Consider the following 72089-nt stretch of genomic DNA (forward strand, 5'->3'; position numbering starts at 1 on the left):
CCCAAATATCTTTAGCTGATTTACAACCTTTAATCCTACTAGATTCATTTACATCTAATGCATTGTGCAATATATACATGGCATTGGCATTCAAAGAAAGGTATCTCTTGTCTTTTTCATTCAATTCTTGTCTAGTTTTTAATCTACTCAAATTAGTGGTAGAGTCAACTATTCTAGCTTCATAAGGACCATCTTCTACCACATACCATAATTCAATATAAACGGATTGTAAGAAAATCATCATTCTTTGTTTCCACATGCTAAAATGAGAACCATTAAACATAGGTGGTCTATCAATAGATTGCCCTTCTAAAAAGGAAACTTTTATGGTTGCCATGATCTTTACTCTAAGCGGTTAAGCTTAATCTCTAGGAGACCAAGCTCTGATACCAATTGTAAGCCCCGATTCAACCAAATACAACCAAAATACTCAACCAGACAAGTAGTCAAGTAAATACAATGACAAAGAATATAAGCAATTTTAAAGCACAAAAATAGAGTATCAATAAAGTAAAAGAAATTCAAACCAATCAAACTCCCAAGCTTCTTCCAAACTTGGAGTTGAATCCACCAAATAGTTTCTTCAATTGATGGTAGTGCTAACCAACTTGTACAAGTGAAGGCTCACTCCTTCCTTACCCCAAACATACTTTGGTTGAGCAAAGGAATTTTACTACTCTCCAAGTAAATCCTCAACTAGCTACAATTGAAAGCTTACCCATTCAATTAAGAACTACTTTATACAAGTGAGGCGACCTTTATCAAGGTTTTACTACTCCAAGTGAGAGGTTCACCTTCACCAAGGTTTTACTCCTCCTAGAGAGTAACCTTCACTTGAGCAACCTCACAACCCAACTTTCCCAACCCCTTATACAACCAACAAAGAATATTTCTACTCAAAGATCTCACTTGTAAGCTTGTATTTAGTGTTGGCCAAAAGTCTGTGTCTTCTTGTGCTTTGGGGTATTTATAGAAGGTGAGAAATGGCTCCAAAAGACTCTCCAACGGTCAAATATTAAATGCTGTCAAAACTAGCCGTTGGCCTGTCGGACGTCCGAACCATTTGCTCTGCGTCCGAACCATGCGTCCGAACCACCTATCGGACGTCCAAACCATTTGTTCTGCGTCCGAACCCTGCGTCCGATAGAAGTCAGAATGTTCAACGTTCATTCTTTTTGTGTCGGACGGCCGAAGCAATGAATGAGCGTCCAATCCAAGCGTCCGAAGAGTATCGTCGTCAGTCAGACGACCGATCCTCTATCGAGCGTCCGATCCTCTACGTCCGAACATTCATATTTCTTAACTTCTCTTTGATTCAAATCTTTTTGATTCTCTTTTGGATCAATGACCTGTTCTAACAAATTTCTCACATAAAAACATTAGTCCAAATTTACATTTTGGTTTGTTAATCATCAAAACCAAGGACTGATCAACCAAGGTCAACAGTACGTTCATCAAAACTCATGACCCGCCCTATTTTGAGAAAATTTTTTGAATAACTGGGTGTTCCTTCGCAGAAATTGTTAATAAATTAGAAAAGTATGATGAGTTTATGAGGGCAGGAAAGATTGTTAACGTGTCAGCTTTAAACTCACAATTGGAAGCTATGCAGAGTCAGAGCGGCAGTAGTAAAAAATCTCAATTCAAGAAGAAAGACGAGGAAGCTTCCTTTGTCTAGAACCAAGGCTCTTTTTCCCGACCTAGATACCAAAAATAGCCCGCCTACTCACGCCATTACCTATACCAACCGCGCCCTCGACCTGTTTACAATTCCACTATTAACCACCCCCGATCTCGACCAAATTATCCAAACACACCCGCAACCCTATTTCACATTTTCCCACCTAATTTTCAGATTAGACCTCGCCCTCCTTATAACCCAAGACCCACTTCACCCGCCAACCAGAACTACAACTATCAACAAACCAATAACACCCGAAACCCAACTCGATGTAGAGCTTTCACCAATCTAGGTCAGCCCCTTGATCAATTATATGAACAGCTCAAAGTCGCAAGGAAAATTGGTACAATACCTCCTAAGATCTATTCTAAGCGTCTTCCCTCTAACTATGACCCTCAAGCCGTCTGCGCTTATCATTCTGGAGCTCCCGGGCATTCCACCAATAATTGTCTGGCATTGAAACATAAAATCCAAGATATGATCGAAGTCGGAGAAATAGTGCTAAGGAAAAAGGGTGAACAAGGACCAAGCATAAGTACAAATCCCTTTCCCAAACACAAGGACGCCTTTGAGGCATCCACCTCCAATGAGGATATTTGAAAATCCCGAACTAGTGAAATCCTTCCCTCTTGAAGGGAATTTCGATAAACTTGGGGAGTTTTCTTTGATTAAATCCATTAAAATCATTCATGCGTGTGTTTTGTTCAACCATGTTTCTTGTAAATAGTTTTCAATCAAGTGACTTTTGAAGACACGTCTTGTCTAACAAGTAACATACTATTAGGTTTGATCTTTATCTTGAAATTCAATAAAATGTACAGTTTTCTATATACTGTGTTACTTACGCATTCTTTTCAAATGACCAAGAATAAAATTCTCTGACCCTTCGGATATCACTGTTCCGAAATTTGATGGCAACAATCTCGGTAACTCACGAATGTGAATTTGAATTTCGAAATGAAAGGAGGAATGAGGGACATCTGAAAATGTTTCGAAGAGACCCGAATAGTATAAAAGGAAACTCAAGCCGAATTGGGATCAAGATTAAGAAAATAAAGCAGAGGTCACTTGATAAGAAGTAGCTAAATGCAGTCCGTCATGGTTTATATCATCAAAGGTCAAATCATGACTATTCAGATGGGGAGAAAAGGCATTAAGATAGCTTTTGCCGATGCAAGATGAGACCGAAAGAAGAGTTTGCCCCAAATTGGCAAGGGTCTTTTATTGTCAAAAGGTATTGGCTGGTGGAGCACTCGTTCTCACAGAAGTGGAATAGACAATTTTTCCTCAACCGATCAATTCGAATATGTGTAAGAAATTCTTTATCTGATAAACGAAAGTTTTCTTTTAGGGTTATTGCGAAGAATGGAATGAAAGTCAGGCCCTCTTCCTTTCCCATTGAGACATTATATCCTTAGTTATCCCATTTGAGCCTTCAGAATAAATTATTTTGTTTGGCAACCCCTGAGGATCGCAAACCCCACACTGGTGCAAATTTAGTTTTGAAAAAAGAGAGAGAAAACCCCACACTGGGGCAAATTCAATTTTTTTAAGGAAAGCTGAAAGAAAAGGAAATGAACAAAACAAAACCTCAGTTAAAAATAAATTGGAGCAAATTGTGAACATTTCAAAAGATGAACAGAATGACAGAAGAAAAAGGAAAAATGAAAAAAAAAAGAATCTCAGTTGAGAATAAATTGGGCCAACTTTTGATTTAACCGTAAAATAGGGTTGGCGCAACAATGCGATCTCAGATCATTTAAACCACTTTTGAAAATTCGCCTTCAAACCTTAACTTTTCTTAGCACCCCACCAGACCCCATTACAAAAGCCAAAAGTTCTGACTTCTGTTCTTTGCAATATCTCTGTCAAGAAATTTTCTAAATCATTTGACAAATGATGTCAATACACTTTAACCAATTTTGCAAGGGAAAGATAGTCGCACTGATGCCATCATTTCTTAAAACACATTTCTGAGTTGATAAAGGCTATCGGTAGGATCAGTTTATTAGTGAAAATCTGAAAGGGTACCTTTGAAAGGAAAAAGAACGAAAAAGCGAAAAAAGAAAAAGAAGAAAGGAAAGAAATGATGAAAATAAAAAGGTGGGGGTAACCCTAGTGAAAACCCGAAAGGGCGCTAAGGTAGGGTTTTATAAGGAAAGGTGAGCTTGGAATGGAATGGCTGAAGATCAGTTTGTTGGAATTTCTCTTTACATTATGGATCGGTCGCTAAGCATTGAACTCTAGAGGAATAATATCCAAAGGGTCAAAAGTGACATTTTGTTCGAGAATCAAAGTGTTTTAGTTCGTCAAACATAAATTTTTTGAGTGTACAGGTTCATTTCTTTAAAATCAATTTTCTCTTAATAAAAGTAAATCGTTGTTTTCATGCTACTTGGATTTTCATCATTTTTGTGTGAATAAAATATTTTTCTTGTGTTTCATGGTCTCATTTATCCCTTTAAGTTTATCAAATGACAATCCCTGTGATTTATTGAAATTACTCGGATACCCAAATATCTTATTAGCATTGGAAGTTAAGAAGATTTAATGTAGTTTGCATAGCAAAGTTGAGTTTTATTACATCGAGAATTTATCAAATGGTGATTCTTGTGATGTATTGAAATGGCCCAGGTACCAAGTGTCTTACTAGCATTGGAAGTCAGCAAAATTTGAGGACGAATCTAACTTGAATTGTCTAGGTTATTCGAGTCCTCTTTTGTAGAGGTATATAAGTTAGAATTCGACCGAAACTTGTACCCTTGGAAAATGAAAGTAACAACTAATAGAAATACATTTAATTGCTTCAAAGTTTAAAAGTTTTAAAAGCGAGCATGAGTTTACAAATATTTTCCAAATGAGTTTCAATTACTTGATTCTCGTTAAACGAAACGTTTAAATTTTGAACCTTAGTCGATTTTCAAAACTCTTAAACGATCTTTTATTGCAGATTTGGATTCCAAACCAGGAGTACTACCTGGACGTGATCTGTAAAAGCACTACATCTTTGGTGAGTGCTTCCAAATACCTAATTGAACTTGACACTTGTATTTAATACTTGACCAATGTGATTACATGTTATATGAGTGGATTGATAGGGCAAGAGTGTACTTTATCGCACTTGCCCTAATGTGATTTATTCCTATTCATTGATTTCAATTGAATTGATATACATGAATATGAGTTGTATCTGGAATTCCAGAAACCCTGTGACTAGTTAATCGAGTCGAGCCGGCAAAGGTCTGGTCGATTAGATAACGAACCCTAGGTAGTTAGTGTTGTCGAGTGGAGTGTTATCTTCTCGACTAATCGGTATACTCGAGTATTACCACCAGTGTTTATCTTGGAGTTCGGGTAAGGGGTTTGGTTGGTGAACGGAGATTGGAGTTAAGTGGTGTACTACTGGACTAGTTACCTTACTTGAAAGTTGACAGAGTGTCAACTACTATACGATCAAGTTACGGTGGAACTGGTTTATAAAAGTAACTGTATCTTTTTACGTGAAATACTGAATATGAAATGTTGGCTATACAAAATGTATTGCTTATTTTCTTGACTTGATATGCTCGTTATTTCACTATTATGTTCCATTCACTGTTAATTAATGATCAATTTGCTATTTGGAACATCACTGAGGTTTAGCTCACTCTGTTAGTTTTGTTTTCCTTACAGGGAGTACGAGCGAGACGTGAGACTTGTAAAGACTAGCGTAGTCCAGTTGTTTTGACTTTTGAAATTATACTCATGCTAGCACCCGACTAGGGTTGATTGTACTTGAATTGTAAATACTTTAAAGCATTTTGGTGTGTAGAAGCCTTGTATCTGAGTTTGAACATCAATGGATACATCAAGTTTGAATTTGTGGTGTTATTTAGTTTCTCTGTATGTAAGTTATATTCTTGAGCTACGAGCGAGTGAGTCCTGGCGAGAGTTGGGCAGGCGACTCGCTAAGCCCTAAGGGAAGATGGGGTCATCACACATATTCCCACTTACAAGATCCACTATTTTGTGCAGACATGCACAGTTACACCTAACATGTTACTTCTGTGAAAGGAAAAATGCAAAAAGAAAGAGGGAAAAAGAAAAACTATTAACACATCCAAGATTAGCTTGAAAGAATAACGATTAGAGACAAACGAGCATCAGTTGTATAGTGTTTTCGGATTGCTACCCAATGAATTAAACTGCAAAATATGAAGCTAATAAGGAACCAAAGAACAGCAATTTCAGTTCCAAGCCCATGAAGACAATAAAAGGGAAAAAAATCATTTAAACTCTAGATGTTCCAAGTTTCCTTTCAAATAGTCGTTGTAGCAGGTAAACCTGAAGAACACTGGTTCCAATAAGTGCAATTGATTCGAGTAATGCTTTATGGACTGCTCTTTTGCTCATGTTCTCATTCACTGTAATTCAAAAATCAACAATGAATCTAATATTAATTATGATTCAATGTAGATTCTCCTCATAGTGAAACTTCAAAAAAAATGCCAAAAAAGTATAATTATTTACATCATCCCTTCATATAGAATCAAGCACCAAAGTCAAAATCAAGTTACAACTACATTTATGCCCTTGTACATGTCTACATCAGCCTCAGTGTATGTGCATAGGTGTCAGAAACAGAGAGAGAGAGAGAATTGAAGATATACTTGGCAAAGGAGCAGGGGCAAAAGCACAAAAGAAAAATAAAAGTTTTTTATTTATTATTTTTTTATATAAGATGGAAAAATACATAGAGAATGACAATCACATACTCCAATAGTGCAAATGATATTTGAACCCAGAGAAAGATCAGATGAATCGATTGATCACAAAAAAGAAATGACTGTAACAAGAGCTATTGCTTAAATTTTTTTCCCTCCTCTTTTGTGGCTTTCAAAACAAAAGAACTATGCCACCACAGCAATTAATAGCATTTCAGTTGATGCTTTCACCCAGATTTATCATTTAAGTATAAACCAGCCTAACGCGGCCTCTCTAGGGACCACATAATCCCACTTTGAACAAGTAGGCTAGCAAGGAGCTACTCCACTCAAGACAGTAGGGTTTGGTGTAGCTTCTTGTTGGCCTGCCCATTCCAAGTGGAGAGTTGGGCCATGTAACTTGGGCAAAGGCCTGGATTATGTGGTCCTTCGAGAGGTGTGCACCGTATCAGGCTGGTTTCTATTCTAAGGGGGTAAATTTCCCGGGATGATTGCAATGGATCCTGGTTAAGTTACTATTTATGCAATTGTCTCTTTATTAACAAAAAAACCAAATGAGATCACAAGTTACAGGTGAGGTCTTTGCAAATCAAGTGAAATGTGGCTCTGTTGTGCTTGTTCACTTATGGTGGGATCAACAAACTGCTGATAGTACTTGAAGTGTAACCAGTAGGACCATTACTATAAAATACATGCCTTTTGGTGATTATAGTGATGACAGGCTTAAAGGAAGGTGAGGGAAGGAGAATTCTAACTGTGTCATATGCTCATTTGGGAGCCCTTTCTTTTAACCTCTTTATATGGTTACTATTATCTAATATCTGAGTTTATTCCTCTTTCTCAAACAACCTTGAGGGAAACAAAGTTTGTGTTTCCATGCTGAACTATGTAACAGCTTGAGGTCCGAATGAAATGGCACTACAATCCAAGAAGAAAGATCATGCAAAATGGTAGGGAAATGATAGGAGGGAACTAAACTGATAGTTGATCACATAATTACCTAGCGCCTGACGATCAGTCTGTGCTTCTAGCCAATGCTGTTCAAATTGGATGTTGTACAGAGCTTCTTCTAACTTTGAGATTTGCTCAAGCAAGGGGTTAAAATGCTCTGGAGAAAAAGCATCCAAGGAATAAATAGGTCATGGCTTACAGATTTAAATATTAAGAATAAAGATAGAGAGAAATTAGAGATCCACGAGTTCATACCATCCTTTGCATGCTGCTCATAATATGGAAAGTGGCCAACATGCACATCAAAATCTACTGTTTCGTGATAAGGTGACCTATTTGTAAAGCAAAACCGGTAAAGGCCCTTTTTTGGAGCCATAAACTCAAATTTCTCACTGATCTTGTCATAGAAATCTTGAATTTGTTCACCAGAAGGGCCCTTTATCTAAAATTAGAAGATGATAGCAAAATCATTGATAAAATCTAAATAAACCAAAAGAAGTAAAAAAGAGAAACAAGAAAAAGACATAGTCAAACTGCCTTCTGACATTGCTTGATCCTTTATAAATACTTTCAACAATCAATTTTAGTGATGTCTTTTTCCTAAAAATAGGAAAAAAAATCTATATCTATACAATATGTAAAGTAAGAGGAGGCTTCTGGTGCATACTATTAGTGTCATACTTTAAATTTTTATTTTTTCCCTCATTAAGTGTTACTTAATACTATCTACCAAACATAAACCATTTATTATAATTTCTAGTAACTTCCACTTTGCGCGTGCATAGGGTGTGCTTGTCCCACAAGTGACCTATGAGGCCTATGACCTGATGTTCTTGTAGAGTCCCTAATTTATATAGTATTATAGTCTACAGACACTTTGGTCATTCACCACATTATTATTTTTCTAAGCAATTCCACGTCATGAACCCACTCTACTTCTTCCTTCAACCCCAATCCCCAAAACCCAATAAAGGAGGAAAAATAAGATGAAAATGAGGCAGTAATTTGAGCTAAATTCACTTAACAAAGATGTAGCTGAACTAAAATTTTAGAACTCCAGTCCCTCATGTTTTTTACTTCATTCTCATCAGCAGCATTAACATTAAAGCACTATTGTAATTAAAAAAAATGACATTTCAGATAATCCCAAGAACAATACTTAGTGGAGATTAAGAACAAAAGGGAAAGAGATGCAAAAGTGTTTATCTTTCATACAATGAACTTCTATTTCTCTTGTTTAATGGTTACAGTACACTTCTTCATTTTTTGACCTGGCACAGTCCTACACAACATCACTCTAATTTGTGCCCTTGCTGAAAAAGGTATCTTAGACCCTATGGGAAAATTTGAAAGACTCAGAAGTAGCATTTATAAACTTTTGAAACGAATCTGCCAATCTATCTAGCTAATTTGAATTTACATACATTTTATTGGCAAACAATACCTTGTTCGTAAATTATGCCTACTATTTAGTAATTCTCCAACAACTCATAATAGGGAATTGTCATTTGCAACAAAATCCATGAAGAGGACCAAACCATAAAAAAACTATATGATCCTCTATTTTGCTTTCCTTTTTTCTTGGTACAATCCTGATCAACTTCAAAGAAAGCATTTTATATTCCTTTTCTGGACACAATGACTTTTTTTTCAACCAAAAAAAAGGTCCAGAGATATAATTCAAGCTAGTTGTTTCCACCTGTGAAGGCAACCAGCTGGAGAACTGAGACTTTTTCTAGCAAGGATAACAAAGTTTTTTGCACCAAGAGTAGAGAATGTTGATCACTGAATAGAACAAGAAGACTAAAGAAATACTCTTCCCTCATCTAATTCATCAAAGCATTATCTTCCATAGTCTTGTCCTTAATATACCGATTATACATATACAAAATGCAGTTATGCAGTATCTGAAATTTTTTCAGGTTAGAGATATTAATGACTGAACCTAAATAAATTTAGTCATAACCACTACAAAAGCACGTATCTTTCTTGGAAAATAAAAAAGGATAATCTAAAAGTGAAGAATCTTCACTATAGAGTTCCATGTGCAAATAGAATGCATGAATCTTACAAGGTAGCATTACATATCAGGGTTAAAAATCAAACCATTCTGATTCAAATATGCTACTAAATTTACAAGATTGAGACCAAGATGGTTGACCACACCAGGGATGAAAGTAGCATAAACCTGTCATTGCTTCCTATTCTTGGTGAATCCAAAACTAGTCCTAGTCTCAAATGAGGATCACAGGCATTTTAAAGTAACTTCTACAAATAACAAATTCAAATCCAATTTTCAATTTAAACCATGTCTGATAATGATTCACTGCCTTATTGCATAAAAAGCTTTACTTCAATGACTTAATTTGACACACAAAAACCACCAGAATAACAGCATGTTCGAGGAACTAAGGTCAAGTGCACATACTATAAATTATTCAACTTTTATGAATTTGACTATTGATCTAGAGAAACTTAATGCCATATTTTTTTCAAGTTATGAGCAGTCCAATTACATCATACTGCAACAAGCATAATCCTACTAATGCTTAACCAAAATAAATAAAGAAAAATTAACATAATCCTATCAATCAAGCACCATGCACCTTTTAGAATAAATGGACCACAAAATCTGAGGGGAGCATTATAAAGGTTAAAGAAAAGTAAAATTTAAAAAAATTCCCACTGAAAATTGTCAGCAAACGAATAAAAATCACAGAAGAAAGAAATAATTCACTTACAACAAGATCAACACCCTCTTCTCCATAATGCCAGGGATCATCTGCTTTGATGACAACAAAAGAAATATGAACGGTATCTCCTTCGTATTCAACATTGTGTGATACACATTCCTCTCTATCTATTACAAATCTGATCCCAAAACCTCCTTTTACTAATGTTGTTAAAACCACCATTGTAGTAATTATTATCGTTTTTGTCAAACTTCTTACTGATCCAATACTACCCATCTGCAAATACAAATAGACAATAACAAGAAAACTTCACTCCATGATACCATGTATTAAGATGAATAATACTCAAAAAAATAACAGCAAAAAAGAAAAAAGAATCAACAAGAGATTTTTTTCGCCATTCGAAATTTTCTAATGAATCCAAAAACTTGTGCAAGAGATGCAAATAATTACATAGGACAAAGAAGAAGAATTAGAAACCTGACAAAGACGTTTTAGCCTTTAATCCGTCTTTAGGGGATTTTTGAATATTGAAACTCTCAACTTCAATTACAAGAACTATGAATTCTTGAAAATCGTGGACGGAGGGGTTGGACGGTCGTCATATTTAACCGGTTTGAAAGGTTAATGGACGAGATCAGAACAACGAGAAAATAATGTTCTGGATCTATTTGACCACGTCAGCTTTGATCTTTAGATACCGAGATTTGTTCTAACGATGCGGAAGGCTGACACTCAATCCCCAGCATTTTGTATAATTACACATACCTCCCTAGTCTTTATAGTAATTCAATGCGAATTGAAAAAAATCCTGCAAGAACATGACATTATTTTCTAGTCCCCACAAGCCTCCTCCTCCTTAGTCCAGCTAGAGAATTTAGTTTAATTGCTTCATTCTAATTTTTTTCCTATAATTCAGATAGAGAATTTAGTTTAATTGCTTGAGTTTATCCGGCTATAGTTGTTGATAAAAGATTTTTAAACTTTATATTGGATATTGCTATTATAGTTGTTCATACATTGGATATTGCTATTATAGTTGTTAATACTTTAAATAACTGATGATTTCATTGATATAAATATTCGTGTAGAAAAAAAAAAAAAGCTCGATCCAATGCAACCTAAACAAGATACATGGTAGTGAGACCATATATTAAAATTTCAAATACATACACAAGAATATTAGTAGAAAAAATGTAACGGGAGATATTTAATTGTACAAATAAAGGATTATGTCTTCAAAAGTATGTAAGCCAAAAAACTAATAAATTGGTTGAAGGACTTAATCACCAAATTCAGTAGTGTAGTAAAATACAATCAAGAATAGAACAATGTTTGGAGGAACTAAAACTTTTATTGTATCAATAGAACTAATATTTTTCTCAAATAAAACTATGGGCTTCAAGTCCTTATGTAGACAAATATAATCATAAAACTTATTTTAATTCTAACACCAACACAAAATCAAAGTCATATGCTAAACCAATTTTGATCCCATTATTAATCTAATAATCAAATAATAAACTTAATAGATACTAAATTTCTAAATGGACTTGGTTTAATAATTCGAACAAAGAGTAACTGTGATCATTTTAGAAATGTATATGCATATTTGTTGTAGTCCTTCTTTTCATAAATTTTGCAAAATTTTGGTTAAAGAGAAAAGTTGAGAAAGATGTGTAAGATACTACTTGGTCTATGCTTGTTAATTGCATATGTTGGAAAATGATACTTGTTCATATGAATTTCTTGTAGTCACTAATTTGCCTAAATATTGATTTTGATTGAAGAGAAAGGCAGATGTGATACTTTATAATACTTATCAACTACACACGTTCAAGAATGATACTATTTTTATATACCAATGATGCAAATATTAGAAATGAAGAAATTGATTATTGATGCTAATGAGATGTACACATTATAGTTCGTATTTACAAACTTAAAGTTGTAGAAACTCTAGTTATGTTAGAAGGAAAAGAAAATGAGCAAAAAAATGGTGAATTGATGCTATTCATATGCTTCCATGCTTTAGTAATACTTTAGTAATGATTATATAGGTTTTGCTCAGAAATAAAGATTATATGTATAGAGAAAAAATATTTGATAAATGATTCCCGTTGGTATACCTCCTATTTGCTAAATCTAGTTGCTCATATTTGACTTCTGACATAAATATAAAAATGAAGGCAAAATCACTATTACCATTCACAAATTTGAGCCACGTGGCAGGTTGTTCAGCTAGGAGCGTCAAAATCTGCAAAACCCCATGTTGCCATTCTTGGTTAGAAAGGGATTGAAAACAGTAAGCAACTATTGAGGGCTGTCCAGATAATTTGGAAAGCAAAGTCATCCACATGCCCTTCGACACAACACTACCATTGTTAATAGTTTAATACCATTTGAGGAGTAAAATGTAAATGGCAACATTAATTAGGATAATTCATCTTTACTTGGCCTTTTGATCGTCATTACTGGTGAAGGGCCTAAAAGTTGGGTAGATAGATTTCACGTTCTTTTTCTGTTGGAAATTGCCAGCACATTTGGTTTCTAATAGTGAAGGAAAAAGGTTAGTAGAATTCACTTTTTTGTTTGTGTCATCTAACAGATTTCACATTAGGGAGTAAGGAATCATAGAAACATCTACAGTGAGAAATTTAATTTTTTATTCCTTTAGTAGATTGTCCTTTTAATTAAATCCATGAGATATATAGTTCAAGAAGATACCGATGAAGATTTGATGCATAGAAAGGCAAACTGATTCATGTAGCCGCACATGTGTCCAATTTCTAACAATGATCCACACAAATCTCCTTAAATTAGAATCTCTTAGGTTGAATTAGCTTTGTTAGATTAGTGGCAACTATTGCCAAAATGTATCAAACAAATTGATTGAGAAAAACCCAAGTTTTTCACTATGAAAAGCCCATCCTAGTGAGAGAAATAAGAGATATAAATTTTTCTTATTTCCTTGAACAAATTTTGGGTATTTTTCTCTCAAGATTTTTCTCAAAAATTCTTACAGTATAATTTGTGTGAGGATTAGTCTTGCTAGCAAAAGTTTAATAAGTTTGCCATATTCTTATAGAAACCTCAAACCAATTTCCAATAGAATTTAGCTTCCTTATACTAATACAACTCTTGTATTTGGAAGACTCAAACTTATTTGCACTACAAATCCCTCAAATTTAATTTATTTCATAAATTAAACGAATAGTTATAAAAAACTTATCTTTCAAGTCCATACTTAAAATTCATTTAATCCAACTAAACAGGTTTTTACATGTATTTTTTTTATTAAATTCTCATATATGTTGGCAATAAGTATAAGTTACAATTCTAAATAAATAAGAACTATGATGAGTTATAAGTTATAAGTGTTATGATGGTGAGGTTCATTTGATTAAATATAAAATTTATTCTTAAATATCTCTCGTTAAAATATTAACAAGATTGGGACATTGTTAATACAGTTAGACTAGTATATACTATACCGCTTTCATTAGAGAAGTAGTGATTGATAGCATGATCAACTTCACTTGATTGATCTGCATAGATATTTTTTTTTGTGCCGAAAGAATTAATATCTCAATGACGTTTATGTAAGTGATCCTTTGACATAAGATTATCATGGTACCTTGAGTATGGATCATTATACTCTATGTTATTTGTTTGCTTTCGTAAAAAGGAATACTCAAAGCGTTAACATATGGGCATATACTTGAAATACAGAAAGGTAGTAAATAACCTTTGAGGATTTACCACCTCTTGTGAAAGAGGAGTTATCCCATTTATGGCCACTTGTAGAAATATAACTCAAGAAATTTTAGTACTAAGTGAATAAGTCTTGAAAAGGTGTTTCTAATTACTTTTTTTTTTTTGGAGTTATATTTCTCGTACAAGAAAAGAGCATTAATCACTTAATGGAATTGGCATGACTTATTTCATGATTAATATGAGATAACTGTAGTAAAAGGATATTAATTACATGATAAACATCCATTGAAAGGTAAAGTCATCCACTTGACTTTCTCATTACTTGGGTGGTCATGATGCATTGCTAGATGTTAATCTTAATCTATAAAAATGAGTCAATGATAAATTAAAAGAGTTTTAATCTATTTAGCTCTTATTAATTAGGAACTATGATTTGTTCTTTTTGCCAATGTGCTTGGAAACCTAACGGATCACACACATTAATAACTTCTTTAGTTGGATTAAATAAATTTCAAGGGGGGACTTGAAAGATAATTTTTATAACTTATAGTTTAATTTATGAGACAAATTAAACTTGAGGAATTTATAGTGCAAATAAGTTTAAATCTTCCAAATAAGTATTGTATTAAAGTAAGGAAGTTGAATCCTACTGAAATCTGGTTTCAGGTTTCTATAAGGATATGGCTAACTTATTGATAGGATGCATAATTGTTATTAAATTTGTGAATATTTTCTCTTGATATTTGCCAAATATTGTATTAATTGATAGATTCTACTTATATTTGGTTAATGGTGTTAATTGTAGAAGGATGGAGTGAAAAAGTAGCTAGAGGGGCATTTTCTAGCATGTTATGAACTAATTTGGTGGTGGCATGATCAGAACCTGCTGTTAAGTCCAGAAGACTGAAGAATTTTCTACGTGCGCTAACGTTTCCTAATTCGAGTCAAACTCTGGATTGTCTTTGGTTGAAATTTTGGAAGTTATCTCTATTAGTTGTAGTATTGAATTAAGAAACATGAAATATTATCTTTGTAGTCTCTTTTTCTAATTAGAAAATATGTTCTGTTATTAGTAGTAGCTAGAAAAGAAGGAAAAAGGGAGGAATTGAGTCAGCCTGCTTTGGCTTGATTAGCACATCTGAAAGAAACAAAAAGGGGGTGTGACTCTTTGCTTAGAAAAGGGGGAGGAAAACGGTAGAATTTTGTTAGTTGTTTTCTCTCTTAACTACATGTCTTTTGCTCTTTTCCACACTTTTGCGTTGGATATCTTCCACGCGATGAACAACTAATTTCTTTTCTAGTCAAAGGATAACCAAGGATTTGGTTCAACCATAACTGTGAGATCCAATTATTTTTATCTATTTCTTTTATTCGTTAATATTTGTATGTTTTCTAATTTAATTTCTTATGATTGTTTTGTTCCATGAAAATCAATGGCCTGATATTTAATTCAATTTAACAAATTAATGCCAATTAAGATAGTTAGATCCGTAATTATTTAATTGTTTTAAATTAGTGGCGACTAGTGTGATTGCTTTTGTAACAGCAGCCCCACCTCCCCCTAAGGCGAACCAAAGGGTTCGGCGGACCGCCTGCCCAACTCTCGCCAGGACTCAGTCAGTCACTATAAGAAAAGGGCAATAAAACCCACCAAGCAATCGAAATAACAATAATTCCAAGCTTAAACGTAAACTTATATACATAACCATCCCAAAAGCAATACTACTTATGTACAAAGGTTCTCTATTCTCCATACTACCAGCCCACCAAACATTGGGGCGAGAACCATAACATAAGAGTCAAAAGTACTAGATCGGCTAGTCTATAAGTAGCTTCCGTCCTTGCACGTCTTCCCCTGCTAAGGAAAACAAAAACTAAAGGAATGAGCTGGAAAGCTCAGTGAGGTTCCGCACACATAGGCAACAAGCAGTTCCATGCATTCGTTACAGATAACCAAGAATTCCAGATACAGGTATAAGTGAAAGCGATAAACACATTCCTTAAAAGGATACGTGCTCACAAGGAGCCACTCGTTCATTCATTCGTTCATTCATTCTCCTTTCGTTCCCTTATACCTTCAATCATTTGAAAATACATTTTGTATAAATAAAACCCCTCGTTCATTCATTCATTCATTCACCCAGTCCCTGGCTTTTGGCCAGGCTCCACCAACCTACAAGGTAATACTCGAGTATACCGAAACGTTCACCCAAGTCCCTAATCGCCCGACCAAGTCCGCTTCTGGCTCGAGACGACCAGTAACAAGGGGCAATGGCCAGTTCAGCCCAAAGGCTTACATTCATGCACAAATAACATTTCAATCGTTCAATCATTGAAACTTTCACAATCATTTAGGCCGAGTGCGATAAAGTACACACTTGCCTCAAAAACTCGTTTTAGCAATCATTGAAAGCATTTAACATTTATCAATCATTCATACAATCCATATAATCATGAAACATAACAAACAAGGAACACTCACCTAATTACGCAAAATAACGTGCAAAATATTCTTCCAGATATTACCCTCGGTCATCGAGAAAACCTAAGAGTTAACGAGAAAGAATATTACAAGTCATATAGCAAAACAAGTAAGTGACATAAAGGAACTCGGCTAATTACGAGTAAAGCGAGTAAAACGGATAAAGGTGACTTTAAAGTGAAAAGAGTCCATTAGGGCCGGTGGACGAAATAACTAGGGTTGATAAATTAAGTACAAAACTAACTTCAAAAAGGTTATTAAGTTTCCGACGGAAAATACCTAACTAGAACAATTGATAATCCAACTTGATAGACTAAGAAATATCGTTTTCGAATGGTAAAATGGTCACATTAGTTGTCTTGCGGAAATATACACATTTAACTAGAACTTAGCCCTCGAATCCTTATTTGAAAGATCCAACAAAATTCTCAAGGAAATACACCCAATTTGATACAAAATACATTTCCAAAACCACTTTAACTCATTCAATTTCCAAGAAAATAAATTGACGGCATAACAACAAACCAGAAAATGTAACTATAGCAAACCAGAAAATCAGGAAATGTAACTATATTAGCCCTAATAACAAAAACAGTTTTGGCCTCCTTATGCGGTAATGGCACAAAATGCGCTACGCTTATCGGATGAGGGTGTAAGACTCACCATCTCGAAGCTAAAAGACAGGGCTACAACAATGTAGAAGACCACTCAGTCCAAATCCTAGCACAACTAGGTCAAAAAGGCAGAATACCAAACCAGAACCGTAATTGCAGGTTTACAAATCACACAATGCTGTAATTCGCCCAACTCAGTCTACACAGGTCCAAATGCATTGATTCCAAAGGAATCTGATAGCTAAGACATCAAGATACATTTCATCAGAAGACACCAACATCCAAATCCAAAGCAATTCCAGTCAAAACAGACGATTACAAGCGCAGTTCGCACATTCTGATCACCCAGAACAGCAACAGTAAAAATGACATAACTCACTCTACACTACTCCAAATGACCTGAAATTTTACAGGCATCTCAAACACATCAATACCTACAATGTTCATGTTTTAATCAAAGGCCAATTCGGCCTCTAACCATATGATCCAAAACCGGACAGAAAAGGGGGTTATGAAACCCTAACTTTTCACATTTCAATCCAAACCCAAAATTGATTGCAATTTCCTATCATATACATCCACTAGAGGCATAACCCCTTATTACCAACCATCATAAACATCCACAAGACCGTGATCACATTAAACCAGAAAATTCCTCAAAAAAAATAAAACTTCACCAATTCATTCCAAACCAAGAAATAAACCACAATTTCCAACACTATAGCCACCATTAGGCATAAATTAAACATCATTAGGTGTAAGAGGAAGTGTAAGCACCACTTACCAAGTAAACAAGAGAGAGGAAGTTGTAGAACACCTTAGCTTCTCCAAAAACTTCACCAAACAACTCACTAGCACCTAATGGAAGGATTTTATGGAGTAGAAACTAGTTCAAGCAAGTGTTTTGGATGATTTGAGCTAGAGAATTGCCAAACTTTGAAGAGGTTTTTCTTCCTTCTTTGCTAGAGAGAGAATCGGCCAAGAGGTTGAAGACAAGAATGAATTTTGTGTGATTTTTGAGATATTTAAGCAATTGGTCAAAAGTCAAGAAAATGAATAGTAAGTCATAAGCTATTTCCAATACAATGGTGACACTTGTCACCTCCATTAAATGCATTTCTATCCTTTTGTTTCCTCTCACATCAATCACATCTCATTCTCTACTTATCTTTTAACACCCGATAAATTTCAACCAGTATCCGAAACTTAACCTAATTGGCCGAATTTTTCCGAACTTTTCGCACTAGTGGGTCCCACGTCCATTATATATCCTTAAGTTTTCAAAAACTACCCAATGCTAGAAAAATCATCTAAAAACTATAATGACCCATAAAATCCACCAAGAAAATTTTTCTAAGCCAGAAAATGCAGAAAACATGCAATTAAGGGGAAAAACCCTAGGAAAAATATTAGGGGATTACGGGTTCTCACAATCTCCCCCCCTTAGGAAATTTCGTCCTCGAAATTTTTCTCACCTTCATTAGCACCCGGCGAGTCCGGCACTGGTCGGTTATCTAACGCATATGCTTTGGCCGGTACACTTGTTCGGTTTCCCCTTTCTTTTCACGGTTTCGATTTAGTTCCATCCAGTGACTGAGTACTATTCTCACGTGGATGTCTTCTCGGACAATTGCTCACTTGATGCTCACTACTTCCACAAATCAAACATTTCCGCCCTTTCCGCCAACAAGCGTCCTCAGTGTGGTTGGCCTTTCCACAATAACCGCAAATCAAATGAGAAGTCATCTTTTGACTATCTTGAGAAATCTCCTTAGGTCCGATTTGACTTCCTTTGGTAGACCTCTCATCTATCGCTCCTATTGTCCATGGCGGATAGGATAACTGGCTCACCTTTTGCACTTTAGAAGGCGTCATCGTTTCACTAAACTCTTCCAATCCACTGCCTGATGCACCCCTTTTTCGAGTTTGGGAGGCTTTTACTTGTGCCTTGGCACTTTCGATTCGTTGAGCCTTCTCAAGGGCCTCCGTAAAAGTATTCACTTGCGCTGCTGCCAACGCCTCTTGAATGTCCAAATTCAGTCCCTGTATGAATCGTCTCACTCTTCGCCGTTCAGTGGCTACCAGTTCAGAAGCAAACTTGGATAACCTAGTAAATTTTGTCTCATATTCGGCCACACTTAATGTTCCCTGGCGTAGCCCAATAAACTCCTCCTCCCTCCTTTCTTGGACTAAAGGTGGAAGGTACTTTTCGTTAAATTCTCTTATAAAGTTTGCCCATGTCCAAATAGTCTGCTCTCTTTCCCATTTTGCTCGAATTACATTCCACCATGCTCGGGCCGGTCCCTCAAATTGAAACACTGTGAAGTTCACTTGCCTTTGTTCGGTGTAGTTTAAGGCTATGAATATATTCACCATGGCCTCTACCCATTGCTCAGCGATATCCGGATCAGGCCCTCCAAGGAATTTCGGAGGGTTAAACTTCTGAAACCTCTCTAGAGCCCGATCTTCTCCTATTTCGGGGTTCTGGGTTTGATTTACAGGCATTTGGCCTTGTTGGTCCACCAACCTTGTCAAAATGGTTGCCATCTGTTGAATTGCCGTCGCCATTTGGTCTCCGGTTGCATCTCTCGGTCCTTGTTCTTGTTCAGCGGACGTTTCCCTTTCTGCTCTAGGTTCTGGGGTCCGTTTAGTTCCACGACCTCGACCACGTCCCTGACTACGTCTCCCGTCCATATTTTTCCTTCCCGCTCTTTTTTTTTTCAAAAGTAGTTTAATGAATACATGCAATAAGGTGACTCAAAAGTAACCAAAATTGAGGCACCAAGTATACAAGTAAACATATATGCACATAGCACTCCATATATCAAGAAAATAGGTGATCAATTACACAAGTACGTATCAAGTCAGGCATAGATTCATATGCTCAAATACACCAATGAACGTCATGTAATAAGAATATATAAGCGAATCAAACGAGGAGATGATGTGTCGTCCCAGTCTTAGCTAAGGAAACCCCATCCGGTCCCTCACGTCACTTACCATTCACACCAGATATCCCTTAACCTCTTGTACTCATTCCAGTCGAACAAAGCCTGTTCATGTTCCCACAATACAAGTCTCAAATACTTAGCACTACCTCAACTCTGGAGTACTCGGGTACGAGAATCCGAAATAAGATAATTCACCTCTCGAGCTGGCCAGTCCCAAGAGTAAACCATCTACAATCGGAATTCCTCCCAGACATACCTATCTATGGTCCTCAGATTCCACAGGAAAATTTAAGGCCTATAACGGTCACAACTCACAGCTTATGCTCGAACGAGCACTTAATCCTTCATACCTATTCACCACTCAGTCCAGGCTCACTCCGCGCAGAGACCACGCGAAGCAGGCTCTGATACCAACTGTAACAGCCCCACCTCCCCCTAAGGCGAACCAAAGGGTTCGGCGGACCGCTTGCCCAACTCTCGCCGGGACTCAGTCAGTCACTATAAGAAAAGGGCAATAAAACCCACCAAGCAATCGAAATAACAATAATTCCAAGCTTAAACGTAAACTTATATACATAACCATCCCAAAAGCAATACTACTTATGTACAAAGGTTCTCTATTCTCCATACTACCAGCCCACCAAACATTGGGGCGAGAACCATAACATAAGAGTCAAAAGTACTAGATCGGCTAGTCTATAAGTAGCTTCCGTCCTTGCACGTCTTCCCCTGCTAAGGAAAACAAAAACTAAAGGAATGAGCTGGAAAACTCAGTGAGGTTCCGCACACATAGGCAACAAGCAGTTCCATGCATTCGTTACAGATAACCAAGAATTCCAGATACAGGTATAAGTGAAAGCGATAAACACATTCATTAAAAGGATACGTGCTCACAAGGAGCCACTCGTTCATTCATTCGTTCATTCATTCTCCTTTCGTTCCCTTATACCTTCAATCATTTGAAAATGCATTTTGTATAAATAAAACCCCTCGTTCATTCATTCATTCATTCATTCACCCCGTCCCTGGCTTTTGGCCAGGCTCCACCAACCTACAAGGTAATACTCGAGTATACCGAAACGTTCACCCAAGTCCCTAATCGCCCGACCAAGTCCGCTTCTGGCTCGAGACGACCGGTAACAAGGGGCAATGGCCAGTTCAGCCCAAAGGCTTACATTCATGCACAAATAACATTTCAATCGTTCAATCATTGAAACTTTCACAATCATTTAGGCCGAGTGCGATAAAGTACACACTTGCCTCAAAAACTCGTTTTAGCAATCATTGAAAGCATTTAACATTTATCAATCATTCATACAAGCCATATAATCATGAAACATAACAAACAAGGAACACTCACCTAATTACGGAAAATAACGTGCAAAATATTCTTCCAGATATTACCCTCGGTCATCGAGAAAACCTAAGAGTTAACGAGAAAGAATATTACAAGTCATATAGCAAAACAAGTAAGTGACATAAAGGAACTCGGCTAATTACGAGTAAAGCGAATAAAACGGATAAAGGTGACTTTAAAGTGAAAAGAGTCCATTAGGGCCGGTGGACGAAATAACTAGGGTTGATAAATTAAGTACAAAACTAACTTCAAAAAGGTTATTAAGTTTCCGACGGAAAATACCTAACTAGAACAATTGATAATCCAACTTGATAGACTAAGAAATATCGTTTTCGAATGGTAAAATGGTCACATTAGTTGTCTTGCGGAAATATACACATTTAACTAGAACTTAGCCCTCGAATCCTTATTTGAAAGATCCAATAAAATTCTCAAGGAAATACACCCAATTTGATACAAAATACATTTCCAAAACCACTTTAACTCATTCAATTTCCAAGAAAATAAATTGACGGCATAACAACAAACGAGAAAATGTAACTATAGCAAACCAGAAAATCAGGAAATGTAACTATATTAGCCCTAATAACAAAAACAGTTTTGGCCTCCTTATGCGGTAATGGCACAAAATGCGCTACGCTTATCAGATGAGGGTGTAAGACCCACCATCTCGAAGCTAAAAGACAGGGCTACAACAATATAGAAGACCACTCAGTCCAAATCCTAGCACAACTAGGTCAAAAAGGCAGAATACCAAACCAGAACCGTAATTGCAGGTTTACAAATCACACAATACTGTAATTCGCCCAACTCAGTCTACACAGGTCCAAATGCATTGATTCCAAAGGAATCTGATAGCTAAGACATCAAGCTACATTTCATCAGAAGACACCAACATCCAAATCCAAAGCAATTCCAGTCAAAATAGACGATTACAAGCGCAGTTCGCACATTCTGATCACCCAGAACAGCAACAATAAAAATGACATAACTCACTCTACACTACTCCAAATGACCTGAAATTTTACAGACATCTCAAACACATCAATACCTACAACGTTCATGTTTTAAGCAAAGGCCAATTCGGCCTCTAACCATATGATCCAAAACCGGACAGAAAAGGGGGTTATGAAACCCTAACTTTTCACATTTCAATCCAAACCCAAAATTGATTGCAATTTCCTATCATATACATCCACTAGAGGCATAACCCCTTATTACCAACCATCATAAACATCCACAAGACCATGATCACATTAAACCAGAAAATTCCTCAAAAAAAATAAAACTTCACCAATTCATTCCAAACCAAGAAATAAACCACAATTTCCAACACTATAGCCACCATTAGGCATAAATTAAACATCATTAGGTGTAAGAGGAAGTGTAAGCACCACTTACCAAGTAAACAAGAGAGAGGAAGTTGTAGAACACCTTAGCTTCTCCAAAAACTTCACCAAACAACTCACTAGCACCTAATGGAAGGATTTTATGGAGTAGAAACTAGTTCAAGCAAGTGTTTTGGATGATTTGAGCTAGAGAATTGCCAAACTTTGAAGAGATTTTTCTTCCTTCTTTGCTAGAGAGAGAATCGGCCAAGAGGTTGAAGACAAGAATGAATTTTGTGTGATTTTTGAGATATTTAAGCAATTGGTCAAAAGTCAAGAAAATGAATAGTAAGTCATAAGCTATTTCCAATACAATGGTGACACTTGTCACCTCCATTAAATGCATTTCTATCCTTTTGTTTCCTCTCACATCAATCACATCTCATTCTCTACTTATCTCTTAACACCCGATAAATTTCAACCAGTATCCGAAACTTAACCTAATTGGCCGAATTTTTCCGAACTTTTCGCACTAGTGGGTCCCACGTCCATTATATATCCTTAAGTTTTCAAAAACTACCCAATGCTAGAAAAATCATCTAAAAACTATAATGACCCATAAAATCCACCAAGAAAATTTTTCTAAGCCAGAAAATGCAGAAAACATGCAATTAAGGGGAAAAACCCTAGGAAAAATATTAGGGGATTACGGGTTCTCACAGCTTTCATGTTAGGGAAGTATATGATCTATTTAAATAAAGCCTGGTAGTATGTTTATTGATTAGAAGATGACTTTTCTAGTTTCTAATACAATCAAAAAATTAAATTTTATGGGTGTGCCTAGGATTGTTTATTGGTTGGAGAAATAGTTAATGAGCATACCTTAACTATCGAGATAGTAAGGAAAAACTGATTGTCATCGCATGTTTAGCAATTAGAACCTATTTATTAATGAATAGATAAAATAATTATTGCATCGATGAACGATTTTATGAACCACTTCCGAGGTTATTTCCTTGGTTAGAGATTGTTTATTCTTGATTTAAATTTAATTTGCCTTAGTTTAATTATTCTTATTCACGTCAATTATTTATTTTAGTTTTAATTTTTGAAAACCCCCATTTAGCTTTTACTTGGAAAAAGACAAATTTTCCCCCCAATTCCTGTGAAAACGATCCTACTTACCATTATATTTGAATAAATATTTTTGTGAGTGGAAATTTATTGTTATACAGACTCGAAACCTGTCAATTTTTTATGCCATTGTCGGGGATTGGCATTAGAATATTTGTTTCTTTCTTAGTTTATTTTATTTTTTTCTAGTATTGTTGCCAGTTTATGCCTCGTTCTTCTCGTATAGGTGATTTGATTTTCAATCCTGAGATTGAGAAGATTGCATATAGGCTAAGAAAAGAAACTAGAATACGAAAGGGAGAACAGTCACCTACTGCTTCTCGAGGGTTTAACTTAGTTGTGGATTTGTTGGATTCTTCTAGTGATTCTGAGTAGGAAGAAGTCCTTATGGCAAATAATAATCGAACCTTAAGGAAGTTGGTTGCTCTTGATTTAAATTAGAGGTGGCAAATCAACCCAATTAACTAAATTTACCCATACCCACCAATGAATAGATGGGTATGAGTATTTTAAATTTTTGTATATAGGTATAAATGGATTATCCAATAATACCCATTTAATAAATGGGTATTATTGGGTAACCCATCAAACCCAATTAACCCATTTAGAATTCTTTTTCCCCCAAGTCTCTTATTTTCCCCCCACCCATTTTTTTTTTTTCAAAATTGTCATTTTGTCATGATGTTAACTACTTTTGTTTCATTATTATTATTATTATTATTTGTTGGTTTTATCTTATTATTTTATTTCCTCTTAGTTTGTTAACTTGCTCATTTTTACCATTACCAATTTATGATAAATTTTAGCCTATTTTCTTATCTTTCTAAAATGAAATTTTAAATTTATATATGAAAAAAATGTTAGGGGTTCAAAATTTTTAGATTAAGTTTTTAGATTAATTTTTATAGTACTTAGTTCAAATTTTTAATTCTTATTATTCAATTATTAAATAATAGGTAATTTTGTGACATCGAGTATAAATGAAAAAAAATTGGTAATTAGGCTTATTAAACATTATAAGTAAATATTTAAAACTAATGATGGGTACAAAGAGCGGTATAAATTGATAACTTAGTTTGCAAAAATGAATTTAAATGAGTTTACAAAAAGTTAAAATGAATGGGTTATAAATGGGTAATTGGGTTACCCAATTCATTTTTTGACTTACCCATTTACACTCATCTAATTAAATAGATATAAATGGGTTGATTCACTTATACCTGTTACCCATTTTACCCAACCCAAACCCGCCCAAGTCACCCATTTTGACCCCTCTAATGTAAATCAACAGCCTTTATGCATTACTTTTCCTGATTTTGCTGAAAATGTAATATTTGAATTAAAATTAGGATTAATTCATCTCTTGCCTTATTTTCATGGTTTGCCAGGTGAACAGCCCCATAAACACCTCCAAGAGTTCACCATTGTCTATTCAAATATGAAATCACCTGATGTTATAGGGGAATAGATAAAGATGCGAGCCTTCCCTTATTTCTTTGAAAGGAGCTACTAAAGATTGGCTATATTACTTGCCTGCATGGAGCATCACAATATGGACGGATATGAAGAAAAAAAATTTTGAAAAAATACTTCCCTACATCCCTTGCTGCCAATTTACGGAAGGAAATCTGTGGTATTAAGCAGAATCCTAAGGAGTCTCTCTACGAGTATTGGGAGAGATTCAAGAAGTTGTATACCAATTGCTCTCAACACCAGATAAGAAAGCAACTCCTTATTCGGTACTTTTATGAGTGTCTACTCTACAGAGACAGAAGTATCATCAACGCTGCAAGTGGAGATACTTTAGTGAAAAAAACCCCTCGAAAAGCATAGGAGTTAATCGAAGGAATGACTGAAAATTTCCAACAATTTGGTACACGAGATGATGTGTCAACTCGTCGAGTGAATGAGGTGTACATTTCATCACTTCAAGAGCAATTGTTTGAGCTAACTTCCATAGTTCAACAAATGGCAATGGGGAACATATAGCAAGTCAAGGCATACAAAATTTACAAGGATGTTAGCCATTCCACTAATGGATGCCCGATGCTACAACATGATAGTACTAAACAAGTGAAAATGACTGAAAATGTGCTCGTGCCCCAAAGGTAGTACAACCCTTACTCCAACACGTACAATCCGGGTTGGAGAGATCACCCTAGTTTCAGTTATGAGGAGAATAAGAAAAATTCCTTCCCCAGCAGACAACAAAGGTTTTAGCCATCTTACCTATCAAGACCTCAACCCTTTTCGTCTAATTTGAAAACATCTCTTGAGAAGATGGTCAAGACATTAGCTTCTAACACCATGCAACGTTAGTAGAATACCTTCCTGTTTCAATAGAACACCTTGCAGTTCCAACATAAGATGGATACGAGCATCTGAAATATAGACAATCAGATGAGTTAGATGGCATTTGTAATAAACTGCTTGGAGTCTCAAGGAAAAGGAAGACTTCATTCTCAGCCTGAGGTGAATCCAAAGAACATTAGCGCCATGACCCTCAAAAGTGGAAAGGAGATTGAAGGGCCAAACCTTACAATTTCGAAAGATAAGAGTGAAGATCAAATTGAGAAGGAGTTGGAAGAAGAAGGGTTAAGCAAGATAGCTCCTGAGGTAGTTTCTAACCTTTTAATTAAAATTAATACAAACTCACCACCTTTCCTTAATAAGTTGGAGAAGCCAAAAAGGCAAGACAAAGAGAAGGAGATCCTAGAGGTGTTTTAGAAGGTGGCAATCAATCTCCCTTTATTGGACGTGATTAAACAAGTGCCAAAATATGCTAAATTTTGGAAGACTTCGTCTGTCAACAAGAAGAAATTGAGAGGGAATGAGAAAATCGTGATAGGTGAAAATGTCTCAGCGATTTTACAAAGAAAACTACCACCTAAATGTAGGGATCCAGGAAGTAACGTCTATGAAGTAGATGATGATTACATGAACTACTGCAGTAGTTATTGTGGTTTGTTGAGATATCATTTTTTGTTAATGCGACTTTAGAACTGTAAAACATGTAGTAATTAATAGTACTGTTGGAATATCTTCTTCAATGGTGGGGCTTTTCATGTGGAAAATTTGGCTTTGAAGCTTTGTTACAAAATACGTGTATTACCGGAGTGTTTTTAATTATAATTTTTCTTAAATTAGTGGGGTGCTGAATGCTGAGTTATTAGATAGTGCTACTTTGGTAAATGAGAAGCCACCAAACACCCTGAAGTTTGAACATGAAAGTGAGCTTCAAATCAACTAATCATCTTCAAATTGGAGGGCTCTAGGTGTGAAACTTCAAGGAAGAAATCAACTAATAATTGCTATTTGAGGCCTAAGAGTGCTGGTGTAAGTGAAACCCTTCATCCCATTCCACCTTATTTTAGCATCCATTTTAACGATTGTCATGATTGTCACTTGAAACTATGGCTAATGGATGTGGCTGTTCCTTGGGAATATGAATCTTTGTTTCAAGAAATTGGAGCAATTATCTTGTAGTAGTGCATTTGCATCTTTTGCTCTTTTATGATAGTGTTAATTTTTACTTTTATTATTTTAAAGCTCTCTTAAACCACTTGCTTCGTCTGATAATGGCTTTCTTTTAAATAAGCTATCTTTCTTTGTAAAAGTTACTTTTTATAGCTACTGCATTTGACGGATCCTTCAGTGTAGTCTATACACAAATTTAAGAAATACTCAAAACTAATACACAATAAGATTGAACCGTGCATGGGCAAGGCCATGCAAAGTGTGGCACTATACACTAGTATATATATATATATATATATATATATATATATAAAGACTAAAAGTTTTAAAGAAATGTATGCTTAACATGTTGAAAAAAAATTTACATTATGAGCACCAAATGGACTTTTTTAATTTTAAAATCTTAAATAACTTGAAGCCAAAACTTGCTTAGTTATTGTCTATCATTATCTGAAAGCAATTTGAAAAAATAATTTAACTTACAATGATTTACATAATAGAGGAATTGTTAATGCATTTAAGGAGAGGGTTTGATTGGGTGGTAAAAGGCTCCAAAAACCTAAGATTAATGGTGCAGATTTGCTGCATTTTCTTGGCAAACTTTGTGCCATTAGACGACTCTTAATTCTGGAACTTTCCTCATGTTTTGGATCAATGCCAAGTGGCCTTGTACTGGAGGGATTGAAGGGAAAAAATGCAAGAAAAATGAAAGGAAAAAATGGATGAAATGGTGCCTGCAAAACCTTGTACTATTGCTCGGAGAAACCCAGCGCGCGCGATGCACGCGGGCGTGGGTTATCCAATTTTTTTTTTTTCAAAACTGACTTTGGTATTCTCTTTTTCTTTTTCTGTCTTTCTTTTCCTTTCTTTTCTTTTTTTGATTTTTCTAAAAATGATTTTCCTCAAGAAATAGAAACAAAACAAAAATAAATTAAAAAACAAACAAAATGATAAAATTTTGGTGTCTATAGTAAGGTGAGAAGAAATTTCTAAAAAAAAAAAACCAATTTACCAAAATCCGACAAAAGATAGTATGTTATACCCATATATCAAAACTTATAATATAAAAAAATAAATTATAACCAATTTATTTTCTTCGATTTTTAGAAAAAAATTCTTTCCCCTACATACAATATTATTTCGATTTGAAATATAAGCTCGTGCGTAGCACCAGTTAAAATGCTAGATTAGTATCTTGTGCCCCTAAAATTGTTGACTGCATCTAAATTAGTATTTTTCATAGACTTTAATGTAGATTTAAAAAAAAATCTCTGTAATATGTGTTTTTAGAGTTCTCAAAATTATTAAAAACCACCACCCTTTCCCTCATCTCTTAAACGGTAATGTTACTTTTTAAAATTTTTTATAGAATTGGTGTTGTTGTTATCATTATCTTTTTTTTTTTTTTTATCAAAAATGAATATTTCAACTAAAAATTTCCACATTAAAAGGCCAGTAGTACTTTGTTTTTTATTTAGAGATTTCATAAATGATATCATTCTTGATTTTTTAAATCCACAACCAATGAATATTATTTTCTTTTTATTTTCTATATAATTTGGCCTTTTTAGTTAGAATTACTAAGTTAAAAGATAAAATATTGTCATTTACTTTTTTACTTTTAGGAAGTTTGGCAATGTTTCCTCTTTACTTACTCAAATTAAAAAGGCATGAAAGCCACTTCTTTACTTATTTAAATTCAAAAGGTATGACAACCACTTCTTACTTAGGAAAATTTTATTTGCACTCCATTTTTTATTACTTGCACTCCCACCATTTGTATTATCATATAGTCTAATTAATGAAAACTATATGATTAAATGATCATGAAAGTGTGAATAACAAAAAAAGGGACTATAAATATTTTCCCTTACTTATTTAAATTAAAAAGACACGAAAGGATGTTATATTTATTATCTTTTATTATGGTCTTATAGAAGTCTTAAATGGAGTAGAATCGCAAATAACACATGCAATTGGGAAATGTGATGAGTTGAAATACGAAAATGTGGCAATAAGTATAAAAAATAAGAGTAGAGCATGCATACTAATTAGATTAAATGGTGCAGAACACGCATACTAATGAGTTAAAATCGCATTTCAACTGTAAAGGATAACATGCACATGCACATTAACTAACAATTTGAAATGAAATGATTTTAAAAAGTAAACAACAATTTCAAATGTGAGGCGTAGATATGGAGGTTGAAAGGAATATATTTTATAAATTAAATTAAATGTGAAATGCTAGAAAAATGGAATTGGGAGTGGAAAGATATGTAGAGATTTTTTGTTAAAAATTTCTTGTCAAATTTATATAGATATAAATAGATTGTATGATATCCAAATGAGAACGGGTCAGCAGTATGCGGGGTAAATGTATTTTTTTGCATTGGGCCTTTTTGGGATTGCTTTTGTGTTGGGCCTGGACGCGTGATAATTTGATTGACCCCATGATTGATTGCCTAAAACTATCGCCCAGACCCGCATTTGTCACCCGGACTTCGGAGGGTGCTTTTCCAATTTCCGGCTAGCATTCAAAGATAGAGAAAGAGGAAAAACTGAGAATGAAGAGAGAGGCCGAAGTCTCAAAACCATTTTTGCCGGTGGTGCACCTGCTTTCTTTCTTTCTTTCTAGCGCTTTGACTAGACTACTACTACCATCTTCTGTTGCTGCTGCTTTCTGACGCACTTTCTTATGCATCATCAGGGTTAATGTACTTAACCAACCATGGAGATAAGCACATTGAATTATGCGGCCGGCGGTCACCCATTTCAGTTGTCCTCCACTTCAACGCCACCAACTATAACTGCCAAACACCACCTCCTCCTCAGCCCTGACACTCCTCCTCCTTCCTCTACTCTTTCAAACTTCTTTCTTCTCCCCGTGAGCCGCCCTTTTTCTCCATTTTCTTGCTTCACTTACATGTCTAAGCTCTCCTGCCATAAAAAATCCCAAAGGACCCCCATTTTAGCTTCCTCTTCTTCTTCTTCTGATTCTACTAGTAATGATAACCCTCTCGACCACTCCGCTTCCGATGCTGCTGCTGGCTTCTCTTGGCTCCATCTTTCTCGCCGCTTCTTTACAAATTTCAAGCAACAAACCGGTATTGAATTTCAACATGACGCTATTGCTACACTGGCTCAGCTCGCTGCTCCACTTCGTCGCTCCGTCCAGTTGCCCCACTCTGCGCTGGAAAGGTTTAGGTCCCACTTACTTCCCGATTTCGTCAACTGGAATAATTGGATCGCTGGAAGGTAATTTTAAACAATACACACAACTCTGTGTATTTCCGTTTATGCAATTCAATTTTTTTTCGGAGTTGTGAAATAATAATAATAAATGCATGGGTTGATTCTGTTGCTCTGCATACTTGGCACCATTGAATTATTAGCATCATTTTTTTTTCTTTTGGGTTTTTTTAAAAGTTCTTGATTGATGGCCCCTCTCAGTGTGAATCTCAACTAAGGTAATGTGCTTGTTTTCTTGTTTGGGTTTTCAGGACGTAAAGAATTGGGAAGCCAAGTGAATTGGTGTTCTAATTCTTTATGCACTTGTTATGGTGGTTTCTTCTTGAGGAATTTACAAGGCAATTCAAGCACCTCTTATTGATCGAGAAAGAAGAGAGCTGGCTGAGGCATATATGGAGACTCTCATTCCTGAGCCTACTCCCACAAATGTCAGAAAGTGTGTGCGACTTTTCCTATCTCACCTGATTTTAGTTTGGAAGAGTACGATTTCAGCTCTCACCGAGGAGCACATGACTTGAACAGTTACTATGACACGAATCTTCTGCATATTTACTTTTATATACATGTTCCAATGTTACCTGATGACATACTTATGACTTCCTTGATAATGTTTGTCATTTGACTGTCTCAATACCCGCCGCCATGATTTTTTTCTTTTATTTTTTAAAGTGCCTTTTGATTGCACTCGTTATCTCAGATGTTTCTTCTTTAATGCAGGTTCAAAAAGGGTTTGTGGAGGAAGACAACTCCAAAGGGCCTAAAACTCAAAAAGTTTATTGAAGGACCTGATGGAACGCTTGTTCATGATAGTTCTTTTGTTGGGGAAGATGCATATGATGATGATGATCATCCCTGGGAGAGTGTAAAAGAAATTATAGACCAAGATGTGAAATTGAACAAAGAAGAGAAGAAGGTTTTGGAAGAAGATTTAACAATTTTGGGTGAGTTTGCAAGTCTGTTTTTCTTCCCTCAAGTTAGTGGGCATGCTCCTTTTACAGACACCCGTTAAAATAAGAAAAGGGAAAAAGATTAATGTTTTTAAATCTTCATTTAACAAGGTTCCTGGGTACATTAATTTTTGGCTTGATGCATGCTTTTTTTTTTTAATTGTTTTTATTAAGGACCTGGGACTGGATATTGAGTTGTTTTCTATGTTTTAAGTTAATTAAATTTTAGCTGATTTGGTAATTTAACGTCCTATGTAGAGTTAGTTTATAGAAAACATAAGGATGGAATGTTTTATCAGCAAATATTTTTTGTACAATGTTTCCATTATGTCCTGGTGGAATTCCCGGCTTTAACTATTTTCTTTGACCAGTTGTTTACATGTGATTATGTTGTAAGTAAAATTAATGGACTTCAACTGACCAGTGAAGATGCAAGAAGAAACAAGTGTGGAAATGCTGTTGTTTGGTTTGTTATGTCTCTTTTACATACCCGAAGGACTAAACAAAATCAGCATTACTTTGGTAAAAATTGGAGCAGCAAACTTGGATTTGGCATGAATCTGATTTTTTTTTTTTTGTGAGTAGTACAAAGTGGAAATTTGATGGGGGTCAAGATGCTGTTAGGTGCCAGCTGCCGCCTTAAGTGCCCCACGATCTGCGTGATGGCCTGTTAATGTGGTTAAATAGCTTTTTTAACAACCTTCTTTTGTAGGAGAAAATCAGGAGAGTCGAGGAACTTGGCGTGAAAGGCTTCAAGCATGGAATGAAATCCTTCAGAAGGATAAGTTAGCTGAACAATTACATTCATTGAATGCCAGATATGTAGTCGAGTTCGATATGAAAGAAGTTGAGAATAGCCTGTGCAAAGATGTTCTTGAAAAGGTCAAGAACAACCACGGAAACCGAGCGCTGTGGATTTCTAAAAGATGGTGGCGCTACCGCCCTAAACTTCCTTACATGTATTTTCTTCAAAAACTTGATTCTTCTGAGGTAATGATTCTAGTAGTTCATCCTTCTGTGTCTGTCTTCATCTTGCCATTTAGGAAATTGGCGAATCTTTCCTCACGCATTTCCGCACTGATGAGGGAGAGAACTTGTAAAGTTCACAGACATGAAAAGATACTTGGTAAAAAAAATGATGCAGATGGAGCAATGTGATTTATGTCATGCTTGTGTATGCATAAAACTTGAACTGTGCAACGCTTTCTTGACTGGTTGGCTTCCATTAGTGGGAGTGTGAGATGTTAGATTTCATTGATGAACTCCAGTGGGAGTGTGAGATGTTAGATATCTTTGATATCCCTTTTTTGATGCTAGGTGCAATAAATTGTTGGGGTCAACTGTAGAAATCAGGCTATGATTTGTGTTTGATTTTTGCATGTCGCTGCTATTGTTTTCGCAGAAGACCTGAAAAGGTTGTATGTGACAATGAGAGAAGGGTTCCCAATGGAGTATATTGTGAGCTTTGTAGCTCTTGGTTATGGTTCAGCTGAAATTGTATTCTTTTTCATTTGAAATTGCTTATTGATGCATTGTACTTTCTCAGGTAGATATTCCACTTGATCCTTATTTGTTTGAGATGATATCAAGTTCTGGAGCTGAAGTTGATCTCCTCCAAAAGCGGCAGATTCATTACTTTCTTAAAGTTGTCTTTGCTTTGCTGCCTGGCATACTGATATTGTGGTTCATAAGAGAATCTCTGATGCTTCTTCACATCACTTCAAGACGTTTCCTTTATAAGAAGTACAATCAACTCTTCGACATGGCTTATGCTGAAAATTTCATTTTGGTAAATTTTATTTTCTCTAAATTTGTAGTTTCCTCGTCGTCTTGAGTTTATTTTTGATCTCTTATTCTGCCACTTTCTCAGCCAGTAGGGGAAGTTGGGGAAACAAAGTCTATGTACAAAGAAGTAGTACTGGGAGGAGATGTCTGGGATCTACTAGATGAGTTGATGATATACATGGGAAATCCCATGCATTATTATGAAAAAGAAGTGAAGTTTGTGCGGGTGAGCTTCATATGTTGATAACTAAACAGTGGATAAAATATGCCAAGAATTAAAGAGTTGTAATTTTTTCGTGTCATATTATCTGCTTTACAGGGTGTGCTTCTCTCTGGACCTCCTGGAACAGGCAAAACACTTTTTGTCTGAACTCTTGCAAAGGAAAGTGGGTTGCCTTTCGTTTTTGCTTCTGGTGCAGAGTTTACAGACAGTGAAAAAAGTGGTGCTGCAAGAACAAATGAAATGTTTTCTATTGCTAGGAGAAATGTAAGTCTGGCCAGTTTGAAAACCACGTTCGATATCTTATAATGTAAATCGTGATGTAGGCTTGTGGTTAAGCTTCTTTTTTCCTTGTGTTAGAACAAAAGTTTGATTCAGACCATCTCCATTCTCCTCTCCTCTTCATTCCTTTCTCCCACCCTCTGCTTCTGAAACATCTTGATACAAAGACTACTGTGTCTCCTAAATTTCCCTTTTGCGTGTTTGATGTTTCCATGCTTTATGTTTAACAGTTCCCCATTATTTTTCTGTTGATCATGTTCTTATACATGAAATTTACTAAAGATCATCAGGCAAGAATTCTCTGCCTTTGGAGCTTTTGGAAAAACACATTCTGATTTTCATTAGTTTTGTTTTAGGATTTTTTGTGTTTAAAATTTTTCCCCCCAAAAAACCTTTGATGCCTTTGTGCTATGTCTAGGAAGAACAAAATTTAATCTTCCTTCTTTATGCAGGCTCCTGCTGTTGTTTTTGTTGATGAGATTGATGCTATTGCTGGGAGGCATGCCCGAAAGGATCCACGAAGAAGAGCAACATTTGAAGCTCTTATTGCTCAGCTTGATGGAGAGTTAGTGTCTTCCTTATGCCACGACTATATTGCTTCTGCGTATCTAAGTATTGATCTGGCAGGTTTATCTTTTTAAGATTTAGGATGTTATTTCCCAGAATCCCCAAAATTTTGACCACAGCACTTTGTTTGCTTGAGATTCAGTTTTTGTGAATCCAGGAGGAATTGTCCACATACAAGTGATTGTGAGGGAAATTCATAGTGATGATTCGATGTGTGTGGTGTTTCATGTTGTTCCATCTTGGTCTCCTAGTGAAGGATGTTTAGTAGCATGGTAAACTTTTTAAATCTATAGGGTTGTGTGCTCAATCAGAATTCAACTGTAAGAGAGAGTTCCTGTTTTTGTTACAAAGATCATATTACAAGACTGTATGTGATGTAAGACTTAAAACGACAGACTTGCTAAACTGAATAATATTTATGCTGCTTTCATGTGATTAATAGATGGTGAATGTTTATGCATTTTGATGTATTGTTGCCATGCACTAGGGAAGAAATAGTGGAGCTAGTTATGGCTTCTCTATTTATTAGTAGTTTCAAGTTAGAATTTCTGACTATTTCATAACTTCACTAAAATTAGTGTTTCCACATTGCATATTGTTGTACTTCTGATTGGATGTTTATCAATCATGGGAACATGTTGTAATGGAATAAAGATTGGCAAGGAGAAGGAAGGGGTGGGAGTAGAAAGAGAGAGATGGATGTAGGGATAGAGTCAATTTCACAATTTTATAATTGTCCATATTGAAATTTGCAGCTGCTGTTTAGTAATTTCAAGTTTAATATTACCACTTACAAAGGGAAGTCTGTTGTTCCCAGGAAAGAAAGAATAGGTGTTGACAGGTTCTCATTGAGGCAAGCTGTCAAATTCATCTGTGCTACTAATAGGCCAGATGAATTGGACCTAGAATTTGTTCGGCCTGGACGTATTGACCGTCGTTTATATATTGGATTACCTGATGCAAAGCAACGTGTACAAATTTTTGGTGTGCATAGTGCTGGTAAACGACTTGCAGAGGATGTTGATTTTGAGAAGGTATAATGTGTCTAATTGCTGAACTCTTGTATCACTCCACTGATTTTACAACTCCTCCGAGGTATCATATGGAGGGTTTTTTTCAATCTCTTTCTATGCAGGTCGTGGTCCCCTTCCATTTAATGTATCAGTGGGAGGAGAGTCTTGTTTTCTTTTGTCTGCTACTATTTAATTAAGAATTTACTCTCCCGCCCTCTCTCTCTGTTAAATATTTTACCTCCATGGGGCTTTGGAGTAAAGGGGCTTCTGACTAAAAGGTCTGGAGAATGGTTTACTTATGACAATCTTGTCTCTTTACTTGTACAGCTTGTATTTCGTACTGTTGGATATTCAGGAGCGGATATTAGAAACCTAGTGAATGAAGCTGGAATAATGCCGGTAAGTTAGTCATCTCTGTGCTTTACAAGCTATATTTCTGATCTACTGTGTACATATTCTGGTGACCTCTGTTTTAATGGATGGAATGGAATAATGAACATGGAAATGTTTTATTGTTCAAGAGAAAGCTTTCAGAATTAAAAAAGTTTTTATCACCATGTTTTGTGGATTACTTGTTGGCAGATCTCTTATCCTTTTGCATTTGAATTCTTAAATCCTGATTATTGAGATTAAGGCTTAATCCTCTGATATTATTTGTGTAATGGATAAATTAAATAACTTGAGTTTCAAAATGTACAGCCTTCCTAAACTGCAGCTGATGTTTAAAAGTCTATCTCAAGATATATATTTGGTTAAACATGAGAACTTAAGATGCAACTCAGATATAATATTTACTTCCCAACCCTCCCTCCCTTTTTTGTGAGCTCAACGTATTAAATCCATGCAGAAAGATCTTCAAGATGTTGAGGCTTTCTCAACAGTTGGAACTTTTCATGACCTTTGGCTCTAGATATGATTGTTGTCTTCTATTTCACTTGTATTGTATACATACAGATGATGAACAAAATACTCTTAACAGGCTTTTTCACTACTTGTACAGGTGAGAAAAGGGCATACTAAGATCTACCAGCAAGACATTGTAGATGTATTGGACAAGCAACTGCTTGAGGGTATGGGTGTGCTTCTCACGGAGGAAGAGCAGCAGAAGTGTGAACAAAATGTAAGCATGTTATTCATGCAAACTAATAAGAGTATCGCTGCAAACATTTTAAGATCCTTCTAGATGTTCTTTTCATCACATGTTTAATGCGTTCACGTAATAGGTGTCTTTTGAAAAGAAAAGACTTCTGGCAGTACATGAAGCTGGACACATAGTCTTGGCACACTTGTTCCCTCGTTTTGATTGGCATGCATTTTCTCAACTTCTACCTGGTGGCAAGTTACAGCTCCTGTTGTGAACATTTGTAGCGCTTAATCTTGCCCGAGTTGTCTCCAACACTGTTCCTTGTTCTATTGAAAAGGAAACTGCTATATCTGTGTTTTATCCTCGAGAAGATATGGTTGATCAAGGTTATACAACCTTTGGCTACATGAAAATGCAAATGGTAGTTGCTCATGGTGGGCGATGTGCTGAATGTATTGTATTTGGGGATGATATTACTGATGGTGGACAAGATGATCTGGAGAAGATTACAAAGGTAAGTAAATAGTTTCAGATCTATTTCTGAAAGCAGATAAGAAGCTGCTTCACTGATGGGCGAGTTTTTAAGTATCTGGGTTGGAGTTAAATGGGGACCTATCTCTTCAGCTTGGTAATAATTTCCATTTTCCCTTTAGATTGCTCGAGAAATGGTGATAAGCCCTGGAAATCCTAGGTTGGGGCTTACAGCTTTGACAAGAAGACTTGGACTGGTTGAGAGACCAGATAATCCTGACCGTGAGCTTATTACATATAAGGTAGTTTTTTTTTTCAGAATTTTAAGCTTCATTGTAGGAATTCCTTTTGCTTAAGCATGATCACATCCTTAATTTTTCTGAGCAACTAATTATGCTGCTTCAACTTGTTATGGTGATATAGTGGGACGATCCTCATGTTATTCCTGCTGATATGACAGTTGAAGTTTCTGAACTATTTACCAGGGAGTTGGCAAGAGTAAGTGAAGTATCCCTTTGTGATTGTTTCATGTTTCTTGGAGGACATAGCCCTTTGTGATGGTTTCATGTTTCTTGAAGGACATATCCCTTTGTTATGGTCTCATGTTTCTTGAAAGACATCCTGAATCTTTTTGCACCCAAATGTGGTTATTGCTTTGCTCATATAAAGGTTATTCTGGTTTGAGATAAGTGAAGAATATAATTCAGTTACTTCTCACATCCAAACCACTTTAGATTTATAGACCTTGGCAGGTGGAAGATATGGAAGTCTTGAACATCCTTGTCTGCTACTAAAATCAAACATGTTTCCAGGACTATTAAGGAAAGGAAAGTCGAGTTCAAGTTTGTGTTATTGTTACTACCTTCAGCTTTCTTTTAAGCTAAACTTTTCCAGATATGAAGAAACTATGTAACCACAAAAGGATAACTTTATGAGAATAATTTTCATGACTAGATATTTTTTCTGTTCATAGCAAAATGAGAGTGAAACCCATAACATCACTAAGGTGAAATAATTTTATAGATTTACTTTGTGGAATCAGATTATACTGCCGAGCAAAACAGATATGAGGAGGAGGGTCTCCAATGCACTTTCTTCTCTATATATTGCATATCTGCAAATTCAGTGAAAACTATAATTGCTTATGTTGCAGTACATTGAAGAAACAGAAGAATTTGCAATGAAGAAATTAATGGAGAACAGGCACATACTAGACATGATTGCAAAGGTACTTCTTGAACACTCAAGGATAACTGGATTGGTGAGTCATTATTTACGTTTCATTCTTCTCGTCTGTGGCTTTGAGACATATAACAAATATTATCCTTATTGGCTAATTTTTCGTTCTTTTTGTCTCTCCCATTTGTGTTATTCTGATGAATAAATACGTTTGGAGCTGCATGAATAGATCATTTACTTTATAAGAGTCTGATTAACTGCCTCATGCATTCATGATTTAATATAAGTCCTCTTGCAGGAAGCTTCTTTGTCAACATGTACTCTTGGTATTGCTTAAAAGATACTGTCTTGCAGTCTGTGCATAGATCTATGTATTTATGTATGAACGTATGTATGTATAAATGTCGAATAATAGCTTTTGTTTAGAAAAGGATTTATATTAATGTTTCCCAGATTTTTTTCCGTTTCCTTCTTGACTATTGCATTGGGCTAGTCAGCGTACTATACCCCCAAGAAAGAACAATATCATATAACAAAATAAGTTTGACCAGACCTAGCAAAGGTTTTCTAGGAAAGTCAGCTATGTATACACCTCTGCAACTACATCAACTTGCTTTTCTGGATGGAAGTTTATAAGAAGATATTCCCTGCAGGAAGTCTTGATGTTAACTATTTTGATGTTAACTGTCTATATGGTGATTTTTCTTTGCGGTGCTTTGTGATAATTAAGTAGTGCTTAATTATTGTGTTCTTTCTGATTTGCTCAATGATGGATTCTTGTTTGACCTAAACCTTCTGTGTCTAGATTTGCAATGGGATAAGGTATTTTCAAGTATTTGTTTACCACTTTTTGTTAGTGAAAAACTAAGAAGGATTTGGGATTGTGGTGTTAGCTTTTTTGGTGCTTTCTGTTTCTGTTCTCAGGAAGTTGAGGAAAAGATGAGAGGACAATCGCCACGTATGTTTGAAGATTTTGTGAAGCCTTTCCAAATAAATTTGGCTGAGGTAGTATTCCTTTCTGTATTTCCTTGTTATATTGACAAAGCCAATAGTACTATGTGAAGCTTTAGTCACTGAAGCGTCTGTTATCTTTGTGATATATATTATGATAATATTATAGCTCAGGAAAATGCATTTGATCTTCTAAAACGCGGCTCTGTTTCTCGGTCTCTCTGGCTCTGATTTGTGTCTTTTATTGAAATGTCACATCAATGCCCAAAGATATAACCAGTTGAACAATCTTTATTCATCTCCATCCAATCTTTTGTTGTGCAATGTAGCTTTGGTGATTGAGTGCAAAGAAACTTGTTGACTTGGAATGTCCTGCACTTTTGTTACCATGGAGAATGTTTTCTAGATAAATTATTTTTGGAAATTGATTCAGCAGCTTTTCATTGTGGTGACAAAACTACAAAATTGTTTTGCATTAGTTGATGTACTTGATATCTTTGGTTTGTGGTTTTTTTTTTATTTTAAATTGAAGTCTCGTGTTCCTGATTACTATAAAGCTATTTTTTCTTCCTGTTAGGCAAAGGTGTAGCCTGTACGTGTGTTAAGTGAGATCCTTGTGATTTGTGAGAGCAGCATATATTGCTGGTGTTTTATGTCTGCATTCTTTCTGCCTAGATATAGATACTGTTTGTACGTGTTTATTTGGGTCTACTGTACATCCTTTCTTGCCATGTTTTTTAGTGTCAGCTAAAGTACATCACTAGTCCAGCTCTCAAGTCATAGAAGGCTGTTATTTAGTTAAAGGCTAAATTGTTATTTTGAACTGTGAGAGTACCATTTATCCTTAACTTCGTTTTCAAAATTTCCATACCATTGGCCTTCTGATTTCTCTAAAGTGCAAAGTGATACAGTGTTTGAAGGATGAATTTGCTATTCTGACAGCCTTGTACTAGTACACATTCCGCATATTTTTCTTAGTGATAAGGGCTTTTCATTTTAACGTTAGATTATCATGTGTAATTTTTTAAATCCTTTATGTTGAATTCTGCCAGGATGGACCATTGCCTCACAATGACCATGTGCGTTATCAACCGCTGGACATCTATCCTGCACCACTTCACAGATGCTAGGTAGGGGTTCATCCTCCCAAATGTGATTGGTTGGGATTCATAGCATAAATTCTTGAATTAAGAAAAAAAAAATATATTATGGGATTCGAGAAGGACAAAGCAAGTTCATCCTCGTATGTCCTGAACGTTCCTAGAGAAGATACTCCCTTAGTTGCCCCTAATGGCTATCATCTCTCTTCCCAGAGCAAGACTTTTACTAATGTCTTCATAGCTATAGTGGGAGCAGGTGTCCTTGGCCTACCCTACATATTCAAGAGAACAGGGTGGGTGATAGGCGTCCTTATGCTCTCCTTGGTAGCCTTCCTCACGTACCACTATATGATGCTCTTAGTCCACACGCAGAGAAGACTTGAATCCAGTCTTAAGTCTCCAAAGATCAAAGATATAATCTTACGACCAATTTTGGGCAGGGACTATTGAGCAGCCTTTGTGTAGTTGGGTTTGTGCATTAACCTATTCTTTACTTTCTCACTGATGCTGAACCCTGTTTATGAGGTGGTGGAGAGGAGATTTTGTGAAGCCAGGTATTGCTTGTGGATGAGATGGGTTGCGGTATGGGAGTGACAGTGGTGGCTCTCCTGGTGCCAAATTTTGCTGATTTCTTTTCTCTAGTGGGGAGCAGTGTATGCATTGTTCTGGGTTTTGTTTTGCCGGCTTTGTTTCACTTGATTGTGCACAAGGAAGAATTGGGGTGGCAAGGTTTGGCTCTAGAAGTGGCAATTGTAGCACTGGGTTTAGCATTGCCGTCTGCGGAACATGGACTTCCTTGATAGTAGAGCATGATAAAATTTTCAGTGTTTAGAATTTTATTAGAATTATTGTTAAATAAAATTCCACAAAATAGTAGCTTTACTCCAGAATCTTTAAATATAAATTACGCAAAATTCTAAAATGCAATTAAGTAATAAAAAAGGGTAAAAAGATAGGTCGCTCATGAATTCCGGCAGCCAATGTATTCTTACAATTACTGCTTGAGACAGTGGCAACACTATCAAAATTGTAACACATCATTTCTAGGGCTTGATTGGATTTACGAAAAAATGACAAAAATTAAAATTTTGGAGTTCATGATGAAACATGCAAGAGAGGGAGAGATAGTTTATCGTCTATTGGATGACAAATTTGATTTTTCCAGACATTGATGACCAAGACAGGCTATGACACTGTAACTTATCAATTTTATTACCAAAGTTACTATTTTTTTTTTTTTAAGAATTGAAGTTCAACGTCGACACTTTTTGTTTTTGTTTTCCTTTTTTTTTGGGAACAATTTGACAAATGGATGGATGGATATCCAAATGAGGACGGGTCAACAGTATGTCCTAGTGAATGTAATTTTTTGTGTTGGGCCTTTTTTGGGATTACTTTTGTATTGGGCCTATTTGGATGGTGGTTTATGCTTTTGAAGGGATCAAAATGGTATTGCCGCTGGAGTCACAAACGAAGGAGAAGCAGCAGTTTGTGAGAATCCTGGGCTGGGCAGTGGCCTCATCTCCTTAATGTATGGAGGAATTGGAATTTTGGGGTATTTTACTCTCGTGTGAAGAGACCAAAGGTATAATCATGACCAATTTTGGGCAGGGACTATTGAGCAGTCTTGTTCAGTTGGCTTTGTGCATTAACATATTCTTTAATTTCCTACTGATGATGAACCTTGTTTATGAGGTGGCGGAGAGGAGATTCAGTGAAGCTAGGTATTGTTTTGTGGATGAGATGGGTCATGGTTTTGGGAGTGACGGGCTCTCATGGTGCCAAATTTTGCTGATTTCTTGTCTCTAGTTTGGAGCAATGTATGCATCGTTCTAGGTTTTGTTTTACCGGCTTTGTTTCACTTGATCGTGCACAAGGAAGAATTGGGGTGGCAGGGTTTGGCTCTGGATGTGGCAATTGTAGCGTTGGGTTTAGTATATGCTGTCCACGGAACATGGACTTCCATGATGGAGATTATGGCAGCCAAGGCTTGAGAAACAAAGCAGAGAATGGACTTGTATGCAGAAATTTTTTTAATTTTTAATTTTTAAAATTTTGCCTTGCTTAGTACACTTATTTCTTGTACTTTCTAGTTTTCAGTTTCTTGGTATTGTTGCTATGTTGGACGAGTATGTTTGGCACTTGTTACCATTTCAGCCCAATCAGAAGAAAGCCCAATAGCCACTTGAGGGAAGTAGCAGGAAGAAGTAGGTGCTTTCCAGAATCAAGGTGGATATGTCATAAAGGGGCCAAATTTGTTATTAGTAGTATAAAGACGTTTCGTTACAAATATGTAATGGGAGAATATCTACTGGACATGTAATATCAAAATAGATTGGTTGTTGAAACGAGTCTAGGACTTGTCTCTTGGTGATGCAAATTGGAAACAAAAAGTTTATGATGCGCGTTTGTTATTAATGATAATATAAGCAAGCAAATGTTCATTTGTAGTACTAAGAAAGCTGCATTACATCGGTCGATTTTACACAAGCAACGTCAAATTAAATCTCCCACAACGCAATGCAACATGAACTTGGAAACTAATAATTGCACTTGACATTTCAAGACTCGAGCATCCCAAAGAAAAAATATTAATAAAATCATTCCATCAAAGAGTATGAAAAATTTTATAGTACTAAAATCTAACATCCCACTCCATTCACCGTGATTAAATTGCTCCGAAAATGGTACTATTGGTAGTATTGTACTTAATTTAAGCTTAACAGTACTCTCTCGACCACCAAAGTCTTAAACCCACCCAAAAAAAAAAAAAAAATTCATTGAAGAAACACAACAAAGGAAAGAGGGAGAGAAAGCATAAGAAAAAAAAGAAAAAGGTAACAATGAAGCAGCAACGGAATGGCACGAAACTAAGACATCAGGAGCAGCAGCAAAAAGAACCAAAAAAGGAAAAAGAAAAATCTAATCAAGCTCCTTCTGGACTTTAATCCCTATGGAATTAGCAGTTTTGATGATAGACTTACAAATGGACTCTAGAGGCATATACTGGCAATAGGAGTCATGCTGCTTCACCTTGGCAATCTCGTACATGTGCTTCAAGGTCAAGGAGGAAGCCGTCATGTGACCGGGGTGCCCGCTACCCTTCTCCAACCCCACTGTCTTCTTTAGGTACCACGTGATCGATGGCGACCTGATAGTGAACTCGAAGGTGTTGTCCTTGAAGCCTGATATGACAACGGCCAAGGGAGTGTCGAGCTTGTACTATTGGATCCTAGCGTTGAAATCCTTGCAGAAGGCCATTAGAGTGAGCCTGTATTGACCCAATGCCGGCCTCACCGGAGATGCCGGCCGAACTCCCCCGGTGGAACGGTTAAGCGGATCATCACCGCCACTGGCCGACGGGTCAAGATCTCCTTCAATGTCGACATTTTTTATGGGAATTTCCAGATGCTTCAGTACCAGTCTTTGAAAACAAGAATTCACAAAGTAAATTAGGTCCTTGGTTTCATAAATAGATATAGCTTTTTCACCTTTTACAAGATCAACATATAGTTATATTCCAAGAAGACACACTATCTGCCAAGTTTGTCTATTTATCAACTATTCACATAAATATGGTAGAAGTACAACTACTGTAATCCAAGACAACAAGAACAAAATCTAACTCGATCGATGAGTTATAGATTTCTTCCCATCCCAAGATACAAATGACTCCACAACGTTATGACGTACACATCACACAAATAAGTTCCGATATACCATATTGATATTAAAGTATAAAAGTGTATACATCACGCTTTAGCTCAAAACTGTAGCAAAGAAAAAAAAATTAATGTAAAATTTGGAGATGAATAATCATACACCACAAAGTCAGACTTGACCAATCGTTGAGGCTCTTCAAAACCAGTTTATATGCAATGCAAAGAGACAGAAAAGTTATATATGAAACATGCTAGAATGTAACTAGACAGAAAAGCCAAAAGAACCAGAATCTTGTGCATCTCACTTTGTCCTTGCAGGTGATTCTGACAATAGTTTTGGTTTCTCCCCTTCCTCTGCGAGTTAACGGGCAAGTTTATCTGACAAAAGGGAATATGCATAAAGCGTCCTATGTATATTCTCAAATTATGACTAATAACTAAGAAAAGTAAAAACAGAACTCATTTTGATCATGCAAGAAAGAAAGTGTGCGCGCTGAAGTCAAGTTTAGACAAAAGAAGAATTTGTCTTCCTAAATCACATAACAATAATTTTACTCCAAACACAAGTTAGACAAGACTCTGTACTATAGACTTGAAAAGCAATAATTTTACTCCAAAGGCACAACACTTAGGGCCGCTTGGTTTGAGGGATTTGTCACGTGGAATAACGACAATTCCAATACTTAGTGCTTGGTACACTAGAATGGTAATTGAAATATTGGAATCATGTCCAATTTATGATTCCTGACTAAATTGGAAGGAATCACTCAAAACCCTCAACTCATTTCCAACAGTGAATAAATAAAAGACAAAATATTTTGTTAAAATACTTTCTTTCTCCCTCTCACAGACATCCACCATCGAGCCTCCCCTTCCTCTCTGCCTTCAACACCTCTCTCTCCCCCCATGGCATCTGGCAACTCCTCCCTTTTTTCTTATTTTTCCCTCTTTATCAGCATTTGGCAGCACCCACATGGGCTTGTCGGCAGAAAAATAGATTCAGATGGGAGAAATCAAAGAGGAAGCCGCACCAACAAATGCCGACGAGTCATCACCGTTATTATCTGAATTCTTCCATAAGATCCGTTCGGTTAGAACGAAGGTGCCCGAGGTCGAGGTCCACCTCTACAAGCTTGGCAAAGGACCCATCGATGTCTTCAAGTCCAGCCTTAGTGGGTGGGACCAAGACCAGTTGGAGGTCACCGATTTTTTTCCTTCTCCATAGCATCTAACAAAATCTCTCTTCTTCTCCCACCGCCGGTCACTCCCCCCTCACCCCAGTAGACCCTTTCTTCTCCTCCCTTGCCATCAAATCGTCCTCCTCATTGCAATCGTTCTCCTCAAATCGTTCAAATCTTTTATTGATTAGTCATGAGTTTTTGTTGATAATTGTTGAACAAAAAACAAAAAAGATTTGGATTGGTAGTGATTTGATGGTGGTCCGATGGTGGGCATGATTATCAATCCAAGAACAACAATTAAAAAATAAAAAATTAATTTTGATACCATTCCAACTATAACTATACCAAGCACTAGTCCGTGGAATGATACCAGGGGTTCAAACCCATACTGATTTTTTGTATATCATTCCATCTCCAATACCAATTCCAAAGCATGAACCAAGCACCCCCTTAGTTTCCTTTACATCACAATTTTCTTCCTATATTGACTTATTTTAGCAATTTGCAACACTTTCCTATAGTTCTAGACCTTTTATGGGTACAAATCCTAAATGCAAAAAATAATAAATGGATGAAATAAGGAAACTGGTAGAACACTAGTCTAAACTCAGTGAGATCCAAAAGAGCAATGGCAAATGGCACCATGCAGTTCATCTAGCATATCATCTAATTTAGGGATAGGATGATGATACTTTACCATTACTACATTGACTGCTCGACAGTCGGTGCACATTCTCTATCCACCATCTTTCTCAGGATCAAGAATAACTGGTACGGCACATGGACTAAGACTTTCTCGCACCCATACTTTCCTTAGTATTTTTTCCACTTGCTTTTGCGTCTCCTTGATCTCTTCAGGTTCCATTTGATAAGTAGCTTTGTAAGGCAACAATGCTCTAGGAACCAAGTCTATCTAATGTTCAATACCCTGCAAAGGTGGTAGTACATCTGGTATCCCTTCTGGAAAACGTCTTAAAATTCCTATAAAAGAGATGAAACACTTGAAAGTAAAGTGTTAGTAAGATCATTAGAAATATCTAACACTTCTTTATCACCTAGTACAAATAAAGGTTGTAACACATTAAAGCTCTCCTAACATCAATAGCCTTTGCACTCAAATTTTGTTTTCTCTCTCTTTTTTTTCTCCTCTAGCTGAGCTTACTATAGTCTTTTTCTCTTCCTTTTCCTCAACCTTACTCCCTTCTTTTCTCTCTCATTTTTTCTTTGTTTTTCTTATCACAATCTAGCTCATACTCTTTTTGTAACCTCACTTGATCCTTATAGACCTGTCTGGAGGTAAGTGGAACAAGGGTAATCTTCCTATTACAATGCATAAAAGAATATTTATTGGTGCGTCCTTAGAAGTTGATAGCTTTGTCAAATTGCCATGGACATCCCAAAATCACTTCATCTTCATATCTAACCAATTTCCTCATTAGTTTCCATCTGTTCTTCTTCATCCTCTTCAACTAATGATGGCATGTCTTAATATTCATCTTCATCATCCGTTACTACCTCCCCACTGGATGTTATGATCATGGCACATTGGTTAGCATATTGAGATACTATATGACCAACTCCATGACACTTGAAACATTTGCTGTCCCGGTTGCGTGGTTTATGAGTTTGTTGACCAGCTTTTATCTCGATTTTAGGGACTGGTTTAGTGGCACTTGGTTTCGGCCTTTGAGGTTCTGCAGAGGTCGCAAACTCGTCCTCCCTCCTTGACTGGGAATTTTTCCAACTTCTAGTTTGGCAAGAGGTGTTTGGATTAGTATTACTCCTCTTCTTGAGGTGCCTTTCCATTTTTATAGTTTTATCCAACATCTCATTAATGTCCATGTAGTGTTGGAGTTCAACCACTTCAACGATTTTGGGCCCCATTCCATTCAAAAACCTTGACATTGTCGCTTCCGTTCTTGCACATCGGCCCTCATCATGGCCATCTCCATCTCTTTATATTAGTCATCCACAAATATGTTCCTATGAGTGAGTGTTTGAAGCCAAAGGTGTAGTTCACGATGATAATAGTTTGGTATGAATCTTTTCCTCAACATCCCTTGCAATTCATCCCAAGTTTCCATTACACGTTCATGATTTCTCCTCCTACTTGCTTGCAATTGATCCCACAAATCATGGCATAATATGTGAATTCAATTGCTGCAAGTTTTACTTTTTGCTCTTCCATGTATTGCATTCAAAGATCACTTCGATCTTCCTCTTCCATTCCAAGTAAGCTTTTAGATCAGATTTTCCTTGAAATGAAGGAATCTTCGGCTTTATTCCCTTAATAGAATCGTCGCCTTCCTTATTGTTGTTTCAGACAGCCCTATGTCATCTAGTCTCCTTCTCAATTCATCATTGGAAAGTTCATATTCATCCTTGTTACTCCTTCCCTGGTTTGATATACTTCGATTCTGGGAATTTTCAATTTGATATATCTGTTCATGTAATGGCTCAAGTTCTAATCTCATCAATCATCGAAACTCACTCATCATGGCTTCCATAGAAGTTTAGAGTCAACAATGGATGATCCCTCTCCAATCGACATGTTAAGTAACCTGAAAAAAGAGTAAGCAAAAAAATAAGTATGTTTTCCTCACATGTTCCATTAGTGTTTATTCTCAATACTCATATTTTCACTCAATCACTCTAATGAGTTCAAAATCAGGTTCCAATGGTTGTTATTTGCTTGCCTGGAATAAACTAAAGCTTCCTCTAGGTAAAAGTCAACCCACCAATCGCTAACACTAGATGATAGCAATTTGAAATTTCGGATTTAGCAATAAAACAAGAACAACAATGCTGTCAAGATGGACTAGAAAATTTATAGAATTTGAACATTAGGTATGCTGAAAATTTCATGAGAATTTTGGAACTTATGACTCAAGAATTTGAGCTGTACTTTGGTATAAGTAAGAACGGGTCGCCTATCTTGCAAAGCCGATTCTAGTTTGGACTTGGATGCTCAAAATTTTCTGATTTGCTTTCCGTTTCTTGGTGGAACAAGGATTTTGTAAGGTGGTTAGCTCGTTTCCAGGAAGAATTTGGACCAACAAGATCCGGTTATGGTAGTCACAATGGAATCCGATTTGGACTTTGGATAAGTATGATAATGTGCACGGCATTTCTTTCTTGTTCACACTTGCACGTTGCTTTTTTCTTTCTTGTTTCCAAACTGAATTTCCAAGTGGTAAGTAACGGATGCAAGAACAAATTAAGGTTGTTGGGACTTTTTTTTCCTCCAAATAGTCATGGATTTTGTTTCAAGAAGAATTCTGTTTTGGGGCAAGGAATCGGTTTTGGTTTCAAGAATTGGTTTTAATGTTTGTTTCTCAAGAACTGAAAACCATACCACCAAACAAGATTTCAAGAATTCAAGATTTGTAGTTCAAGAAAGTCTAGAAATCTTCAAGTTTGGTTCAAGAAACTCAAGAACTTCACAAGTTTGATTCAAGAACTTCAAGAGACTTGCTGGAAATTTTCGGATAGCAAAGATTTTATCAATAAACTTCCCAGAACTTCAAGAAACCCCAGGTACGAACTTCAGATTTCTTCAAAAAACTCTCTGTATAGAATTTTTTTGGATGAATAGTAACTTCTGGATGGAGAATAATTGCTACAGTAATGATAAACACTAATGCTACAGTAATGAATTTTTTTTCTTTTCAAGAATAAAAACATGACATGAATTAAGAAAAAAAATAGAAAATCACAAGCCCAAATCTAAAACTAGGTTAAACATTTGAAGACGGAAATTCATAATCATTCTTGGACCGCTCAAGAATGATTCTAATCGTAGAACAATACTACAATCAAGTGTGTTGCTTAATTGATAAATTAGAGATCACCTTAGGACAACTCTAAGATTTTCAAGGTAACTTTGGCAAGCCAAAAGAACTCTTTCTCATAAGAAAGAAAATCTAGAAATTTTGATAATGATAATATTCTTCTTCATTGAAAACCGTATATGTTTGGCTATTTATACTTTATAGCCTACAAGGCTTGAAAAATCGAACTAACAACTCACAATAAAGAAATAACTCAAAAATTACAAAAATCACTTAAAATTCGAAAATCTGATCCTACAAGGACTGGCCTGAGACATTGAACTGGACATGACACTGGACATTACCAGAAGATCAAATTAAAAGCACAAGAAATGGATCTGAGACCTGGATCCACGATCTGCTCCCTCGTGGATTGGTCAGCATTTCTACTTTTGCTTCAGTTTCCTGCATTCTTCCTTTGTCAAACGACTCTAATGGCTAGTTTGCTGGAAGCCACCAAGTCTTCAACATAAATGATAGTCTTCATAGGTTGACGTTCCAACTCAACGCCCTCAATAAACTTGTAGGTGCCTTCTTGGTCTTGAACAACACAAACTAAAGCCATCAATGAGTCTTTAAAATTTTTAGCACATGAATGAGTGATCGGACCAACTGGAACTTTGACAGGATCAACCCGCATGGTAGCTTGAGTCTCTTGAACAGCTTGCAATCCTTCATCAAATTTACTAAAGTCATCCATTCTTTTTTTCAACAAAATTTGTTCTTCCTTAATTTTTTCATAAAATTTTGTTTTCTCATCCAAATTTCTTTTCAAATCATAAGACTTGGTTTGGAGGATATTGTGTGGGTTTGGAAAGGTGACAAGAACTCAAGGAGTCAGAATAGCAGGGCTAGAAAATTCAGCATCAACAGTTGGAAACCCAAGATGAAGAGGACCAGCAATATCAACTACCATAGCTACTAATATTACAGCAAGAGTTACCTTGATTCTGTCTTTTATTATAGTCTTGTATCTTTACATGTTCAAAGTGTCCTTTTTCCTGACTACAAGTCCTTTTTTCCTATAATAATGCATGGTTAAATATAGTATCTGCATTTCTAGACCATGTCAATCGTGATGTATTTTATATGGATATCTTCAATTGAATTGTGGGCACTATGTATCTCTGTTTATGTTGAAGACTCCTCCTCTAGTTTTTGTTGTCTGAATTGTTAATGGCTTTCATGTCTTCTAGCCATATTGAGACATTTTTCTTTACCGAACTGATGTCAGGCTGGCAATATTTGCCTTTTTCATGTACTGGGGTATAATATTAACCAATTCCAGGTTTTTAAGGAATGATCTAATACAATGTAATCAATTTTGCCTTAAGTATTGCTTTTCTTGGAAGAGTTTGTTTGGATGTCCTTGAATTATCTTCTTTTCAAAGTGTCTTGAAGAGTTTTGACTTAGTCAGATTTTTTTTCTTCTGCCATATGCTATAGTGTAAACTCTGCTTTGCATGATTAGTATGATTTAGTCCCGTTTACATTTTTCAATCCTGTGCATGTAACTTTCTTTGTCTGATAAATTAGGATTTCGACCAACCAAAAAAAAAGATAAATTCATGGTTTCAATATGCCATATTTTGATAGGATAGCGGACAATGGTACTTTTTGGCATAGTTGTTTTGTTGAAGGTGTAGATTGTGATTTGAGGTACGAAAACACATTGAGTAACACTTGAATTGCTAATAGGTATTTTGCAACATTTTCTAAGTATTTGTTGCTTGGCTAATAGAAACCACGCCATGGAGAAGAAAAAATTCCATTACAATCAATTGAAGAAAAATGTTATAGGAGGAATTTAAACAAAAAGAAATTGACAATGAACAAATTCTCGTAAACAAATTCAAACACTACCAAAGTACTAATGCTTTCCATTAAAGGGTTCACCTTTCAAATCAATCAAAAACAAAAAAAAAATGGAAAAATTGATTGAACCTATCAGGTTTGCATAATTAATTAACCATCTGTCCATTTTAAATATGTATCAGTACTCCTAATATTATTACTTATTTGCGCAAAGGGGCCAACGAAATATTGAACAACTGAAAGCCTGAAGGTTAAAAAAACCAGTACATGAGGAAGCTAAAACATAAAGAAATTGACAATGAACAAAAGTAAAAAAGAAATAGACCAACTGCAAAACATGTTTAAGAAATCTCAACAAAATTCTCGTAAACAATTCAAACGCTAACATGATACTAAAGCATTCCATTAAAGGTTTCATCTTTCAAGTCAATCAAAAGCCAATAAAATGGGAAAATTGATTCCATCTGTCTATCTTGAATAAGTATCTGTTGGAATAATTTGTGAACTGAAATGGAAGGCAAGCTTGTTAAACTCAAAATATTGGACAAAAGAAAAATGCTTAATGCAGCCCCTTGATAACTATTATAGGGGGGAAACAATTTTGGCATTTTTGTCCATTGAAGGAGACTAATTGTAGCCTCTTGATGATCATTATAGTAAGGAAACGATTTTGGTAATTTTGCCCAATAAAGAAGACTAATGCAACCTCTTAGTGATTATTAAAGTGACAAAATTGTGTCTCTTTAATTTTGATATCTTCTAGATTGACTTTCCCTATATAAATGACAAACTTTTAACAAACTAACTAATTTAGCCATTTTGATTCTTTCTTAGTAAAAGACCTTAGTATCAATGATGACCACATTTTTGTGCATTTTATACATATGTATCAATGAATATTTGATTTTAGTATGCCTACTACTGTACTCAAGCCAATAAGAAAATACACATGCTACTTACTGAGCAAGGTGTTGTCACTCCGCTTATCATTTTTTTTTGTAGAGATTATATCTTCTAAAGAGGTTCAAGTCAAGCATTTGGGCATTTAGAATTTGATCCTAATGGAGAGAGGATTGCAATAAAGGATTGAAAGTTTATATTCTAGCATTGGCTTTTGTTAAGTCTGTAAGCATTTGTAACTAGCTATTTATCTATATTTATATCAGGTTAGATGCATGGGATTGAATTGGTGGAATCATATCTTCTTTTGGTTGTGAAAAAAGAAATATTATCTATGTTTGTATGATATACTGATAAATTTTAAATTTATTAGCTTTGTTAGCATGTGCCTTGGGGATAACCACGGGGTACGACGAAGTTATGTCTTGAGTACGGTACATGAGAACAAGTCTTAGTTAATGCCTGGGTACAATGATGGGACCCTAAGTTTTGGGATGTGTGAAGACCTGAAATTTATTTTATTTTATTTTATTTTACTGGCTTATTTAATTATTTATTCACCCGTTTATCCCAAATAATTTATTTCATCCGTTTCAAGTCCATTTGTATGCAAAAATGTCCCTTTTATAATTTTAAAACATTTCGTTAGCAAATTTAATTTTTCTACGGCTTGTTTAGCAAGAAATAATGAGTACACGTTTTTCGAGATAATTTCGATTCGAGGGTACATTAGTTTTGGAGAACTAGGGATGATCAATAGTAGACTAAGAAAAGTTAATTGAGGGATTAAATGTGAGTGAGTTTAAATTAAGCTTTTACCGCGCGCGCGTCAATAATGTCTCGAAAGTCGCACCACGCAATTTATTGGAGATTTGAGAAATTAATATTAGACTAGTAAAAGTGAGTGATTACAGAGTTAAAGGAAATACCTTGGAGGATTAGTGCATGAATGTATAAAACCCGAGAGAAATTAGTGATACGAAACCCTATCGAGTCACTATTCAAAGTTGACTTTTGCACATCTTTAACTTAGCTTGTTCAACACAATTCTTCCCAAAATTGGAGACCAAGAAACCATCACTCACTTCACTCTTTCAGCCAGCCAAGAAAGAAAGAAAGGAAAGGAAGAAAAGCTCTCTTCACTTGCTCCACTTCTTGATTCCATTTCCTTCACAAATCAGCACCCAACTCTTAAACACCTTGGAGATTCGCTCTAGCTTGAAGGGAAGAGAGGGGCAGCTGGTTAGGGGCTGTTTTAAGAAGTTTGTCACACCAAAAATATAGGGTTTCTTCTTGAGTTTTGAAGGTATAAACATCTCTCACCAAAGCTTTTACTTTCTTGTTTCATTTCTTGGTTTTGAAGCTTGTAGCTTCTTTCTTGTTGTTGTTGCTTGGATTTGGTCAGTTAAAGTGGGCTCTATGAACTTTCACCTTGGTTAAATGAGGGCTGTCATGATGTTTATGTGTGTATTAGTGTGTTTGTGATGAGTTTTACAAGAAGAAACTAGAAGAGGGAAAAGAAAGAGAGAAAACCGTGAGAAGAAGTAAGCTGGCCGAATCTGTCCTGTTATTGCCTTGCCTATGTTTTAAATTTTTGATACTCAAATGATTGTGAAACTGATGTATATATGTGGTATATTGTGTGTAGAAAGTTTCTACCAAAAATCATTTGATTTGGTTGAGCAAAACTTGAAATTTCGAAACTGCAAGAAATCTGGAAATGGTCATCCGAAGGCCTGAACAGTGTATCTTTGATTGAACATAACTCTTTGTACAAAAGTCAAAATCAAGTGCCGTTTGCGGCATTTGAAACTAGACATTCTTAACTTTAAAAGGGTATAAAAATCACTGTCTAGTTCGGTTTGTGTGAACTGCAGTGAACTGATAAGTTCGGCTGTTCTGTTCAGCTTTTTCATTCGAATGGAAATGAAAAGCTGTAACTTGTGGCTTGAATTTGAACTACTTGTGAACTGATTTTGGAAATGATTTCTTCTGATGAAATGTATCTTTCAGAACCTAGTTTTCAACGCCACTAACCATTCTCAATTTCAAGTTGTATTGGGTGAGATATGGCCTGATTTTTAAATTGCATCAAAACTGGAAACTGGAAAGTTTCTTCCCTCTTGCTGGCCGAATGGTTAAACTTGTTTTGGAATGTTTTGTTTCGAAAACTTTGATGTCAATTACCTCTAAATTATTCATTGGATGTATAAGGAACCTTAGTTCAACATTTGAGCTAACTGAGGTTGATTGTGTGGTACAAAACATTTGAAAAGGAAAGAGAACCACGGATGGCAGATTTGCTTTGAAATTTTCCCGAACTTTGACTATTTTGTTAACTATCTTCCCACGTGAGTTTTTGCGTGAAATTTGGTAGAGATATAGTCACATATGGAATATTTAGTGTACCAAATTTCGTGTATTTTCAATGCCATTTCGATGGCTAAATGATACTTCAAAGATAGCTTTTCAAATCTGGAAAATGACTGAACAGTTTGCAAAACGCGACCAACTTTGAACTGATGTATCTCAATACTCAAAACTCCGAATTTACTTCTGTTTGTTGTGTTTGAAACTTTGTTTAGAACTCTTATTTTTTTATGAATTTCAAAGGCTAATTCACTTTCTGTGAATTATGCCGAATTTCCAAAGTTTGCTGAAAAACCAATACTGGTTCAAACCTGTCTTCTTGGAACTGAAATTTTGAGCTGAATTATGAATGCTTTCTAGTTGGAATCATGGAAAAGTGTCTTCTAAAAATTTTAGTACTCTGAATTTGGTTTCTAACGATATAAAATTTTCCATTTTTGGACTTGCGAAATTCGAGATACGATTTTTCAAAGTAATGTCGCTCTAAACTGGAAAATTTCTGTTTCAACCAAATTACTCCTTTAAGAAATTTCCACCTTCCTTTGTGATTGTTAGACTGTTTTAAATTTGATTTCATGGTTTAATACAAGGTCTCTTTGGAACTTTGAACTTTCATTTCAAATCTTGGTCTCCGAAGGTTAAATCTCTCTTGATGCAATTACTTGTTCGTATAACTCTCTTGGTTAATGGTACTTCTCTTCGTATTTAAATTAGTGACTTCAACCCCTATTCTTATGGCCTTGATAATTGTACTAGAGTTGGCAATTATACAAGTATTTTAAAAGAATGATTTGAAAGGTTTCTTGTGAACTTAATTAGTAATACCGGAATGCTTTGGCCAAACTTCCAAGTAAATATATCCATCTTTCTCGATTTTCGTACCAAAACTTAGAGATCTGTTTAATCTTCAACTTGGAGAATCCTGGACATGACTTGACTTGGATCAATGTATTCTTGGGTATTTTTAAATGCTACCCTCGTGGATTAAGTTATTAAGTGATATTTGGATTCGATTTGAACGCGTTATCTCTTAAGTGAGAATAACGGAAATACTACAAGACCTTGGCTGAATACCTAGGTGAATTGTAATTGTACATGTCTCAGGTGATCAAAAGGATCCCGAGGAACTCGTTTGATCTTATCTCGCTCTTGTTTTACACTCTTGATTTCAGTGAGTGTTCCTTATGTGTTTAAGTGTTAAGTACTACTTATAATTGTTTCTATGAAATTTTCCACCGTTTTAAGGCGAGTGTGTACTTTATCTCACTCGACCTACTAAAATGACAAATTTCTACCGTTTAACCGTGAATTTCTACCATTTACCGATTTACTTGATTACTTGCGCATGTTGTAAGCTCTAAGCTGAATTGGGTCCTGCCCTTGGTTACTAACCTGCTCGAGCCAGGACTGGGCTTGGTCGGGTAGGATGGAGTCCTGGGCTACTGTATTGGTATACTCGAGTATTATCACTGGAGGGATAAGGCGATGGCCAGACAAACCGGGGGAATTATTGGAGTTATAAGGTGAAGCTGACCGAAACAGTTTCACGTGAACACCGTATCCTTTTAATGTGTGTTTATTTCTGTAAAATGATAAATGTCTCATTTTAATGTGCCAATGCGAAATCTTGAACCGGACATGTGTTATGCTCAATTTACTTGATTTATTATAACTGTTTAGGTGTTTTGGAACCTCACTGGGCTGTTTAGCTCATTCCATGCTTTTGTTTTCCTTAACAGGGTTCAAGACCGAGAGTACTCGCGAATAGTACTAAGTTATTTTCTTTTGGAAACTTTAAGTTATATTATAGCAGACGACTGTAGTACATATACTTTGGGGTTGTATTTAAGCTTGAAGATTGAGGTAATTTTGATAACTTGTGATGTAAGACTTGGAAGTTTATTTAAGGGAGAGATTTTTCTTAATTTGAATTTTATTATTGGTTGTGTGCCTTTAAATTTAAATTTGACTTGTATCGAGTCCCGACGAGAGCTGGACAGGCGTTTCGCAGATACCCTTGGGTTCGCCCTTGGGAGAAGTGGGAGCGTCATAGGATAACCCAAAGTTATAGACGAGATTTGAAAACAAGTTTGTTGATTTTGCAGGAACTCATTTCGAGTATCTCCCATTCAGTACAGGAAGGAGGATTTCCCAAGAATCTCATTTGGTTTAGCCAATATTGAACTTCTATTAGCTCTTTTGTTTTACCATTTCGGCTGGAAATTTTCGAATGGAATCAACTCCAATAATTTGAACAGAAGCGAGACTGGCGGATTAGCCACCTCAAGAAAACACAACCTTTTCTTGATGGCTTCCATGTATGATCCTACACCTGATATGGGGTGCGAAACTCCAACAACATATTCAAGAATATCACCACCAATATAGTTTGGTTCAAAATAAAAGATAACTATTTGTTGGAAAAATAAAAACATTCCTGCCACCCCTCAAATTCATACTGTGCAAAAAAAAAGGTACAACACTTTCTTATTCCCCTAAAAATATGTAAACAAAATTGCCATACGTGCACAAATCCCATTTCAATTTATAGTACTATGCATCTACTCTCAATGACTAATAACATAACTTTACTCCTCCAACAGTTCAAGAAACTGGCTTATCCAAATTTCAGCTCTGCTCAACTTTGCTAGAGGCAAAATAGCTTTCAGGTTAATATAAGTTTATTAGCTTTAGACAAATACAAGTTAATCACTTCTTGCGGTTATGAACAATCCCATTCCTCCATGCATAACTACTATGTTTCTCAAAATCGTGATTTCTTGAAGTCTTGTACCTTGACAAGAGTCAATCAGCATCTTTTACCTTTCATTCCTTAATCCCAACTACCCCAAATTACCGCCAATCTCATTGGATTTCAAATTTTTTGATGCTAGATTTCGATTATCAGAGTTTTTTTTAAACCATCCCAACCCACTACCTGGATCTAGCGCACATTTGTTTGGGTAGGAGTTTATTTGGATGATTTATTTGAAATAATTACTGTAGCACTTTTTGTGATGTGATGTATATGAGATAAAAAAGTATTGAGAAGATAAAAAGGTGAATGAAATTTGTGAAATAAATTATTTTATTTCAAAACTATGCAATCCAAACACACTCAATTATTATTACCATCTGGGATCTCAGTATAAGTCTAATAGCAACTTAAGATCAACTTTCAAAAATTGCAATCAACTTCATCGACGTGAAGTTCTTGGTCAGAAAAAGCATGTCACAAGGAAAGCCACACGTTTTGTCAAAGAATTACTACCTTTTTAGCATTTTCAACAGCCTTTTTACCTCTATAGCCAACCCACTACACCACATTGCCATAGAAGTGCACAAACATTTTCATGTCCAATTTTGTTTTTCCATCCAGTTAATCAACCATTTGTTAGAAATATTTCCCTATAACAGTCGCAAGCTGCCAACTAGCTAGAGAAAAAACATGATATGAAAAAATTGCTATTACAAAGACGTCATACATAGCAGGCCAATTAACAGGGAGATCACAATTCATTTTAAAATGGCCAGACAGCCTGGAATAGTCATTGTTGGTGCTATAACAAGAAAATGGTACAAGACAATGGCAAGAATAAACAAGAATAAAAGATCTTCAAATCCTGATTTACAGTCACTTTTCCTTTAAATTTTATTTGTCTGATACAAGTGTAATCTATTTAGACAAATATCCTTTAAGATAATTTGCAAAGTGTTTCCAACCACTTGAATAATGGAGTGCTTTTGTAGAGAACTCTAGTAATAGGAAAGTGATTTTCTACAGTAAACCATCTTCTACTTAATCTTTTATAGAATCAGATTATAATGTCCCAAAAGTCATACTTTTTGTTCAATGATTTCATGTCTTTTCCTTAGTTTGTGTTAGTTGAGGTTTCTCTGCGCTAACACATGTAAATAGAAGTTAATTAGGGGTTTTAGACATCATTTAAAGGGGTAACCACCAATATATGAAAAGGTTCTAAAATAGCAAGTTTTTAGTTTCTGATCATTACAGGATCCGGCCTTGGATCCTTGTCTGCACAGAATCAGATTTGGCCAGTTCAGCATGCCAATGAAGATCTGAGGCCAGATCCTTCTTGATCCAAGCTAGATCCGGGGCCATTTCCCCATTGCAAAATTCTAGACCTCTCCGTCCAGAACCCGGCTGATGAATCCAACTTGATCCAAGAAGGATTCGATGCCAGATTCCAGCTAGTTCCTACTAATTTGAAAATTTTTGACAATCATGATGCCGTTAGGGCCTTCTATTGAATACAGAATAGCAAAACAAATTAAGTGAAAAAGAACAAAACATCAATCACATTAACAAATTATCCTTGTACAAAGCAAACAGCAAATGACAGACACTTGATATGCTTTAAAGCAGATAATGGAAAAATGGACCTGCAAATAGTCGGAACTAGTCTTTAATAAAGTTTTATTTTATTCAGAATTTTTCTAGATTCGCTGCTATAATACAACAACTTATGATCATTTTCATGCAACAAAATTCCCCGATAGCACGGTTTATGGTATAGTTGAGATTACCAGAATATAGATTGTCATACTTTCTCTAATCACCATATCCATATATTTTTCTTATTTTTCTTCCTCAAAACTAAGCATCATAAACATTAAATCATTTAAACCAGCTATAATCCAATATATAATCACTAGGGTAAGCTCGGAATCAGAGTATACCTCAAAGAACACATGTTTTTCTAGATTCTCAAAAACTACATCGAACTCTGAACACTTCACATACTAAAGCTTCAAAACTTATAAAAACTACACCTTACAGGAACAAAAAAAATAAGAACTTCATTTCAAATTATTCAGAAGCATATTCACTCAACACCAGAAGATTGGCACGAGATGAAGGAATAAAACATGCAACTAGAGAAAACAAGGCCCATCGAATGATTGGAACTCTTTTTTCCAGTAATATATAGCAAATCAATCATCCAATTTTGCTAGAGGCTATATGAGCAAAAATTGAGTTCATTTCTATCTAAGTCCTTAATAAGCTTTAAACCTAAGATTTTTCCTTTCTATAAAGAAAAGACAACAAAAGACGAAGATCGACAAAGAAACCAAGAAAAAATAGTAGTTAGAATTTTAGCTGATCTTTAATTTAATTGGGAATTTATGAGAGAGAAAGGGAGCACATTTTTCTTATGAATTTTTCATTCACTTTTCATTAAAGAGAAAGAAGATAGCGTCCAATATAGATGGGCCATTTTGATTGTGCCACAAACTATTCTAGGCCTAAACTTCTATAACTGTTTGGACTATTATTTGAAAATTGTTGTAGCCTTCTAAAGTCAAAACAAACCCAAAATAAAAAATATAGATAATTTCACAAACTTTCCCTAAGGTTTTTAATAATTGCAAAGAGCTCCACTCAAGTTTTAAAATTACATATACGTCCCTACTTTTACTATTTATATAACAGTGTAGGTCCAACAAACTAGATTTTCTCTCAAAAATCCTAAATTGCACTTTTTCACAAAACAAAGAAAGAAAAACATAGTATATTCAATCATTTTCTTCCACATTTTACAAAAATAGACAGATCTAATCCCTAGCAACCATCCAATCATAAGTTCCAAATTGCATATTCAACATCAATGCTTGTCATGCAAAAAAATAAAAATACAAACACAAAAAATACACAAACACAGACACATACCATTGACAACCAATTTTATACCTCAAAATTAAATCTCAATACACAAATACCTTTTTAATATAAGCTAATCTAGGCTAAAAATTTTTAGTTCAATAAAATCATAATAAAAAATTTTTAGTTCAATGAAAGAAATCCTTATGCAATTATTGACATTTTACAAAACAAATTTTTTGCCAACAAGCAAAATATGACAAATTTCACATCTTTGGTTCTTCTACCTATTTCAATAATCAATTTCATTATTTATTTTTCTATTACTGCGAAACTTTCATTTCTCTCTAGTTTGACATATAATCTGCTCCCTCTGTTAATTTTGTAATTTCAATTTGCTAATATCCATAAAATTGAAGATAATAAAAAAGGGTATAGTAGTATATTAATTAGAAAGAATGGAGCAAAAATAGATAAGAAATAGAAAAATAGATTTTTTTGGGTTTTGTAAATCTATTGCTTTAAATTGAGAAGTGTCTACCAAGTGAAAGGCATTTTAGGTACTTTACTATGCCAGGGGATGTAAGTGTAATTTCTTAAACTTGAAGGGAGTCGAGTGAAATTGTTTGAAACCTCAAGGGAAGTTCCTGAAATTATCCCAAAAAATAAGTATAACCATGGTTGCCTTTATTTTTCAATTTCCCTTTCTTTGTTAGCGGCTTTCTCTATCACCATTCTTTTACAAAGAAGCAGAGAATCCCAATTTTCAACCATCTAAAATTTAAAATTTATATAACGACATTCTTGTTCATTGAAGAAATCCAAATGGCAATGGGTTCCAGTAAGAAAAGATAAAAATCAAAAAAAAAAAAGAAAAGGATATTTAAGAGTGATTTTAGCTAGAAAATACTCTCATTTTACAGTTCTGATTGTTTGTGAGATGAAATCATTGTAAAAGCTTTTCAAGCTTAAGTGAGACATTCAATTTGTAGCATTGTGAGGGTTAATTAAAGTTAGTTTTAGAACTCTTTGGATCAACCAAGGAGTACTTGGGGTGAATAAAGAGTGATCCTTCTATTTTACAAGATTTGTTTGCTTCACCAAATTGAAGAAATTTCATTAGTGGAATAAAACTTCAAGTTTGGTTAAATTTGGAAGAGTTTGTTTGCACTATCTTATCATTTCTCTAATTCCTTTATTTCATTTGTTTAATTGCTCTTCATTGCTTTATTCTACTTGATTTTACTTGATTTTTGTGTAAACAAGTGATTTGATCACTTCGACAACTTGGTAAATTTTAATTGTGCAAAATTGCCTCTAATCCAACTAGGTTCTTAATCAACCTAATTCACCCCCTTCTTAGGTTGCTTTGGGACCTTACAATTGGTATCATTACTTTGTTTATTTCATCAAAGAAATCATCACTTTGTTTGTCATCATCAAAAAGGGGGAGATTGAAGACTTAGGTTGACCATTCCTTGGTTTTGATGATAATGAAACAAAATGCTGATTTCGACTAATGTATTAACATAAGAAATGATTTAGGATAGGTTCTTAGTCATTGAAATAAGAAGAAAAGAAAGTCAAGAATGAATAGAAGATGACAGTGTCTCATGGATCAAACGCATCTCATTTGTTGGTTGTCCGAAATATTTAGAACAAAGATTAGAACATTCTGACCTTCTTTCGGATGCATCTGTCAGATGCAGAAAATTTGGATCAAACATCTAATTGAGTTTCGAATGCAGGGCTTGGGCGTAAAGGGTTCCTGTTAGATGTTGAGCAGCTCTAACGACTAGTTTTCTAGTAGCTAGTTTTTTGACCATTGAAGATGCTTTTGAGGCAAAAATTTCATCATCTATAAATACTCCCAAGTATGAGAAGAAGAATGACTTTCGTCTACACAAAATACAAGCTTTCAAGAGTGATATTTGAGTAGAAATATACTTCGATTATTGTACGGGTGTGGAGAAAGTTGGGTTTGTGAGGCTTCTCAGAGAGGAGAAATAAAACCTTTGTGAAGGTGATCCTCATTTGTAAAGTAGTTCTTAATTGATTGGATGAACTTTCAATTGTAGTTAGTTGAGAGTTAATTATGAGAGCTGTAAAACTCCTTGGTTTAACTAAAGGCTTTTAGGATGAGGAAGCAGTGAGCCTTCACTTGTACAAATTGGTTAGTGTCACCATCAATTGAAGAAAGAACTTGGTTGATTCAACTTCAACTTTGGAAGAATTTTGAGAGTTTTATTAGTTTGCAATACTTTCACTTTATTGTTCTATTTTTGTTATTTGTTTTCTGACTTAATTTGCTTATATATATATATATTATTATTATTGCGTTTGTTTGAGTACTTGTTTACTTAAATTATTTCGGTTGAATAATTGGGTGAAAATTGGTCTTTATTTGCTTTAATTTTTATCAATCTAATTTACCTCTCCTCTTAGGTTATTTTAGGACCTAACACTTGTCCAACGACAATCCTTCTACATTTGGCGATGTCTCATTTGTTACTGCAGCAATGGGTACAATCTTGAATATTCATCATGGAAGCAACACCGCCTCTAGAAGTTTACTTTGCCGATAGTGAAGGGTTCAACTTTTATCAAGTACTTTGTACTGAATCTTGATCAACTTTGTTGTCTTGATCATGGTTCTCAAGTCTATAATGCATTATTTTGTCTTCTTCTACTCAGGAGTAATATTATTGATCATTTATTTTATAGTAGTCAATTAATCATAACTTGGAGTACTGTTCTTGATATTGATCAATCCTAGACCCCCGAATTTTTACTTCTTCTGAATGGGGTCTAGATTGATCTCTAGACCAAGAATACTTAGTATTTTGTAAAGAATTTTCTTGAACTTCTAGATTTTGAGTAATTAATATCGTACTGAATTAGTTTGTTTTCCATTTGTTTCATTTCCCCTGTTTCTAGTTTTCAATTCTCAACCCTTAAAGAATGCGAATATTTACTCCTCTACCTTAGGCATGTTTTCCAAATTCATGCAAATATTCATACTTGAGATTTCTTTTTTCTTTTCAATCTCTTGTTGGACTGAAGCTATCTATAGGAGTGAATTTGGCAAAAGTTCTAGTGGAGTCAAACTCTTGCTTATTTCTCGAATCCTGTCATATCTTCTACTATATACATTATATGATTAAGAGAGTATTTCTCTTGTTTTAATTTATTGGTAATAATTTGGATGTCAATGAAGTGATTTAGTCATTTAAAGAGGTTGATTTGATATGTGTAGGACGTGTTCTTAATTTTGACTTGTTGCTTGATAAGTGTTCAGTTTGCATATTTATGTTTGGATGTTTATGTGTGTTTTAGTGTTTTTCATTTAATTTATGTCTGGATGTTCATTTTGCATATTTATGTCTGGATGTTTATGTGTGTTTTAGTGTTTTTCATTTAATTTCAAGTTAAATAATTAGAAATTTATTTGGATTTTACAGTTTATGGTTAAACTTAGGAAAATTGTGTTCCTATGGAACTAAACAATGAAAAATTCATGATTTGTAAGTTTTGAAGATCCAAGCATCAATTGGAATGAAATGAGAATATAGTTAAAAGTTTCTTGATGACATAAAGTGGTTTTCAAGTGTACATGAAGTGCAAATGATGAATAAATAAAGTGCAATGAAGAAACAAAAAGGATCCTTGAAACCAACACACTTAATTATCTTCTGACCAATTAGGGGTATTTTGCATTGACAGTCGGTCCAAGCCTTCTATGAATTTTGCAGGAGATTTGTTTTCAAATTCAGATGAGATGCCAAATCAAGCTTCAGTTTCACCCTCCTTGCTAGAGGTTTTTAAAGCTTTCCAAGATGAAATATCCTGTAGACTTCCCCCAGTTAAGGATGATCAGCCTCTTCGCTCCACAACTAAAAATCCTTGGCAAAGGAGGTATTTAAATTTGCCAAGAACAGTCCTTACTCGTCAAGCCTCTAAGGCTCCTCAAGAACTTAGAAAATTGCTTTGTATCCATAGTGTTTCTTTGCTGGTAGTTTTAGAGCCTATGATTGATACTTCTAGTTTTCTAGAATTTCAACAGAAGTTGGGGTTTGAATTTGGTTTGTTTAATATATCAAATAAAATTTGGACTTTATGGAAGTTGGGTTTCCATGCTTCCTCAATTAGTAATAAAGAGCAGTTCATACACCTTGCAATATCCCATGATTCTTGGAGTGAAGCTACATTTGCTACCTTTGTTCATGCGAAGTGTACGCCAGTTGAACGGCATTGCTTATGTTTGTCTCATATTGCTTCATCGATTGGTGATCGCCCAAGGGTAGTTGGAGGGGACTTTAGACATTATATCCTCTTTGGAGGTATACTCTGGCCGTGCACCTCAGGATTTGCAAGCAATAACGAATTTTAACAATTTTATCCTGACTGCTTCATTGATACAAATTTCGGCTGTGGGTGGTAAGCATACATGGACTGGAGTTAGGCTTGGTGTGTGCATTTGGAAGCGTTTGGATAGAGTGCTATGTAATAGTAGTTAGAAGCGTTGGTTTTCTCAATCATCAATTCATCATTTGAACAGATGTTTTTCAGATCACTCGTCATTGCTCTTTCAATTAAGTGTGATGTCAGTGGGTGGCCCTAAATCGTTTAGATTCCAACAAATGTGGATTCATCACTCTTCTTTCTTGTCTACAGTTAAGAACAATTGGGAAATTCCAATGGAGTATATAAGGATGTTTCGCTTTTGTCAGAAGCTTCGCAGGCTTAAGTTTTGTCTTCGAGATTGGAATAAAAATGTTTTTAATAAAGTTGCTGTGGCAGAGGAGAACCTTAGGAGTAAAATGGAGATGTATGAGCAGTGTTCCACTAATTCTAATCGAGTCGAATGGAGTAAGGCTCAAGCTGAACTTTCATAGTGTTTAGCATACGACAAAACTTTTTGACAACAAAAAGCCCACATCAAATGGCTCAAAGAGGGTGATTCTAATTCTAAAATTTTTCATGCCTCTTTGCTTTAAAAACGAGCTCCTCTTTCTATTCATAAAATTAAGGACAGTGATGGTGATTGGATAGATGAAGAAGGACAAATTATTCAAGTCGAAATTTCTTTCATTCAAGATTTGTTTAATCAGGATGTTCAAAATCATGATACGGTGGCTCAAGAAAGACTTCTTAATTGTATTCCTCAGGGTATTTCTTCAGACTAGAATAGTAAGCTCTTAGAGCAAATTTCTATGCGAGAAATAAAAGAATTTGTTTTCCAATTGGATGGTCAAAGTGCTGCAGGGCCAGATGGTTTCACTGGTTTATTCGTCATGCATTGCTTGGACATCAGATTTTATTAGTTCAATTTCAATCATAAATTCAGATAATGCCATTTGCTTTCTTTCGACTTAGTTGATGCTGTTAATGATTTTTGGTATGGTGTTCCTATTCCAAGAGTGATTGCTAGTTAAAAGAAGTTCCTTTAAATTGTTAAAAAGAATTGTTTTTGGCTTTATTGAGCTATATTTCCTAAAAATATCTTTCCTTTAATGTGATAAATTTGACTTCTTGTTTGCATTATGATACATCTTTGCACAAAATAGATGTATTCCACCAGAAATCTGGCCTGGTCATTATGAATCATGGAATTATGGTACTTCTCATCCTCATTGGACTGCAATTCAAAAAGCTAAGAAGGTTTTTACTAAAATGATGAATGACAGTGTGATGCAAGACTCTCAACCAATTGATTCACCATCATCCTCATAGGCATCCAGCTCACAAACCACTTTGCCAAAGTTTGTGACAAGATCATATCAAAGGACAATGATCAATAAAGCCAAAAACAGGAGAAGACATCTTGATTACATTGAAGAAATGAACATAACAGATCCAGATAGCACCCCATCTGATACTCCGAATGAAGATATGTATTATTAAAGGTTGTTTAAAGTTTGTATTATTGTGGGTCATCGTGTTTGCCATTATTAAAACATAAGTTTGTCTTGTAATAAGAAAGTCAAAAGATAAAAGACAAATTTCAAGATCTGATTTAATCCAACTTCTTCCAGAAGAATGGGTTACAGATTATGAAAGGTTACATCATGCTGCAAAAAATGAACCAATTGAATCTAATGATTCAAAAATTGGTCCTTCTGTTAATGGAAGAACTTCCATAAGTTTTGACCATTCTCATTTAGTTCCTAAAAAGATTGACACATATCCTTCTATGAGAATGATGCAAGTACCCATGCAATTGCCAACAGAATATGAGAAATCATGGGCTATTCATACAGATGAGCACCCCATTAGTATTGATTCCATCCTTCAAAGTAATGATATCATTGAATACTTTATCAAAAAAGGACAACCAGTATACTATTTCCAGGATCCTATCTCTAGCCCCATCTATTTTGATGTTTGTAATATTTGTGAAGAATGTCAACTAGCAGAACTTCTTGGATGTGAAGCCAAAGATCTGTTTGATCTTCAAAAAGGTCAAAACCCAAACAAGTGGAAAACAGGCCTTGCAAGAAAGATTTTCAACCACAGAATCCTTATGCAGAAGATAAAGAATTTACTTCTCTTAGAAGTAAATTTGATGGTTTCCAGATACCTACTTCTTGGGTTTCAAAGCCAAAATTTTCCAACTAGTAACCGTACTTACAGGTTTAGGGGAGCAGTCACATGAGTCCTACGACTTACACGCTTATTGGGCGCTAGAGAGATTCAAACCCCAGGCCTTTAACACTTAAGTGTTAAAGGTCTTGAGTGTTAAGGGTCTGGGGTTCAAATCTCTCTAGCGCCCAGTAAGCGTGTGAGTAGTAGGACTCATGTGACTGCTCCCCTAAACCTATAAGTACGGTTGTTGGGTTTCTCCTAACAACTTAAACTTTTAGGCCAAATGGTATCAGAGCCAGAATGTGGGAGGGCTCAAGTGTCAAAGGTCTTGAGTAGGGATGGCAACGGGGGCGGGTACCCGCGGGGGGTCATTGGGGCGAGGGGTGGGGCGGGGGATGGGGGGGAATTTTTTCCCCCCTTTAGAAACGGGGCCGGGGAGGGAGGGGAGCCACCCGTTTGAAAATATATATATATACGTACATAATTATGTACATAATTATATATATAATGATATTATCAATTATACTACTAATTATACATGTCTATTAATAAAAATTATTACTTATTTATTTATACTAAATTTATTAATACATTTATGGTAAATTCCTAACTACACTTAATACAATAACACTTTTTTCTAAAAAAAATACAATAATAATTTAGTGATTGTATTTGTATCAAAAGTGAAAATTTGATTATTTTAGTTATATTTGTTTTATCATATTAGATTGTATTCAAATAACCTTTGTTTAATTATTTTTATGAGTTTCAATTGTGAAGTTACAATGAATAATAATTTGGTGATGTGTTGATATTTTAGTACTTGATTATTTGCTCAAATTTAATTATAATGAAATTATATAATAAAATTTTTTTAACCTCACGGGTGCCCTCACGGTGGAAGCGGGGCGAGGCGGGGGAAGCTGGGGGCGGGGGCGGGGGCGGGGGGAATTAAAATGCAATGGGGCGGGGGTTGGGGGAGGTGTCCCCCGCCCCATTGCCACCCCTAGTCTTGAATGTTAAACGTCAGGGGTTCAAATCTCTCTAGCGCCCAATAAGCGTGTGAGTAGTAGGACTCATGTGACTTCTCCCCTAAACCTATAAGTACGGTTGTTGGGCCTCTCCTAACAGCTTAAGCTTTTAGGCCAAGTTAGTACTCTTATTGTTTTAATTCCCAAGAAGGATACATTCACCTAATTTGCTGATATTTGGCCTATCAATCTTTGTACATTTCTAAGTAAGATTTTTACTAAAGTTTTGTGCAATAGATTTAAACTGTTGCCACCTTTCTTGATTTCTGATGAATAGTCGGCTTTTTGTTGAAGGAAGGGATATTACCGACAATATCTTATTGGCTCAAGAGCTGGTGCATTCCATTGATAAGAAAATCAGAGGCCATACTATGATTCTTTAGCTGACATGATGAAAGCTTTTAATCGAGATAGTTGACAAGTATATATTTTACATATTTTTAGTATGTTTTATTAGTTAGTTTTGATGTGTTTTAGTCATATTTTTAGCTAATTAACTAGGAATTTAGTGAAAGTATGTATTTTATGGTTTAAGTGATAAAAATTGCATTTCTATAGATTTTACTGATAAAAGCTTCATTTTTTGTAGGTTTAATGATTCAATCATCAAATGGCATGATTGGAGAAGATAATTGGATGATTGGTGATGATTTGAAGTGATTAAAAGACAATATGAAGTGCAAGAGAGGAAATACAATTTTTTTCAGATTTGACACCTTGTGGTATTTTAGCAATATTTTGAGCTACAAGTATCGGATTGAGGTGATTCTTGAACCATTTGGAAACTAAAAGATAGATCTACATTTGGTATGAAGACATAGAAGTCCGGTTTGTGATACACCGAATGTTAGGAGATTGTTATTTTTGATTTTGATTTAATCACTTAAATTTGTTTTGTTTAAAGACTAGAAACCCTAAATTCAAAAAAAAAAAAATCCTAGTTATTTGTGACTAATCGGTTTTCTTAAATCTCTCATGTTTTAATCGAAACCCTACTTTTTAATGGAATTGTAAAATCCCGCACATTTTCTTAAAATTCCTTTTACTTGAAAATTATTACTTTATAATAGCCTTAATACCCAATCACCTCACAATAAGTGCAAATGAATATAGAAGTAAGGGTTTTCCTTTTCATTTTAAAGTTAGCGCGAATTAGGGTTTTACGCCTATCCGTAGTGCGACTATCCGGTACGAAGTGTGGATCAAATTGGGTGATTAAAAGTGAGTTTTAGATGGTATTAAGTGTGGGATTAGAAGTGATAATAATAAGTTAGTGAATTATAAGTTAAAACCCTAGTATACGCGATTTAAGGAAAATCGGCTCGAACCGACGGGTATCGCTCACTACCAATTGACCACATCACTTGACTACCACTTCCTCACCATAAAATATCATTGATATTGGTGCAAAATATCTCCCTCATCCTTAGCCCTCTTAGCCGAAATATTTGACCAAAAAATGCAAGGAAAAGAAAAAATTTGAGATGGATTTTGGTTGCGACAAATGGCAACCATCCCTTAAGTGTTGACCAACCAATTTTCCTCCATATTTATCATCAAAAAAACACACAAATTGCCCTCATTTTCTTCCTCCTAGCCGTGAATAAGAGAGAGAGAGAGAGCAAGAGAAACAACTTCACTTCATCTTGATTTGCACCATTTGAGTGAAAAAAAATAAGATTTTAAACCGATTAACTTGTAAATTGGAAGCTTGGGAAGCTTAGGGAACTAAAAATTTCAAGGAGAAGTGGAGGATAACTCTAGCAAGCTTTGTTTTTGAGGTAATATGGCTGACCACTCTTTTCTTTTTCCTTAATCATGTTGAAGTTGCTTAGTAGCTTGTATTTGTGGTTGTAATGCTTATATCAAGTGATTTTGGATGGTTGCGGTGATGAAGTTGAGTTAGGGTTTGAATGATTCACTTATCATACTTGTTGTATGGGTGGTATATAATGTAAATAAGTTGGTATAAGAGGTGGTAGGGATAGTTTCAAGCTAAAAATGAGATTTAGACCTTGATTGTAGCAAATTTCCAGAATTGAAGTTAAGGTATACCCTGTTCTGCCCGGTTCTAGTTCACCATGTTAGAGGCTGAATTAGGCCTAGCCTAAAACATGAAAATTGTATAGAATGATGTTTTATAATTGTCTACAAAATTTCAGCTCAGTCCGAGCACCATATCCTGTGAAAAGATAAAAATACCCCTAACTGCCATAGGTAGAACGTTAGGGACAGTTTTGACATTTTACCAATCTGACCGCGTCTGTTCACCCTGATCCGTATGGAATTAGTATTTGGATAAAACATAGAAGTTGTATTTCTATGTCTTAGCTTTCCAACGCCCCTAAAATCACCTTAATCGGACTTCGGTAGCCTGAGTTATTGTCGTTTAACCATAGTGCGGTTAGCTAACCTGTTTGTGAGATTCTGGTTTTGTACAATGGAATTTTGACCTGGATACACTACGAACTGGACTGAGTGGTCTTCATCAAAGTTGTAGGCCTTTGTCTTAGCTTCGAAACGGTATAAATTGCATCCCAATATGATAAGCGTAGACTTGGTTGTGTCCGTTACGCAAAACAACGTCAAATCTGTCTTTTGTTTCTTGACTTAAACTTCATTTCCGCACATGTTCCTAGCTTGATTTTGTACTTGTATGACTTTGAACCTATTGAACGGCTATTGAAATGAGATTATTTTGTGTGTGACTTTGGGACTGTTTGAGGAAACTATTGAAGCCATAAATGGCTGAAAAATTGGTAAACACAAGGGGCATGCCGCCAAATTTTCACTAGAGATATAAACTAGCCTTTGGAGTTCTAGTTCTGTGTTTTGCAAAGTTGACTTGGATATACTGAAAATTGGGTTGAGGTGTTTTCATGGAAGTTGTAACCTGTTGCCTAAGTTTCGAGATACTACCTAATACATTTTGATCCGATAACCACAGCTCCAGTTATGGGCAAAATCGTGTAACCCGTTTTGTACCATTTTCATTTTTGCGCACGCGCACATGCATTTTTCAACCATTTTTGCCGTTTAGGACCGTTTAGGACTACTTTTGTTATTTTGTTACCATTTCGGCCGTTTCGGCCAATTTCGATATTTTTTTGGCCTTAACGTCGTTTTTTACCGCTTTTGATTATTTTTGACCGTTTTCGACCGTTCTCGATCGTTTAAGTTATAAACTGTTATTGTATGGCCGTTTCACTTATGTGCGTATATAATCTGTCAATACAGACTATGTGGCTTTTGACGGTGACGGTCAAGCTCAGTGAATTGTATTATTTTTCGTGCCAAGCTTTATCGAGTGAGTAATTTGGTTGTTTATTGATGTGAAATTGTTAAAGTGTTTTGTATATGTTAAATGGATACTTAGGTGAGGGTGTACTTTATGTCACTCGATCTAAACCCATCTTTTGTTGTGATTTCATATGTGAGAATACATGTCTTATGTTGAGTATCACCCTCTTGCTGTGTGCTGATGGGGGTGGTTACATGATTTGAGTTGAACCCCTTTTTGCTGTGTGCTGTTGGAGTAAGTACTTTGTTGTGTACTTTATTAAGAGATATCATCTATTGAGAGATTGGATATCTCAGGGTTTGGTTCCAACCCGGTTCCAAGGGTAGACAAACTATTCGAACCAGCCGAGGTTTGGTCGAAGTTAGTTTCATGCTAACCTTAGGATTTCGTTCTTTGTTAAAACTTTGATTAAAGCTAAGTGATTTTGTTTCGCTCGAGCTGTTGTGTACTGTTGACTGGCCAGCGGGGGTTGATAAGGTGAACGGGAAAAGTAAGTAGAGTCTACGGACCATGAGTACTTTGGTTGACGGAGTGTCAACAGGCGTTTAAGTTCGGGGAATTGAACTGGTTTTGGAGCTACCCGTATCCTACCCTTGTGATGTTACCTTTCTGTTATTGATGTGAACTATCCTGATTTACTTATTTATTTGGATGTGAGTTTACATTTTACCCCCTGATTATTCACTAAGCATATAACTTACCCTATTCTATTTGTTTTCCTTAGCAAAGGGCTGTCGCGGGGATCGCTCGGGAAGGTGTTTAGACTTTTAGCTATAAAATAGTTGAGTTTGTACTTATTATAAGTTGACTAGTAAGATGTATATAATTGTCGTGGTGGTTGTAATTATCAACTTTTCTAAGGTTTACTTTCTGGTACTCGTGGTATATATGATTTGATGTACTAGTTTATGCAACTTTTGAAAATGTAATCGTTTAAATAGAACTTTCTTTTGGCAGACCTCTATTTTCTAGTTTTAGAGTATCGAGTCCTGGTGCAAATTAGGCAGACATCCCGCAGATACCCTCGGGTTTGCCCTTGGAAGAAGTGGGTGCGTCACACAGTTCAGTCATTTTTATAGTCTAAAAGTCAAAATACAGAAGTACAACTCTGTTGCTGCAAGCTAAAATAGAGCTCTGACCAATCTTTGATATTTTGGTCATATCTCGGTCCACAGAGCTCCAAATTGGATGATTCTTGAGGCATTGGAAAGTTAACTCAAAAGAAAACAACTTTTATGCTTTGAACAAGAGTTAGTTCAGCCTCCATCATCAAGAAAAAAGTAGTTAAAGTGTTGCCAAATGCACAGAAGTGAAAACGCGATTTCATGAAAACGTGGCTCAAGTCGTGTATTCTCACCTGATTGCTGTAACTTGCTCATCAACTTGCTCTACTTTCACACAACTTTTTCAACTCAATTCTAGCTAGCAATTTTGGCTGTATCTGATCAAGAAAAGGTTGGAAAGTTGGAAAAATAACTCATGGAAGATTCAAGAGTCAAAAATGACAACTTTAACGACTCTTTTTGACCTTGAATTCTTCTATAAATAGAGGCCTTTGTAGAACATTTATACAACTTTGGAAGGCTAGAGAAACTCACCAAAAATGTAGCTTTCACTAGAGTTTCCTTAGTTCATTAGTTAGAATAGTATAGTATAGATAATGTAGTTTATTCTTCTTGTATTGGTAGTTAGATTTGGATGAAGATTGAGGAGCAAAGATGGAGAGGTTGATCTCATGTGACAAGGGTGATATCTCTTCTACTACTTTCTCTCTTGTATTAGATTTCATGTTTACCCTTAATCAGAATTCTCCATTAAAACAGTCAATAAGTACATTAAAGTTTCCATCAGT

General features: G+C 35.5%; 1 protein-coding gene and 3 pseudogenes across 1 annotated transcript; 2 read left to right on the plus strand and 2 right to left on the minus strand.

Annotated features, from left to right (window-relative positions):
* Positions 1-5786: 5786 nt before the first annotated feature.
* LOC113743902 (transmembrane emp24 domain-containing protein p24beta2-like) lies at positions 5787-10743 on the minus strand. Its single transcript, XM_027271971.2, has 5 exons — positions 10509-10743; positions 10077-10304; positions 7591-7777; positions 7385-7492; positions 5787-6084 (listed from the first exon to the last, which is right to left on the minus strand). Exons 2-5 carry the CDS (start codon positions 10302-10304, stop codon positions 5951-5953), a joined length of 657 nt encoding a protein of 218 aa, XP_027127772.2. The 5' UTR covers positions 10509-10743; the 3' UTR covers positions 5787-5950.
* An 18827-nt stretch (positions 10744-29570) lies between these two features.
* On the plus strand, positions 29571-40821 carry LOC113690902 (ATP-dependent zinc metalloprotease FTSH 12, chloroplastic-like; annotated as a pseudogene).
* Positions 40822-40974: 153 nt separating this feature from the next.
* Positions 40975-42340, plus strand: LOC113723142 (amino acid transporter AVT3C-like; annotated as a pseudogene).
* Positions 42341-42705: 365 nt separating this feature from the next.
* Positions 42706-43328, minus strand: LOC113687884 (large ribosomal subunit protein uL11m-like; annotated as a pseudogene).
* Between the last annotated feature and the right edge of the window lie 28761 nt (positions 43329-72089).

Source organism: Coffea arabica, chromosome 5e, assembly GCF_036785885.1.
Source record: "Coffea arabica cultivar ET-39 chromosome 5e, Coffea Arabica ET-39 HiFi, whole genome shotgun sequence".
Classification (NCBI taxonomy): Eukaryota; Viridiplantae; Streptophyta; class Magnoliopsida; order Gentianales; family Rubiaceae; genus Coffea; species Coffea arabica.

What these genes read in the sequence shown, in the direction of transcription:
- LOC113743902 (XM_027271971.2), bottom strand. Translation starts at nt 10,304, where the DNA reads ATGGGTAGTATTGGATCAGTAAGAAGTTTGACAAAAACGATAATAATT. An exon ending in AAGAGGGTGTTGATCTTGTT is followed by an intron (nt 7,778 to 10,076) that starts GTAAGTGAATTA and finishes TTCTAATTTTAG; the next exon opens with ATAAAGGGCCCTTCTGGTGA. An exon ending in TGAGCAGCATGCAAAGGATG is followed by an intron (nt 7,493 to 7,590) that starts GTATGAACTCGT and finishes CTTTTTCTCCAG; the next exon opens with AGCATTTTAACCCCTTGCTT.